Here is a 66,357-nt window from a genome sequence, read left to right as displayed (position 1 = left end):
TAAGAGTATGTTTGGTAGGAGAAAATGAGGTGTCTCATCTCATTCTTTATATTCATGTTTGGTTTGATATTGGGGGAGTCTATGCTCCTCCGGGAGATATACTTCCCCTACCTTCAAAAAGTGACATGTGTCATTTATATATATATTATATTTTTTTTTTATTTTCTTTTACTTCTTTACTCCCTTACTCCCCCATTTTTTTTTCCGGTTCCTCTTCCTTTTTTTATTAGTTATTTTCTTATTTGATTTTGTTTTTGCTTTTTTTTATTATTTACTATCATTTTTATTATTTATTATTACTCTCCATTCTAACCCTTTATTCCAATTTGACATTCTCTTAAATTTGGTGAAAATAAAATATAAAAATTTTATATGATACAATTTAAAATTTATAAAAGATTATAAAAAAATATATGTCTCATGTTATTTACTCTCCCTTCTAACCCTTTATTTTAATTTGACATTCTCTTAAATTTGGTGAAAATAAAATATAAAAATTTTATATGATACAATTTAAAATTTATAAAAGATTATAAAAAAATATATGTCTCACGCAAAAACCATAAAAAATAAAAATAAAAAACTTTATTCTTCCCCTTCTTTCAATTTAATGATTTTTCACCAAAAAAATTACAAGTTGATGATAAATATTTCATTTACTATTTCTTGAATTTGCATAGCAAAATATTAATTTCTCAAATATTTTCAATGTGCAGTTCTTTTTTCTTTAAATTTTTTTGTAATTTAAAAATATCTGGTTTTAAATTCTGATTTTCAACATAATGTGCAGTTTCAAAACAATTAAAAAAATTGATTAGTGACGTGTCACTTGTTGGGTAACGAGGAATTTTTTTTTTTTAAAAAAAACAGCAGGACACATTTTTCAACCAAAAACAAAAAAAAAAACTGGAAAGAGAAATAAAAAAAAAAAGAAAAAGAAAATAAAGAAGGGTTAATTGTCAATCACTCCCTAAACCACTTTATAACTTATTTATAAATTCCTACATAAATAAAACTTACTTTCAACTCCTTGGAGAGAGAAACTTTTGTTTTTAAATACCAATTTTACCCTTATCTCTTAAAAAAATAAATAAAAATAAAAATGAGAGAATGGATAATAAAAACAAAACTAATCCAAATAATATATATATAAAAATTCAAATTAAAATCAAAGAACATAAACCATATCATATACATGCTTATGTTGATACAGGAGCAAGTATGTGTTTAGGAAGCAAGCATATACTTCCAAATCATTATTGGAAGAAATATGATAAAGGATTAAAAGTTCGAATAGGAGACGGATCAATAATCATGCTTAATACAGTAGCAGAAAAATTAAAAATAGAAATAGAAGAAACAAAATTTGTAATACTCATTATATATCAAATAGAATCAGGAATGGACATTATAATAGAAAATAACTTTTTAAGAGAATATCTTCCCTTTACACAATTTGAAGATCACATAACTTTAAACAAATGATCATCAATGATTTACATTCCCAAAATACGAACAGCATTTCGCGTAGGAAATGAAGGATTTGCAAAGAATTTTCATAAACGAAATACAAATCCAATAGAACTAAAAATAGAAAATATTTTAACGATTAATCCTGAAAAAGAAATCATGAGGAAATTTCATGATATATGTTCTGAAAATCCTCAGGACAAAATTAAGAAAAGAAAACAATTCATTGCTTCAATAAAACTTAAAGACCCTAATATCACAATCCGTGAAACACCAAGAAGATGTAACATGGATGATGTAAAAATATTTGAAAAAGAAGTTCAAGAATTATTAAAACTTAAGATAATCATCCCTAGTAAAAGTCCACACTCTTCACCAGCCTTTTATGTCAGTAAGAAAGATACTGATAAGAAAATAATGGTAATTGATTATCGAAAGATGAATAAAGCAACAATTATGGATGGATATTATATCCCAAATAAGAATGATTTACTATCTTATATAGGAGAAATGAAATATTTTTCCAGTTTAGATTGTAAATCAGGATTCTGGCAAATTCAACTAGAACCACAAACACAATTACTTACAGCATTCAGTTGTCCAAAAGGACAGTATCAATGGACTGTATTACCTTTCGGACTTAAACAAGCACCAGGTATCACTACAAGAAAAATGCACAAACACAACCCCTAAAAGACAACGCTTTTAGTGAAAAGTGTTGTAATTTTTTGAAAGACAACGCTTTTTACTAAAAGCGTTGTCGTTATATGTTTTTTATTTAAGAAAGACAACGCTTTATTTACAAAGCGTTGTGGAATAGCATTTTTTTGGTGTCAAAGACAACGCTTTTAAAAGCGTTGTCTATTAGCGTTTTTTTTTCATGTATAACAACCCTTTTTAAATAGTGTTGTAGAAAATGTATTATTTTTAATTAAAATAAATCATTAAATAAATAATATTAACCAGATCCGATCCCCAAATCAAAAGCTTCCCGATTCCTTCTCTTCTCGCGTCTGATCCCTAGCCTTTCTCCTTTTCTCTCTTTCAATTGAAAATACCATGTCAATTTTTGCTCGATTCTTAGACGAATTTTGAAGTGATCTCCGACAAGCCTTCTCCAGGAGCTCTAAATTTGCAATCGATTTCCTCGGCTTCTTTTATTTCTTGAGGGAACAACCACCAGTGGAAGAGCTCTAGCTAATTTCCTTCCAACTTGGGTTTATATGCGTATACCCTCACGGGACTCACCTCCAAGAGTCGCGAATCCTACGCAAGTGCTGGCAAGAATTTGGTGAGTAGAATGCCTTCTATCTGTTTGAGAATTTTACTCTTGTCGCATTTTCATGGTTTCCTCAAAGTATGCAGAAGCCTGTGTTTTTAATTTTTTTCATTTCCACTTTTTTGTTCTTTTATGGAATCTTTTAAGGATCTCTGGCATTATTTTTTCAGGTCGATCTTTAAATGCCAATAGGAAGAGGAAACTCAAGCTGGGCAGAGGAAAATGATTCCAACGACATAGATTTGAGGCCTCGCAGTATTCTCTAGATTTTTTTGATTCCCTTCCTGCCAATTTCGTGGTAAATGTGAATGGATTAGAAAGCCATGCCATAGCAGAGTAGCGACAGAGTTTGGAAAGTACTCCACTTCTTGGTTAGGTTGGTGATTTACATAAGGATTTGTACTTGTGATGTTGTGTAGTAAATTTAATTACTGGAGTTCTTCACCTGAATGATGCATGAATTTCTTGTGATTTATGAGCTGTGAAATAACTTGTTTTCTTTCAGTTTTAATCTTCACCAATTGGGATGATATTATGAATAATAATATGATCGTATAACCTTTTAGATTGGTTAATATACTTCATCTTTGGTATGAGTGTATTACATATTGGCATATCCCAAGTTATGATCAGATATGATTGAACTTGCATTTTACGATGCTAAGTTATTTTGGGGATTAGTCTATGCTACCCTATGTATCACAAGCTGTTGAACTTGTTAAAACATGTCTATGTCTTGTATAATTTATGTTTAGAACTCATAAATCCGATAAAAAAGTGGTTGTCCTAAGATATAGGTGTTGAAATTGATAAAACTTTGATTTTCATTGTCAAGAAAAATCACTTTTTACTTGATGTTATATGAGAGGTCCTAATGATTTTATCGCACTTTGATCGGCTTGAATCTGGGAGAAGCTCGATCAGTGTGCATACTGCTCCAGATTTTATGGCTTTCAACTAAGATTTTTTCGAAGTTTCCAACACTTGAAGCAGCACTTGCAGAGCACAAGGACTTGTTGTTGTACAGTTCTCGTCCGATAAAATCTCTTAACAGTGACTTGAAAAAGTCAACCCCTGATCCTGTACTACGTAATTCCATTCATATTCAGCTCTTCCCAGCTTCTGAAACGTCGAAATCACGCAGAATCTTGCTTCCTCGCTGCCCATTTGAAGCATGATCGCCATAGATTTCATGCATTTGGGTTTCGTTAGAAGCTGGGGAATTCTTTCATCTTCTTCCGACAACAGAACTGATGAAGAACGCCAAAAGCCTCTTCACAATCTCTAAACGACACGAAATCCAAATTATCGACTAAAATCTGCACAATAATCTTCACAAGAACATCAACTCCTACCGATCTCTCTTGAAATCCTCCTTTACCTGATCCTCTCTCATTTCAACGACATACCTTAGTTTCCTCAAATAAGTCACCTTAAATAAATTATTTAAATTGAAAACATAAATGTGACTTCTTTTTGAAATTTTTCAATCTGACTTATCACTTTAACTGTTGATTCTTTTTCTTTATGATGTCCACTCATTTATATCCATGATTTTCTGTATGAATTCTTGTCTCAAAACCATATTCTTTTTCTGCAGAAAAATCATATTTATACATCAGGAGCTTCATGTACTAATATTGCCGTAATCAGAGGAGCTCTTCGTGCTAAAAAACCAGAGCTGCTCACTGTCATATTGCCGCAGAATTTGAAAAAGCAACCCCCAGAAAGTCAAGAGTTACTGAATCTGCATTTTCTTTGGTAAGAATTGAGGATTGATTGTCATTGGAATTATCAAAACCACAAGGTTTGCTGTAGCTAAAGTTTCATATACATTTTTGTTTAAAATATATGTTCCCACTATGCAAAATATCAATCTACTGCTCTAAGATGCCTTCATATGTCTCAGATTCTTCACCCTTTCATGAGTTTATGTGCCTAGAAAGATGGTCTAGGAAAACTTGTACGACAAATGATAATGATGCAATGATTTATGGATTTCCAGGTACAAAATGTGATAGAAAAACCACACAATGATCATCTTCCATTGATAGAGGCCAGCAGGTATGCTTGTTTTGCTTTTGAGGAAGCACGCTTAATTTCCCATTGTCCTGTTTCTTATTTCCATATGGAGATTAAAATTTAAAGGAGCATCATTAGAAATCAATTTTGATGATTAACTTAATGTCGTGGGTTTGATTAAACAATCGCAAGGCCCTTCAATATACTTGATATATGAGTTTTTGCTTTTGAGGAAGCACGCTTAATTTCCCATTGTCCTGTTTTTTATTTCCATATGGAGATTAAAATTTAAAGGAGCATCATTAGAAATCAATTAGAAATTCTGTTTAGACATTTTATTTCTTCCAATATTTGGCGATTCTGTAGCCAACTCTATGAACTGCTTTATCTTGTTGCTGACCATTAAGCTGACTATTAAAATTATTTTTTAATTCTTTATTTTGTAGTTTAAATGTGGATGCTTATTTATTTTCTGGTTCATGCTGACATGATAAAAACCGTAGAATATATTATGCCTGAACATGCAAGGCAACTGTTTTAAATTGGCATAACAGCCTTTTTGTTTTTTTTTTTGGTGATGATCTTTGAGTTATACCTCATTTTTCTCACCAAATTACTACCAACTCCAGCTTATGGCTATTCTAGTTAATGTTTGGCTAATCTATGTAATTATTTGTTTTTTATTTAAATGAATATGCTGCTCAATTGGTGAAACAGAAGATGGATTATTTGTTTTGCGTTCCCTGAAATTGCCAATGATATGTATAAAAATCAGAATCAGAAAATACTAAAGCTCTTTAAGAAGTTCCCTGAAATTGCCAATGATGTGCTTTGCGTCCCCTGAAATTGACAAAGAATGGATGTCAAAGTCTTGGTTATCATCAGCTTGAAAATATACATATTAACATTATATCTTTTATTCTCTATAGTGTTACTTACTAAAAGAATGGACAAAGAATGGATGTCAAAGTCTCGGTTATCAAGGGAATATGAGCATGGAGTAGAGTCTTTCTTGAAATTTGCAATAAAAAATGCCGAGGATCGGGAAGCAATATCTTGTCCATGTACAAAATGTGGTAATCTGAAGAAGAAAAAGGTAGAGACTATAAGGGCACACATGTATTCTAATAGTATAGATTTGACATATCATACTTGGATATGGCATGGTGAAAGGTCTGCGATGAAGAACTCAAATAATGATCGTGATCAAGAAAGGGAAGATGTACCAAAGTTTGACGCCGAGGAACCAATAGATATGGTACATGCTGCATTTGATAGTTATGCTGAGAATCCAACCACATTCAAAAATCTACTTGAAGATGCTGAGAAACCTTTATATCCTGGATGCAGTAAATTTACAAGGTTATCTGCAGTTGTAAAATTATTCAACTTGAAAGCCAAATATAGTTGGAGTGACAAAAGTTTCACCGACCTACTCAATTTGTTAGGAGAAATGCTTCCAGATGACAACGAATTGCCTTTATCTTTCTACGATGCAAAGAAAAGCTTGTGTGCATTAGGGATTACTTATGAGAAAATTCATGCTTGCCCTAATGATTGCATCTTATACCGGAAGGAGTATGAGGATATGAACAGTTGTCCTACTTGTGGGATGTCAAGGTGGAATATGGGCCAAAAAGATACGATAAAGGAAGGAGTTCCTGCAAAGGTTCTATGGTACTTCCCTCCAATTCCGAGATTTGTACGAATGTTTCGAAATAAGGAGTTTTCCAAGGAGCTGACTTGGCATGCTGATAAAAGACTTAATGACGGATACTTACGCCATCCAGCTGATGCACCTTCTTGGAAATTAGTAGATCACAAGTGGCCAAATTTTGCTGCTGATTCAAGAAATCTTATATTGGCCATTTCAGCTGACGGGATCAATCCCCATGGTATGATGAGTTCTACATATAGTTGTTGGCCAGTTTTAATGATCACTTACAATCTTCCCCCGTGGTTGTGTATGAAGAGAAAATTTATGATGCTCACAATGTTGATTTCTGGTCCCAAACAACCAGGAAATGATATCGATGTTTACTTAGCACCTCTAATCGATGACTTGAAATTCCTATGGGATACAGGTGTTGAAGCATATGATGCATATAGACAAGAAACCTTCTCGCTCAGAGCTGTCTTGCTGTGGACCATCAATGACTTTCCTGCATATGGAAACATGTCAGGATGTATTGTGAAAGGATATCACACATGTCCGATTTGTGGTGAAGAAACATATTCAACAAGGTTGAAACATAGCAGGAAAATGTCGTACACAGGCCATAGAAGGTTTCTACCTGCAAATCATCCTTATCGAAGGCAAAGAAAGGCATTTAATGGGTACCAATAGTTCAACCCTGCACCCAAACCATTGAGTGGCGATGAAGTGTTAAAAAAAGTCGATGGAATTCATTGTCATTGGGGAAAAATGAGAAAGAAGATTCAGTCCACGAAAGATGATGTAAAACCATCCTTCAAAAAGAAATCAATTTTCTTTGAACTTGAGTATTGGAAATATCTATATGTTAGACATGTTCTTGATGTGATGCATATAGAAAAGAACGTCTGTGAAAGTCTTCTCGGTACGTTTCTTGACATTCCGGGAAAAACAAAGGATGGAATTGCAGCTAGATTAGACCTTGCTGAAATGAATTTGAGGACAGATTTGGCTCCAGTGATGGGGGAGAAGAAATCTTTTCTGCCAGCAGCATGTTATACACTTACAAAAGATGAGAAAAGAAAGATTTTGAATTCTTTGTGTGGAATGCAATTACCTACATGTTACTCATCCAACGTTAAAAACTTTGTTTCGATGAAGGACTTGAAACTTGTTGGCCTTAAGTCACACGACTACCACACTTTAATGCAGCAATTACTTCCAGTGGCCATACGTGGTGTCTTGCCCAAACATGTCAGAGACTCTATCACTCGTTTGTGCTTCTTCTTCAATGAGCTATGTAATAAAGTGATGGATCCCTCAAAGTTGGATGAGCTGCAGAGAGAGATTGTGATCATATTGTGTTTACTTGAAAAGTATTTTCCACCTTCGTTTTTTGACATAATGATTCATTTAACAGTTCATCTTGTGCGAGAGGTGAAATTATGTGGCCCAGTTTGGTATAGGTACATGTATCCCTTTGAAAGATACATGAAGATTTTGAAAGGTTATGTGCGAAATCGCAATAGACCGGAAGGTTGCATGGCTGAATGTTATATTGCTGAAGAGGCGGTTGAATTTTGCTCAGACTATCTTGGTAGTTTGCACACAATTGGGATCCCTACAAGTCATCGACAAATAGAACTTACTAAACCTTTGTCGGCTGCAATTGTGCAATCCATTGCTGAGGATGAGTTGCAACAAGCACATCGTTATGTATTGGAAAATGATGTTGACACTGATCGCTATATTGAGTAATTTCTTCCACTTACTAATATGTTCATTAAGTTTTCTTAAATCTACATGTTTGCTTACTCGTAATAATAATTTGAATAGGGAACACATGGCATATTTGAATGCAAGATTTCCACAAAGGGCTACACTACAAGAAAATGTTAATTCAACAACACACAAAAGACAACGGTTTTATGGCAAAACCGTTGTCTTGGACCCTTTAACAACGGTTTTCACTAAAACCGTTGTCTTTAAACATTTTTTTTTTATCAAAGACAACGGATTTTGAAAAACCGTTGTCTTTCTGGGGCAAAAGACAACGGTTTTTAAAAACCGTTGTCTATTAGCGGGTTTTTTTGAGCTACAACAACGATTTTTGGAAACCGTTGTCTTTGTGCATTTTTTTAAGGTCAAATACAACGGTTTTTAAAAACCGTTGTCTTTAAGCGGATTTTTTGAAGCTACAACAACGATTTTTTATAATCCGTTGTCTTTGATATTTTTATTCTTATTTTTATTTTTATTTTTAAAAATGATATATTATTGAGAATTTACTTATTCTAGCCCACATTAGTAGGCTATTTTTAAAAATAGCCTTCATTATTAAATATTATAAAATATAACCTTTTATAGTTTAATAATCCAAAAATTCCCTTTCCTTATTCATTCCATTATCTCAATAAAATATTACAACTTAGAGAAATAAGAATCACTTTCCTAAATAATTGAAATAAAATTATTTCATTATGCATTATTTATTTTCTTCATGAATAATTAATTTATCATCGTGATAATAATAATATATTAATATGAAGAAATAATTATAATTAATTAAAATAATTATATTAATGATAAACATGAAAATTATATTAATACTTATAATAATCGTAATAAGTATAATACTAAATGATAAGAAATGACTTGATATTGATAACATTAATCATAAATTGAATAATAAAATTATGTATTCTTAATGAATAATTAATTTTTCATCATGATAATAATAATAATAATATCATATTAATATGAATGATAATAAATTAAAATATTAAAAATAATGAGAATTTATTAAAATAATTATATTAATGATAAAAGTAGAAATTATATTAATAATTTTAATAATCCTAATAAATATAATACTAAATGATAAGGAATAATTTGAGATCGATAATATTAATCACAAAACAAATATTAATTTTAAATAATAATCTGAAGAATATTTAACAGGGAATAATAATAAATAAACTAATAATATTTTTTAAAAGGGAAACTAATAATATTATTAATGACAATATATAGTAGTGTTAATAACAATACACAAGGATTATACTTATTTATGTTGAGTTTTTTTAGTCATGAATTTGTATTTATAGATCAGATAATAATAACAATAACTATTACAATTAATTCATGCTAAGAATTTATAATTATATAAAAGTTATATTATAAATATAAATTAAATATAAAATAAATCTGAATATAAAAACAAATGCAATTAAATTAAAACACAAGTGCAATAGACCAATTATTTAATAAAATATCTTATCATATTAGTTCAAATTAATATGTTTGTATGTTTAATGTAATAATGTGTTAAAGGATATATTTGAAACTTAAGGCTAGTTTTAAAAATTAACTTACATTAAGGTTATATTTGATTATTGGTATTTGTAAAAGTCCATTTTAAAAAATCTCTCTATATTATTTTCTTTTCCTATACGTGCACCATCTATTCCATTTCAAGCTTCTTCTCTATATCGCGATTCTTTTTTCAACTCTCAACCCTAGCCGCCCACTCTTGTCGCGATTCCCCCTGTTCTTCATTTCCGTTCCTTCAATCTTCACCCAAGCATCGCCAGCTTCGATTTCTCTTCCAAAATAGCTCCATGGCCAGCTAGAAGAGCAGCTCGAGCTCGCTGTTCTTGGACTCCAGATTTCCCTCGCTCAGCTTGCTCTCGGCCGCAACACCCGATTGATTGGCCCTCTTCGATTTCTTGTTTCTTGCATAAGATAGGCAAGATTGTGGTCTATTTCTTGCATTTTATATATGATTATTGTGTCAGCATTTCGTTGATAGCTAGTGCATTTCCCATTTTCGAATTTTTTGAAAAAAAATATGCGTGCCCTGTGCAGATTCCTCCTCTATCGGCCGATGGATTTACTTTGTTGTTGGATTCTTGTTGGAGGCCGATTGTATGATGATATTATGTATTGATTAAATCGATTTTTTGGACTTTGAAAAGAATGTATATCATGCTTGTGTTTTTTTCGAAAACTTCAGAATTTTGTTGGTTGCCTTGTTCGTGTTTTCTGTTGTGTGTTGATGGTGGCTGTTGGTGTGATGATGTAGGGGCTACCACGGGTGATATGTAGTTCACGTGGTAGCGTTAGAATGAATGGAATTGAAACGTGACGTTGGTTGGGGATGTTTCAAACTATCCAGCTTCGTAGGAATTGGTTAGTGGGTGCATTGGTGGAGCTGATATTGGGTTGTATTATGGTATACTCTAAGGAGCTTTTGGGAGCCTAGAAGTTGGCTAGTGATGCTATGACAGGGACTTGGGGGTTGTGGATCAAACGGACTGTTTTGGTTCGGATTTGAGGGGTTGAACGTGAGCAGATTTTGTGGACTTAGGGGACTTGAATCTACCTCACTGTATTTAAATCTCCTCTTTTTTCCTGTTACCCTGGAAACGCGTGCTCAAGGTCACTGATGCCCAGGTATTTGAGCATTGTATAACTTTCCGGTTATATTTTCTTGACATAGTTGACCGTGAAGTTTTCTAGTGTTTTCTTTGGGTAAGTGTGGATAAAACTGAAATTCATGGTTCTGCAAATCCATTGCTCCATTTTAGAATTTCTATTGTCATCAAATAACCTGGTCTGTCAGGTTGAGGTTGCTGTCCAGGATAATGCCCAGAGGCTCTATGCTTTCAAATTTAAATCGATTGCCCAAGGTAATGCCCATCACGTGGTTGTTTTATGTGCCCCATAAGTTTCATAATATCATTTTTTGTTGATAGAAAACCCTGTTAGATTTATATCCTATGGTTGGTCTTGAAAAATCTTTCAAGCAAAATTTCTCATGTTTATTCCATTTCAATTCATTTATTTAACTTGCATTTAGGCTTCTGCTTTAACAGATAACCAAGAATAAGTATGTTGAAAAATGTAATTTTTTTTGTCATTGTGATATATCTTAAAGCGACTTGAACTGGTAATCAGGTAATGCATCACTTTAGATGTCCTGCATTTAAGCTAAATGTTGTTAAGATGTAAGTCTTTTTACTTAGATTGATTCATGTAGATTCCATCTGGCAGAATTTTACTTCTAATATGTGAATATGATCTTTTGTTATTATCATAATTGTTACGTTATTAAATTCGTCGCTAAATTCTACACTTGACTAACGGTAACAATAGGTTGACATTGCAACTTATTTATGTGTCTTTATGTTTGCTAGCTCTTAATGCGAGTCAGTTGATCAGCCTCAGAGAAGCACAACTTCTGTACCGACTTTCTGACGAGGTAAATAAACAAAAAAAAATACTGGGAACCAAATAGCATATGTAGCCATCAGATAGTTGATGCCACTGCCCATACTGTTGTTTATATAAGAATGAGAAGATAGATATAGTGCCTAAGGTGTTTTTTTCCCCAGCTTGCAGCAGATATCTTTAGGGAACATACCAGAAAGCTTGTGGAGCAAAATATATCAGCATCTCTCAATCTATTGAAGTCCAGAACTAGAGCCGGGTATGAGAACTATTATGGTTCTACACTTGACCCTGTTGTAATGTGCAACTTATCTTTGATTTTAAGTTTGTTTTAGCCCTTGAACCCTTGAAGTTTCCTTGGTTTACAATATTTATTCTTTGTAATACGAATGACTAACAAGCTGTGTATGTTTTACTATATAGTTGGTGTTATTGATTAGTTTCTGTTTAATATGTTGTGATTAAGTTGGGTGCCAAGAGACATCTAAGTTTTGTTCTCATCGATAATGCCGTGAGACATGCTCCTTGTAATTTTTTCAGGCAAGAATTTTAGCTCTAAATGCATCCTATTTCCTGAAATCTGGAGGCCATTTTGTCATCTCTCGATTAAGGTTAGTGTTTCTGGTTATGTTTTGAGTGTGATCTGTCAGATAAATTAGTCCAATGATCCGTACCAAACATGGATGTACTGTATATCCCCTTATGAGCCAAACCCATGTAGCCCCAAATAAAAACGAACTCAAGATCGAATCATCACGTTTACATTTAGAGACTTTTAGTCGAGTACACGTCCACACAACATCGAATTTCTTCTGCTACAGTTTGTTTGAATTCCAAAAGGTATAACCTTTATCTTGTCTTAAAATTAAGCAGATTTAGGAACTACATGGACAAATGCTCGGATGGGGGTAGCTACCTCACAGTTGACAAGCATGGCAAAGTTAGACTCCAAGCATTGAAATCACTGAAGTACTTAGCTGATGCAGACTGGAAATCAATCAACCCGCCCCCGCATTTGAACCATCGTGAATTCAGATTCTGGGTTTCGGGTAGCACCGAAAAATACCTCACAGTCTTCCGAGGAAAAAGTGCGAAACAAACATTAGGCATTGCAGATTGTGAGTTCGATGGTTCCAACACATTCCAGCTCTTTGCCTTCCGCTTTCACTACCACAAAGCTTTTTGTTGCTGTGGAAAGTACAATGAATAATAAACAATTAGTCATACACAATACTCTACAACGAGGGGATAATCTAGAAGGAGTGTTTCAAGTTAATTTATATAGATTAGTTCATAACTCGATATATAGGAAAGTTCCGAGTTAATTTATATAGATTAGTTCATTACTCGATTTATATATTTTCTAGTGTGTATTGATTTAGAATTTAGAATTAGAATATTGATTTGGAATATTGAAAAATTTTATTTAAATTTTATTTTAGAAATTTTAAATTTTGTTTCATTTATAATATTGAAAATTTGTATATTAAAATAAATTTTTTTTTGTTTTTTATTTGAGCAACGACAACGGATAAAAACCGTTGTCTTAAATTGTCAATGACAACGGATTGACGCTGTTGCAGAACCGTTGTCTTTGGAGACTTACGACAACGGTTACAAACTGTTGCAAAACCGTTGTGGTAGGATATCTACGACAACGGATATAAACCGTTGTAATAGGGCACGCTTTTTACAACGCCCCCAGTTACAACGGTTTTTCCCCCCCCTACGACAATGGATAATATCCGTTGTCGTTTTGCAATTTTCTTGTAGTGCTAAGTCCAAGAGGTGGTTACAGGATGAGCATAACCGAACGTTTAGTACCTGGTTGCTTGATCGTGTGAGTTCATTTATTATCACAATTGGCGTACATTTATTATCATGACTGTGCATAAATAATAAGTTATCACATAAATAATATAGGTTGCACGTGTTGATGATCATTCCACTTATCAAGTATCCGAAAGATTAAAGTGGATGGCGCGTGGACCTTCCAAGCAAGTCTTAAAGTACTCTAGTTATTTGATTGATGGGGTTACTTATGCTACAAGAGAGCGTGATGATATGCGAGTTGTTCAAAACTCCGGAGTCAGCTTAGTTGCAAAGACAATGCAAGTTTCTAGTGCAAAGGATAAACATCCTATCGTGTCAGATATGATTTTTTATGGAGTAATACAAGAAATATGGGTGGTTGATTACCACAAATTTCAAATTCCGATGTTTAAATGTAATTGGGTGGAGAATAGTAATGGTATCAAGGTAGATGATCTTGGATTCACGTTGGTCAACCTCCATAGAATTGGATACAAATCTGATTCATTTATTTTAGCGAGCCAAGCGAAGAAAGTTTTTTACATTGAAGCTCCTGAAGATCCTTTATGGAGTGTTGTACTTGCGACTCCAAGTAGGGAGTACTTTGAATACACAAAGGGTGAAGAGTTGGAAGAAACTGCAATGCATTATCAGTCTTCTAGCAGAGGGTTAGCACCAATGGATGTTGATGTTGCAGATGACAATGAACCATGCATTCGTGAAGACTGTGATGGGATTTGGGTTGAAAATAATTAAGTACTTAAGTTTCACATTTGAGATGAGTTTGTAAAAAATTTACATTGAGATGTTATTTACGCTTTGAAGATGCTTGTTTGACATTGTTAGTTATGATCAGATATTTTTTGACATTCAGTAATCGAACAATGGCAAATTAGTAGTTCTTGGATATTGAGAGTACTTCTATCTTACATGAATTGTTCTTATTTTTTGTTGTTGCCTATATTTCTTTCTTATTTCTAGACAATGCATTTATTTGTGATTACATAATGCATCTAAAAGTTTACAGGAAAGAGTTCGACAACTAGCGAATACTTATCAGTGCTTGTATTTGCTGTAGGTTTTGGCTTCTGAAAAGCTGTTGGAGAACAAATATAAAGCTGCCCAACGAAGCAAAGCAGTTCCTGATTAGCGTCTGCTGTTTCAAAGTTTTTTCTGCTTTTTTGGGGCTAAATCTGGTTTGAACTGTAGAATAGCAAGCACTTATTTTCTATATATTTTAATTGATTTAACGGTTTAATTCATCTTTAATTTCTGTCCACTGTCTTTGATTTGAAAACAGGCCATCGACAAAGTTCCTTTACTCCCAGGTTTTCTTGAGCTCATAGGGATAGTGTATTCATCTGTGAGTATCTTTATTTTTGTGAATGGCTTATCTCTTTAGTTTATATCAGTAATGTTGCATACTCGTTGGTTTTCCCTAAATTAATATAATTTTGGTTTTTTTCTTTTAATGTGGATATCCATATATCCTTCGGGACAAGCCCTTAGATGATTGGCAAGGCCCCACAGTAATACTTTGTATATTGCATGGATCGATGTCAGCTGAGTGGAGATAAGTTGAGCAGGGAAATGTCCCAGCTTATCTCTGTAGTTTTAATATAAGAGATTTAACATTTGTATAACACTACCTTCAAACTCACACATTTTGCGTGTCTGTGAAATATTGAATAAAGTTTAACACATTAAATTTAAATATGCTTGTATTGATTGATATCTAGGTATGCCAATAATAAATAACAAAATATATAAAAAAAATTATCGGCTTAATCAAATCACATCCGCCCTTTCCATTTACAATTATTTTTAATCCTAAAGCCCTCATTCATTCTACGGTCGTCATTGTTGCGAACAATGTGACGAACTTAGTATAGCAAACCGACGGGTACAATTCAAACTAAAAAACAAGATTAAATTTTGTTCAGCTGCATGCATGCATGCTTTCATTTATATTACTGCTATACATTTAGTGTATATTTTTGTGAATGGCTTATCTCTGTAGTTTTGTGCTGAACTTTTTCATCTTATATTGATGTTAAATCTATCTGTTATGTGCCATTCGTCTCATAGATTCTATTAACTTCAGTCTTGTTAAAACTTTTTGTTAGAATCACTCACTTTGCTAATGGCAGATTAAATTTTTTGCAGAATCAGATTAGTGAAGTTGGTTCTGCCCTCTACAATTGCAAACAATAAATATTAGTGAAAGAAGCAAAAATGGGAAAGGGTAAAGAGAAATTAGAATATGCTGCCACTATTTCAGACGCAAAGTTGGGCAAGGGTAAAGAAAAAGTAGAATATGCTACCACTAGAGAGAGTTGGTGTGGTAACACTGGGTTGGATTCTGCTGACACCGACACCACTAGAACTCCTAGAGGTCGCACAAAAATGGATAGTCTTGCAATACAAAGAGTTAAAGGAATTAAAAAGGATGTTGCATTCAACAAACTGGGACAGCCAGTTGGAGAAGCTGCTATTGGAATGCAGAGTTACATTGGCGTGGTTGCACGGGAAAAGGTCAAGATTTCTTACAAGACATGGAAGCAAGTTCCAATGGATGTTAAAGAATTGATATGAGATTCGGTTAATGTAAGTAATTTATCATGTATTAAAATATAGGATATATTTAATATTATTATGTTATTAATTTCTAATGTATTCTCGCTTTTGTTATTTGTAGTTGTCATATAATGTTGACGCAAAGTGGAAGAAGGGTTGTTTGAGATCAGCAAACAGTAAGTGGCGTCAATACAATGCCCATCTTACGCAGACGTTTATTTTAGGCAAGCTTGATAAACCTGAGGAGTTGTATGAGCCACCTGCTGGTCATGGTATACCAAAAGATGATTGGAGTGCGTTTGTCATCAGTCGTATGTCTGGAGACTTCATTGTAAGATTCTTTATTATTTTATAATTTGTACATAATCAACCAAAAGTCATTCTTTAACTATTATTCAAATTTGACTTGTCGCATATTTGAAATGACTAGAAACTAAGTGAGCAACAAAAAGATAGAAGAAAACAAAACATATATCCTCATCGGCTTTCACGCAAGGGATATGCACGATTTGCGTCTGAAATAGTAAGTATTTATTTACAAACCATCCAAATTATTCACATACAATTTATTCACATGTGTTATTGTATTTTTCTTCCTTGTAGGCGGCTGAATTAGGTGACGATGATGACATTAACAGGGCTATTATGTGGAAGAAAGGACGAGCCAACAAAGCAGGAGACTTTGAAGGGGAGGATTTGACGCAAAGAGTACAAAAGATTGTAAGTGAATTCACATTTTAGAAAATCAGCATGTTTTTTGAAATGACAATTGTTTTAGTAATTATTCTTTTAATTTGCATGACAGGATGATTATATCCAACAAAAAAGAGATGGTGTGCTGAGAATTGAAGGGACAAAAGAGGATATCTTTACAAAAGCACTTGAGACCAAAGAATATGATGGGCGTGTGAGGGGGATTGGAGGTCATGTCACTCCAACCTTATATTTCAATGCTGGCAGAACATTGAAGAGCAGTGGAATTCCCACAGATGTACTCGTGGAGCATGAAAGGAAGTTGATGGAAGCAAATAGAATAATTTCAGAACAAGGTGCACGCTTACAAAGACTTGAGGAAATGATGCATAACATGGGTGCACGCGACATTTTAATGGATGACAAAGGCAGTTGCTCAGTGAAAAATCAAGTTAACCAAGCCAAGAGGGAAGACAATGATTATGAAGACATGCTGATTTTGAGCAAAGCCGATGCTTTACAGGTATGACAATAGTTTGAGTCATATTAAATAGATGTAATAAAACTTATTGACATGTCTATTTGTTTTTTTTAGGGTAAATCAGCTGCATTAACTTTGGAATCTAGCACAAATATTGTTGCTTATGGTACAATTATTTGTGTTGATCCTCAAAATTTGCTTCATGGGGTTCCATTATCAAAGAATTGCTACCGAGTCTCTATTGATGTAGTAGTTGATAAATCAGCGCCTTTGCCATTTCCTATTGCAAATGAATGTGAAGTTGTGGGCGATGCTCTTGGAACCCATGTGGCTTGGCCACAACACTTGATAGTGGAGCAAGATAAGGTATATGTGATATTGCAACTTTATTCATTATTCAACCTATCTAACTTGTATGTATTTACAATTAATAGAAGCCTCGAAAGAAGGATTTGGCACCACCCAAAGAGAAACATGTTGTGTCACCTTCTGTCCCACTGTCACTACATATGATGTATTGTTATAGCAAGCATGCTTTGGGTGAAGGAAGATTTATATCACTGCGTTTAGATCGTGAGGTTTTCGATGATGATTGTGTAATTCTTTTGCACTGTGAGGACATTGATGGTTTGTATCATGTTGGGCCAATATCAGGCAATTGTGTAATTGCCTATATGGCAAGTTTTTTGGATTTTAAGCTAAGTAATACATCAACTTCATATTTTGGCTTACATTCATTTTTATTTTATTATATTTACAATGAAAGGTATCTTTACAAAAAAATGTTGGAAGATAACAAGGAAGGAAAATTCAGATTTGTGAATCCACACAGAATCTCGGATATGGGAGAAACTACACACGACAAAAAGAGTAAGCTTGAAAGGTTGAACCAAAGGGCGAGTGCTTTAGCAGATAGACTGAGTGGTGCATCGGTTGATCAACTAGTTTTGGCGCCATGTAATATCGGGTAAGTAAAAATTTAAATATCAATTTGGTTGCTTTATTTCGATTATTTATTGAATTAGAAGCACTAATTATGTTTTTTTTGCGTAGCTATCATTGGATTCTCACTGTTATTCAACCATACAAGGATGTTATTTATGTGTTGGATTCCTTAAGTCACCGCATTCGTGATGATGATTGGAAATATGTAGTGGATATGTGAGTTTATATTTATTTATTTTTATCAAATATTTATTTCACTCATACAAAAACTCATATATCAAGTATATTGAAGGGCCTTGCGATTGTTTAACTCAAACAAAGGAAGGAAGGGTAGAAAGAATGCTATGTGGGTAGTAGTACAGGTATGCATAATTTATGTTTAATATATTATGTTTAAATATCTAAATTTGTCACCAAAAATTTTTCTCTACTACCATAGGGTCCTCGGCAGCCAAATGCAAAATAATGTGGTCTTTATGTGATGAGATATATGAGACAAATTATTCAAGAAGTTGAGAATATCGAGAACGCTTCACTACGATCAATAGTAATCTTTCTTAACTCAAATAATTACAACTAAATTGTTTTAAATTTGCAAAGTTATTGTTATATGATTTTTTATTAACATAATATATGTGACAGTTCTCAAAAGGTGAGTACTCGTTAGAAGAAATTAAAGAGGTGCTTTCAGAGTTGACAGAATGTATACAAGAACACGTTTATGAATAGGTATGCACATGTATTTTGTGTCTTGAATAATGCAACAACTATCATAATGCATGGATGCATTGAATTAATTAAAGCCTCGAGTGCATGGAGTACATGCGTGAATTTGGTGGTTTGGGCACATGCAACTACTGTCCATATTTTTTTTTCAAGCAGACAGTAGGCGAGGCCTTCTGAAACTGGTTCGAATGTGTGTTGTTTACATATTTTCATGCTTCTTTTTCCTTTGCGTCTGTGATTCCCTTAGCGGTTCCTAGTGCGATATTATACCTATACTCCCAATTCAAATGCTTCCCAGATTGCTCCTCAGAGGTGAATAGAAACTTGTCTAAAGAACTGTTTCTCATAAACTCATATACTAATAGCCTATGCCTCCCTTTTGATCAGAATCCTATCAATCTCATCAGATTCAACTGGTGGGTGCTACTGATCGTCGCCACCTCCATTCTGAACTGTTTCTCGCCTTGCTCGATCCCCTCCAACTGCTTGACTGCCATAACAGTTCTATTAGCAAGAACCCCTGCTATCCATTTGATCGATTAAGTAAAAATTCATATAATTAGTTGCTGCGCATGCATGATATAATTAATGTTCCAGACAGTAGGCGAGGCCTGCAGCAGGCTTATCTTATCTTTTGAATCATCATTGATTTTCTTCTTGTTCTTGGTCATGATTGACTAAAGGGTCCAATAATATTCCCAATAATAAAAATGAAAGCAGCCCATGTTATGAGGTTTACATTTGTTAGTCTATTTTCTGTTTCATGATTGACTAAAGGGTCCAATAATGTTGAATGAGAGGATTCAACAGGCTAAGGCACGCTGCAGACAGGCAATTCTTGTTGCCAATTCCTTTTGAGCTTTCTTGCTTGTAGGATATATGGTGAAGATCATCAAAATGCATTAAGCTTTTACCATGGTAGAAGAAAAAAAATATCAATCCACAGTAGTTTAAGCTTTATACAAACACAGAAGATCGAATGAAATCTAATGCCAAACGGTGGTTACTTTACGATTGTGTCGATGTTATCTCATTGGGTGTGAAATCTAACGTCAAATGGTGGTTAGTCTATTTTCTGTTTCATGATGTTTGATATGCTTCCACTGTGTTGTCATTTATAAATTTATGGTTAGATTTATATGGTTTGATATGATGTTATATTTAACATGTGTTATCTAATGTTGTATTTCAGAAGTCTGGTTCTTACTGGTGGTGGAGATCGTCTGGTTCTTACTGGTGGCGGAGATCGTCGCTAACTGTGGTCGCATTCAGAAAAATAGCATTGTTAGGAACAATTTTCTTTCAATATTGCAGCACCATCTTTGTGGAGATAGCTAGCGTTAAATGCTTGTTGATACCTTGCAATTTCAATATGTTGCAGCACAATGACTCTATACTTTTTTATGAGAATATTTTGCCACAGATTTGCAATTTCATGTATTTTAATAGTGTTATTTATATAGAAATTTAAATTTAAAAAATGTTTTTTATTGGTAGCATAATGATTTTTTAAGCAACATCTGCCAAGCACAACGCTTTTTTACACGGAGAAAGCGTTGTCGTAGCTTCAAACCACAACGCTTTATCTGTGATTTCTACAAACAACAACGCTTTTGCAGCGTTGTCTTTTATACAATCTACAACGCTTTTTAAGCGTTGTAGATTGTATAAAAGACAACGCTGCAAAAGCGTTGTTATTTGTAGAAATCACAACGCATATAAAGCGTTGTGGATTGAAACTACTACAATGCTTCCTCAGTGTACTAAAGCGTTGTAATATCAAAATAACACAACGCTTTTAATAGATACGACAACGCTTTTTAAGCGTTGTCGTATCCAAATACCACAACGCTTTTTAAGCGTTGTGTTTTCCGAAAACCACAACGCTTTTTCCGCGTTGTCTTTGAGCGTGGTCTTTTACAACACTGGCTACGACAACGCTTTTTTGGGGTCATTAACAACGCGGAAAAAGCGTTGTCGTAGGCCATTTTTCTTGTAGTGTATCTTTCAAAGATATATGGATGAATCTTTTAAATCATATATAGATTTTTGTTGTGTTTATATAGATGACATATTAATTTATTCAAAACACTAGATCAACATTATAAAGATCTCATGACAGTTTTAGATATTTGTCATAAAGATGGAATTATACTTTCTGAAAAGAAAGCACAATTATTCAAAACAAAAATAAATTATTTAGGATTACAAATAGAAGATGGAAAACATTGTTTACAATCGCATATACTTAAGAAAATTCATGATTTTTCTAGTGAAATCAAGGATAAAGATCAATTAAGAATATTTTTAGGATTATTAACTTATTCTGGAAATTACATTAAAAAACTTGCAGAAATCAGAAAACCTCTTCAGGTAAAACTTAAACAGGACTATAAGTGGAAATGGTCGAAAGAAGATACTAATTACATAGACACTATTAAAAAGAAAATAATTAGTAATCTTCCTGAATTATATTTTCCTTCAAATAAAGATATAATAATAATTGAAACAGACGCTTCAGATGAATACTGGGGAGCATGTTTAAAAGCTTATACTGGAGAAAGAAATTTAGAAGAACTTACTAAAACAGCTACTAGAAATAATGAAGAATTATGCAACTATACATCAGGAACTTTTCAAGGTGCACAATTAAATTATCATTCGAATGAAAAAGAATTATTAGCTTTAATATTCACAATTAGAACTTATGAAATTTATCTTATTTCTAAACCGTTTTTAGTAAGAACAGATAATATGAATTTAACATATTTCAAGACAAGGAAAATATCAAGAAATACAGGGAGAAATGCAGCAAGGCTAATTAGATGGCAATTGGAATTGAACCATTATCAGTTCGAGATCCAACATGTTAAAGGAACGGATAATTCATTACCCGACGCATTAACCAGAGAACTTCATCCAAACTATACTATCCGTAGTAACGGAATAACAAAGGAGATCCTAAGTGATCCAGAAAATGACTGTGAGTCATCCGAACATGCCTCAGAAAGCATGAGGAATATAAATTGATGAAATGAGATTTATATTCAGAAACATGAATTATTTTATGACTTTCAGTCATCCGAATATGTCTCAGAAAGCATGGGGAATATAAATTAATGAAATGAGATTTATATTCAGAAACATAAATTACTCTTTGAGTAAAATAATCAATTTAAGATTGATTCAATTCTTGCAAAAGAATTTATAAATGCAATGATACGCATAATAAAACTATCCAAATTACTCACGAAAAGAGTTATTTTACTAACCATTATATATATAAATATGTTTTCCTGTGCAGAGTATAATCAAGATGGAGCAACTAAGTCAATTAAAAGAACAATTGATTGAATTGCAGGAAGAAATTCAAATTCTTCAACTAAAAGAAAGGAATTTGAGTATAAAAATTCAAAGGACAGAAGAAAAGATGATAACTTCATCATCATCATCCTCACCAAGAACACCAATCAAAATGGCAACTCCATTTGACAAAATAATGGAGATAAAAGAGAAACAGTCAGTGGTCACAGCCAACACTGACAAAGAAAAAGAAAAGAAAAAAGAACCGGTGGACACAGCCAGCACCGTGAAAAATAAAAAAGAAGAAAGGACGTTTAAAAGTGCCCTTGAAAAAGAAAGAAAGAAATATGATCAATCTGCGACCACAAAAACCAATTTTTGAAAAACAAATTTTCCAAAAAAACTCAAGACTGAATTCTTTGAAACACTAAACTATTTGAGAATAGCCAAACCATCTGCAGAATCTTGGCTACAAACTTGTGACACACAGAGCATATCAAGAGCAAGAACACTGCAAGGTGCTCCAGCACATGATGTCGCAAGATTCTTTTCAAATGGATTATTAAGTGGATTGGAAGTCAGTCCCAACAATTAAGAAATAGAACTATTTCCATATCAGTTGAGAAATAGTATCATCCAGTTCAAGAAAGCAGTCTTTAAGGACGATCCAGTATTAACATTGAGTATTCACTCAACCCTTCCAGATTGGGATGATAACAAATTCTATCAACCAATGGTATATATTCAATGCCGAAAACAAAAAGACAAGTTCTTATTCGAATGATCAAATGAAGAGAAACCAGTAATGGATATCTCAACACTTCCTGAGATAAGAATAAAGACATTGATTGATATGATCTCAAAGACAGGAAAGATTGATGGAAACTCAAAGGTTAAAATAAATTTTGCAATCAGTAAAATTTTATTAACTACTGGACACAAGGAGACAATCCAAAAGAAAGAACAAGCCATGTTAGCTCAATTCGAAGCTCCAATCTATGAAGCAAGAGTTGACATGACCCGAGAAACCCAACAAATGTTATGTCAAAGACTAAGAACAATGATTTCCACTCACAAATGTGGACATTCCCAATCCATTCAGACAGAAGAAGCAGGTGCCAAAGAGGACAAACCAGCTGTCAAAGAAGACAAACCAATAAAGAAATTATCCGAATGCACCAGTGATTCAGAGAGTGACACAATGTAAAAAAAAATGAAATCGTGGACCACATCACATGTTAAAGGCATCCACTCAGATGTAAAATGAGTTGTTTCCATTATGTAGTGTCGGGTGATCCCCCTCTTTTCTTTTATTTTTAATTATGTATGCGTTTCTTCACGCCTATAAAAGGAGATGTTTTGTGCTGTAAAAGGAGAAGTGAAGTTTGAGTATCTCTCTTTTCTTAAAGTTTCTTACAATCTGGTTCATACAAGACGTATGAAAACTATCAGAAACTAAAAAACATAAAATCAGAAACAAAATAAGCCTTATGGCTAATAACTAAACAAGCAGAGCGTAAGGAGGATAAAGTTGGAAACCAACCATTGAATATTCATGGTTAGAGTAAACCTGGAGATCCATAGAGCAAGTACCAGTTGATCAAGTGATCGTTAAGGGAAAGCAAGGATTTGGCCTCTGCTCAAAACCAAGATTCATTCAAACAAGGTAACCTTCCTAAACCTCCTGCAGCCCTTAATTCAAAGAAATAGTCAAAATACATTAATCATGTCATCATTCTTTATAAGAAATGGAAGATTAATAATAAAAAACTGGTTCCAAATAGAAGATGATCATGAATATAATACATTTCATGAATATCGTTTAAATACTTCTGATTTAACCATATTTGAATCAATTTATCAACTAAAATTTGTATTAATAACCCATGAATGGAACCAAACTAATATGAAAACATTTATCTGTTATAAATGAATCAGATCTGTAAATCCATGAATCAGATCTGTAAATCCATGAATAAGAAAATTTATAAGAATTTTAAGAATTCCGCAACCTGGTATCAGAGCTTAAATAAAGCAGATTATTAATGTCTGGATTAACTTTAGATATTGAGATTAAAAATTTATTTGATAAAAAGATCTTACTAAAAGATTTACGTCAAATAGATCAATTATGGAATAAAATAAAAGATCTCCAAACCTTTTATTTCAAAAATCATAAAAAAGAACATTTTTCAAGAAACTGGAAAATGATAATTCAAATTTCTGAAAACGATGAAATTGAAAACATAACAATATGTTATGAATAAGAACAAACTTTGTTATCGAAATTCGATCAATAAAAACAAAATAATAAAAGTAACAATTTTTACTAAATGGAAAATGTATGAAAATACAAAAATGAATATCTTTAATTTATATTCTCAAAATATAAATTTTGATATAGAAAATTGTGAAAACAATTTGAAACATCTTAAAAATTGTCAATCTTCAATTGATAGTTTCGAAGATTTTCAGAATTTATTAGAACAGATAGATTCAACAAAAAGGCTTTTAATAACCTTAAGAAAATTAAGAAGTTCTATCATCTGTTAAAATGACAGAAGTAACAATTCCAAATCAAAAGAGTCAGATCGATGAATCTGAAGAAAACCAAGAGTATAATTTGAATATTATATTCAATCAAAGTAAGTTTGCTGAAATACAGAAAACATGGTTTTCTAATTCAAAAACAAATCTAATAGACCAACCAAGAATACTAAGTAAGATTTCAAATTTTATTAATCCCAGAAAAAAAATTAATTTATTATTCGATTCGTACAAAAGAACGATCTTGTAAAATAAATAACGAATCAAGGTCTAATACTCTGAAGTTATTAACAACTCAAGATATTAATACCATAATGGCAAAAGCCAGTGAAAAAGAACGATCTGAACTGAAATATGTTCATATCGGAGGAATTGAAATAATAATATCAGCTCACTACCGAGAAGGAATAGATACACCAATTGAAATAACAGTTCGTGACAAAAGAATACGTAATTTCGAGGATTCTATCCTTGAAAAAATTGAAGGAAATTTATGTTACAAAAAGATGAAATTTTGTATTTATCCACAATACAATATATCTCTTTTTGATAAAAACATAAATGACGTTTTAACATTAGATTATTACTTTTATAGAAATAATCTTATGTTAACAGGAAATCATCCGATCAATATAAACTATGTTGTCGGTTTAGCAATAAGTAATAATTCTCAAACAAGAATAATTTCAACAAAACCAACTATTTCTGTTGAAAGAATGTTTGAAAATATTACAAGAATTGAACACCCTCGAAAAGCATTTATTGAAGAAATAAATCCCTATAAAAGATGAAGTTCAGATGACCTCCAAATCACAAAACAGTCTGTACCAAGAAGATCATTATCATTTGCTAGAAATGATGAATATATTCTTGATAAGATTGGAACCATGAATCAAAATATTCTTAAAATTAAACAAGCTATTGTTAATGAGTCAACCTCATCGCAATGACGTCCTTAATAAAATTAGAAAAAGATCTAGGAGATTTAGAAAATAATATTAATAAGATCAATCTATCAATACAAGAATTAGAGAAGAATTTCAAAGAATATATTGATTTAGCAACGACTAGATTAATAATTGAACAAAAAAAACATAATAATGAAATATTAAACTATCTTAAGGAAGTTCTTCCAATAGATAAAGGAAAAAGAAAAATGGAAGAAGAACCACCATTCAAAATTGAATCATGGTATAGAAATCCTCTTAGTTATGACAAACATAAGTATGAAGATGTTTAATGAAATCGACTCATCTGATTTTGAACAAATAGGAGTAAATACAGAAGAATTATATCATTCACATCAGGACTCAGAACAATACAGAGATATGGATATTTCAAAATCAGAATCAGATGATGATTCTAGACCACGATTAAATCTACGAACGAATGTAGAAGGTAGTGGTGGAAGAGATGATGAAGAATTTAAATATAACAGAGACCAATACTCTGGATCTTATAAAGATGTTAGAGATATTCTTAGAGAATCAAAAACATCAAGATTTGTGAAACAGAATATCTTAGATTTAGGTTGTTCAACAACCAAAGAAAGAAAATCAAAGATAGATCATTGGACAAATGAACTATAAGTACAAATTCAATTAACACCATTATTAGACAAAAGTGAGAATATTCAAGTTTTAACTCATGGGATGATAAAAATGACACTGGTAGGAGCAGTAAGAATTTGAGTTGAAAACCTAGTAATTACTAATCTACCACAAGAAATGACAGGACATCGATATTTCGAACTATTTGTTGATGCCTTGTACCAAGAATTTTTAGGAGTTTCTAATAATGATGCTAATTTGGTAGCTAAGAATATAGAACAAAATAGAGCAATCTTTATATTAGATAATATTAAATTATGCAATTTATGTTACTTAGAAAAATTTATTTGTGATTATGAAACAAACTATTATCAATTAATAGATGCTGATAAAAAGAAACATTATAAACTAAGTATCTTTAATAAGATACCTAATATACCTATACACAGTAAAGATGAATTTTTAACTAGTCCTTATGCTAAAACTTTAGGAGGAGCTATTAAATTCATCAAAGACATAATAACAAAGAAATGTCATGAAATAACACTAAATAAAAGAATATCTAAATCCTACAAACAAAACAATAAACTTTGTTGTGACAAAATAAAATTCACAGTAAAAGAATACGGTTGCAAAACAAACATGTCACACAAATATTTAAAACGACAGAAACAGAATAAATTTAATAAACCTTATAAATCTTTTAATAAGAAATTTATTCCCTATAAGAAAAAGAAATTTAAAAAGAATTTCTTCAGAAAACCTTATAAAAGAAAATTTTATAAAAAGTTTGATAACAAAAAACCACCTTGCCCAAAGGGTAAAGGAAAGAATTGCACATGTTGGTTGTGCAACGAAGAAGGACATTATGCGAATGAATGTCCAAAACGAAACGAAAAGAAAAATAAAATTATACTTCTTGAAGAAATATATACTATTGGATTCTATCCCGTAGAAACAATTGAATTTTCATCCGACGATGAAAATATTTATTATCTTGATGAATCAAGTGAATCAGATTTTGAATCCTATTCCACATTTGATAATTCAAGAAATAATAATGATTAAAATAACGACAAGGGCATTTTCGGAAAGACAAATATAGGGAGTAAATTGAAAGTTATGTTTGATTTAGGGAGTTATCTACAAGTTGCCCAATAAAGAACCGGACATGTGTCAATAAATGGGCATGGGGAGCTCCTCACCAGGAGTAGCATAGAACAACCCTGATATTGGAATGAGAATGATCAATCCCATTGGAATGACTATTCCCATGAACATTCTCATCCATTGGGAATGACCATTCTCACTTCCCATTTTCATGTTTATATACAAATATTTTCCATATTTAGATTCCCTTATTTAAACTAATATTAACCTATATAATTATAATAATATATTATAATATATATATATATATAAATAATTATATTATTATTTAATAACAATAATTTTTTAATATTAATTATTAGTATTGTGATTTATTTATTATTATTATTATTCATAAAAGTATTAATAAAAATATTATTATTTATTTATTATAAAATATTATTATTATTATTATTATTATTATTATTATTTAATATTATTTTTTTAAAATAATAAATAATATTATTTATTTATTATAAAATTTAAAAAATAATATCATAATTGTATTTATTATTAAAATAAAATAATTATTATTATTATAAAAATATAAATTTAAATTAGTTAACTATATAATGATAATTTTATAATAATTAATATATCATCAATAATAATAATAATAATAATAATTAATCATCATCATATGAATAACTATTATTTTGATATATGTATTTAAAATATAATTTTTTTATTAAAAATAATTTCATTCCTTTTTTTTTTTTTTCATTTCAACCGATATTAATCGTTAAAATAAAATACAACAACCATTTCATTTTTAATCTCATTCTATTTCAAAATTAATTTCATTCCTACCTTATCTCTTTCCAACGTATCAATCATAATCATGCCCTAAGTTACATCAAGATTTAATGAATCTTACTTAACCGACCATGTATAAGGGATATAATATATTTTAATTTCTGCTAAATTAATTAAATGTGATAGTGCGAAAACTTTAGTAGTGAAAGGGACCACTCCAATTAAGACCGCGAGTCATTTTCCTTGGTGCTTGGACTCGATATATATTTGGATAAATTCATGCAAATTGATTGGGGGACCATAATCCATGTTTGGATGAGAATAATATCTGCCCTCACTTTTCAGCCACATACAACACTTATCTACCACTTCGCGTATAATTTACCTTGACTATTTTTTTTAATGATAATGATTATATATAGAAACATCAAAAACGACTAAGCCTGTCGTGTTAGCCTTCTCCGTCATACAAAATAGGTTAGGTAGGTGGGTTGACATTTTCCCAACCCGCCTAAAAAGAGACTGTCCCGCCTCGTTCGGCCTAATGGTGAGTTGGGGTGGATTGCAGGTTGGTCCGTTAAAAACCCGTCAAATTACACTTAGGCCCGCTAGATTAGCCCGTCCCGCCAACTAAAATAGGTGGGTTGAGTTGGTGTTTTCTCAACCTGCTTAAAAGTGGTCCGCCCCATCCCACCTCGCCTGATGGTGGGTTGCGACAGGTTGTGGGTCGGCTCATCCCACTAATCCGTTTTGGCACCTCTAAATTCTAATTATATACAGTAGCAAGTCAGGACACAGATAATATGTATTATAAATGAAAATAGGAATTTTTATTTCATTTTTAAAATTAAATTTTCAAAATTTTAAAGTGTAATAAAATCTATCTTGGAAATTAAAATGGCATAAGATGATGGATAGGATAGAAAGAGTTGAGTGAGTATATCTATCTATTATCTATTACATCTATTATCTATTAGTTTATTTGTGAATTTACATGGTTATTTTTTTTCATTACCACATAATTAATGTGCTATATTTATTTATGTGACTTTCAATTAATTAACTAATTTACGTAAATAAATATGTGAGTTTATTTGTGAATTTATATGGTTATCATTTTTCATTACTACATAATTAATGTGCTAGATTTATTTATATATGTGACTTTCAATTAATTAACTAATTTACTTAAAAAATTATATCATGCAATCTTTCAAAAAAAATTTTTAAATTTTGTGCATCAATTATTTATTATTTTCTATTTTTATTATTTTATTTATTTTTTCATTATATATATCTAGATTAATATTGTGATTTTTTCAATTATTTATGTGACTCTACAATTAACTAATTTATTTAATCTATTACATATGTGAGTTTGTGAATTTACATGGTTACTTTTTTTCATTAATACATAATTAATGTGCTAGATTTATTATGTGACTTTCAATTAATTAACTAATTAACTTAAAAAAATTTATATCATGCAATCTTTCAAAGAAAAAATTTAAGTTTTGTGCATCAATTATTTATTATTTTCTCTTTTTCTCTTTTTATTTATTTTTCATTATATATATCTAGATTAATATTGTGTTTTTTTTAATTATTTATTTATGTGACTCTTCAATTAACTAATTTATTTAAAAAATTATACCATTCACTCTAATATCTAATCTAATACTCTAAATATTACTATAAATATGTTAGTTCCAATTTTTATTTTACAAAGTTATCCTCCAATGTGTACAAATGAATATAATTTATTGGTGATTTAGTTTACAACTGAACAAAAAAAATAAAAATTTAACTTGAAATTTCATCATAAACTCACAATTTTTCATATTTTTTGTACTTCTTACCGAAATGAAAACAAAAACAAAAGTCACAAATGTCATAAAAATCAAATGTGACATTATATATATATATATATATATATATATATATATATATATTATCTATTATCTATCTATTATCTATTTCATATATAAATATGTGAGTTTATTTGTGAATTTATATGGTTACCCTTTTCCATTACTACATAATTAATGTGCTATATTTATTTATGTGACTTTCAATTAATTAACAAATTTACTTAAAAAATATTATATCATGAAATCTTTCAAATAAAAAATTTAAATTTTGTGAATCAAGTATTTATTATTTTCTTTTTTTTTGCTTATTTGATTTAATTTTTTCATTATATATATCGAAATTAATATTGTGTTTTTTTCAATTATTTATTTACTTGACTATTCAATTAACCAATTTATTTAAAAAATTATACCATGCACTCTAATATCTAATCTAATACTCTAATATTACTATAAATATATATGTTAGTTCCAATTTCGATTTTACAAAGTTATCTTCCAATGTGTACAAAATACAAATGAATATCATTCATTGGTGATTTAGCTTACAACTGAACAAAAAAAAAAAAAAAATTAACTTGAAATTTTATCTTAAACTCACAATTTTTCATATTTTTTGTGCTTCTCCCCGAAATGAAAACAAAAACAAAAGTTGCAAATGTCTTAAAAATCAAATGTGTCATTATAAATATATATATATATATATATATATATATATATATATATATATATATATATATAACAAATATTACAAAAAAATAATATTTTGCAGCAAAGAAATTCACGTTACCAAAAAGAGAAAAGAATTAACTAAATCACCAAATGATCAAGAAAATAAAATTATTGAGAATGAATGTGATAACTAAAAAAACATATATAACAACAAATAAATAAGTTAAATCTAAATCTAATATAAAAGTAAAAAAAATAGGAAATTAACAAATTTTTTTCCTAAGTTAGTGACGTACGAGTGATTAAAATGAATTATAAAAATATATACTTGTTATTTTTAATATTATCCGTATTATCTAATTTTTTTTCAAATAAAATTATGTCCACGTACAACACACGTGTTATCTTCTAAGATCGAGTAATTTCACTGAAATTTTATTTTATACAACGCGATTTCTTGTCAAACTCATCAAATATGAGTTTTATATGTATTATATTAGCAAACTAAAAAATATGTTACAAATCGAAAAAATACATATTCTTGATTTTATTATTAGTTTTTGGTTTGATAATTTGTTTAATTTGGTATTTAATTCACAAGAAACTATTATTATAATTTAAGGTATGAAAAAAACATGATCATAAGGACTCAATCATTAATTCATACAGAAAAAACTATTATCAACATACTATAATAAATACTTTCTAATTAATTAAGCACATATATTGAAAAAATTCCTAAATAATTAAGAAAAATTTATTTACAATTACTATACTTAGTCTTTTGGATTTACACTATTTGTTTCTTAGGATTTCCATCAAAATTCTACATCATTATCTTCATATTTAGATCTTAATTATGATGTATATTTTAGTTTCTACATAGTTCTTAAATAATGATTCAATACATTAATTTTGACAATTAAATATTAATATTTTGAAATATATTAATTTTAGATCTATATTCTGTTGGAAAACTGGCGGTCAGATCAATCACGATTGATACCCGGTGCAGCGGAAGTTTAAAAATTTTATCATGGAACAATTCCATGGTGTGGGTATCAACCATTCAACGATTAAATTATAAGTGTGTGTAAAATTTAAATAACAATTAATTAAATTTTACCTTCAATCTCGAAGCGAGATTATTGGACACCACACAGATTTCTCTGCGCTTCTTGTATCTCCCAGGAACTGATGAACTCCTTCAATCAGGTCCACGAATGGGGTTTCGATCCCTCTGATAGATTGCACTAGAAAATCTATCAGAAGTTTTTCTGCGAAGAGATTAAACGAATCTGATTCGTTATTCCTGACTGCGATTCAAAATCACAGACCGGAATTTCTCGGGCAGAGTATGGGAGGGGTCGGCCGATTATTACTTTAAGAGGCTAGGGTTTTCGATTTTTGCTTCTCAAAAATAATGAGCTGTTGTGTCTAATTTCTGTACTGCAATAACTTATTTATAATGCAGGCCACTAAAACCTTAGGGCCCATTAATCATAAGTTAGGGCCCGACTAGCAAAGCCCGCACGTTCAGAAATTAATATAAGATTCATCGTGACTCCGATTGATGAACCAATTTCACCAATGTGCACAGAAACCATTTCTGCACATTTTAAAGTCAAAATAAATTTTCCTGAATCCGAATTCAGTGGTTTCCAAAAATGTCCATCCCTATGTCATTTTAGGAAATCCTACTCCCTTACTCTTATTTAAGAAGTCCAACTTCTTTGTTCATTAAATTTAACTCTTTAAATTTAACTATCTCAACGGGGATTAAAACTCCATTACACTGTGTGACCCTCAATGGTTCAGGGATACAGCTAGCCGTGGGCTCACAACTCCTTGTGACTCGGAACAACACTTTCCGACTTGCCCAACGAATCATGGTAAAGCGCCTAGCAACATCGCCCCATGATTCCCTAGGTATCACTGATAGTGCCTACAAGAACCAGTAGATTTTGGTTAGCGTACAGTACGGTCCCTTCATCCATATATCCCGATCGAATCAACAACCATTGGTATATCGAGAGTCGCTCAAGATTCGATAACTATGCAATGCATCTTGAAGATCAAATTAGTGACATCGCATGTGCTACTAAGAAACCATTTCTTAAATCACATCAAGTACTCTGGCCAGAGATTTGTCACACTAATATCTCCTCAGATCGCATAGGATATCCACACTCGCAAGTATGTGGTGAATCCTTGACAACAATGCATTGACTCCTATATGTGTCGTAACTGTACCCAATCTCGACACCTGATGACCCCCATAGAGTCGGTAAACGAGTCAAAGCACAGCACTAGCATATAGAGTCTCCATGATGTTTCAAGTCGTAAGGACTAATGGTGTACAACCAAAACCGCGGACTTTATCCACTCGATAAGTGATAACCACTTGGAAAGTCCGGATAGGGTAGTTCGATTATTCATCCTATGAATATCCATTTGCATGCTTCGAACATCTCCATGTTCCCTACCAATGAAACGTGGTATTCCGCATCGCAAATGCTAGTCTCAAACTCGAGCGATCCTTATCCTTATTATCGGACGGCTCAATCGACTAGGAATGGTTTTTAGAATATACAGTGACTATAAGATGTATTTCATGATAGACATCTCCATGTTCTACCACATCTTACATACACTATAGTATATTCAAGGTCTTTATCAAAACAACAATAGTATATCACAATATAACAATATGAAGTAATATAAAGTCATTGCCATAAAAGTGTAAATAATATTAAACAAAAGATTGTTTATACAAAGAGTCATCAAAGCCCATAGCCACACAGTTGGCTCACTGGGCACCCACTCTTACATATTGTATGCATGCAACACATATAATCATGATTATAAAAGTTCAAGAAAAACTTAAATGAAATTAAAAAAAAAACTATTCTTTATAAACCATCAAGGAACTACGCAAGTTTCTATTCAGTTTTTCTTTGTTTTAAAAAAAAATAGTTGTATAAAAATGATATGCTGTCAATGATGACAAAAACTGTGGAAAGACCAAATGACTTTTAAAATAAAGAGGAAAAAAAAAGATATGACGCTTGAATAACGATCATATGAACAAAAGAAGAAGACAACGTGTTAAAAACAAACTCAAATATAGTGAATAATCAACATTAAATTCAATGATGACAAGGAAACTATGATATATGATAAAAACATTGTTGAATTTGATCAAATGAAACATAAAAAAAACAAATGAAAAGAAATGAATCCGGTGAAAATCAAGTATAAAAACATTTAAAATCATGGTTCTTTGTGATCATAGATAAATTATGAAACAATATTATTATTGAATGATAAATAAAATAAATCATATGTATATATTCATTTGTAAAATAACGATAATTATTTCTTTCAAAAAAAAATTACGATCATTCTTATTTTACCACGTTCATTATCTACGTGCAACGCACGTTCTTGCTACTATTATATATATAAATATATATATATATATATATATATATATATATATATATATAGACACACACATATCTATACTATGTATAAAGCAAGAGCACCTTAGTGGTCTCTATATGCTCACTTTTAATTTTGTTTCAAAAAAAAAAAAACCCACAAAATTATCAAATTGCAAAAAAAAAATAATAATAATCAAATACTTGAAAAAAAAATAAATTTATATTATATACACATAGAACATAATATTTGTATATAACAGTACACACGCAATGCGTGTGCGGTGCGGCTAGTAGTAAGTGATGCTTAGACAACTTAGTTTAATAAAATGGAGGGTATATTAGAGATACCCAAAATTATACAATGACAATATTCTGTTAGTATATAATGCTCATATATTATTAATAGTAATAGATAAATATATGATGTTACCCGAGAAAATTGGATGAGTTGGGTGGATAATTTTCGGGGGATGAATGTGTTATCTCTTGTCAATATTCCCAATCTGGAGTAATGATTCGGGGTCGACTTATCTGCATACACTTAGACAAGACTTATTAATGGGACGTCGGAAGGGTTTTAGCATGATTGCTTCGACTCTTAAGTCTGTTAAATATCCACGCAAAAGGAAAGCTAATGCTCAAGAAAATGAGCATAATGAGTGTTTGTGAGAATGAACTAAACTTTTGTTTTAACTTTGCTACTGGTATTTTTTAGTACCAATTAATGTCGTTAACCATGTCAGGATTCTCGGATAATGACCACGATGTAGGAACGTGGCCCACGTCTCACCCTCAACACGGTTGGTGAATGTGAGAGAAACTTGTACAGTGATTATCGACGGATCATCTTGTATTGCCTGATCAATGATATGAGCTCGGGCTAGCATGAATCCATTGTAGTTTGATATGCTTATCCTATTGCGGCATGCTCGGGGGTCAAAATGGATGTCTGTGGTTGTTTAAGTGGGATAGATACTTACCTTACTCAGACTAGCTCTAGACCGACCTCTTTCGACTGTTTTTTCTCCGGCCGACATGAAAATGACCGAGACCCTTTCCAAGACATCAAAATATATATATATATATATATATATATATAAATTTTCAGTTGCCCAACCAATTATGCCCAATTCGTCCCCGACAACTAAAATCCGGTAGTGGGTTTTAGTGATACGAATTTTTTTTTAAAAAAACAACTAAAACTCGGTAGTGGGTTTTAGTGGTCGGGGACGAGTTGGGCAGGAATGGTTGGACAGCTGAAAATTACTCATAACCAATGATGTCCAACTCGTCCCCGACAACTAAAACCTGATATATGAGTAATTTTCAGCTGTCCAACCATTCCTGCCCAACTCGTCCCCGACAACTAAAACCCGGTAGTGGGTTTTAGTGATGCAAATTTTTTTTTAAAAAAAACAACTAAAACCCGGTAGTGGGTTTTAGTGGTCGGGGACGAGTTGAACATGAATAGTTGGGCAGCTGAAAATTACTATATATATAATTATATATATATATATATATATAATTTAATCTTGAATTGGTGATCTTGTCTTCAACATAAAATGTTTAGCACAAAATAATGTTGGTGAAATGTAAAATTAAAAAAAAAAAGAAAGAAAGAAAGAAAGAAAGAAAGACAAAAAAAAAAAAAATTAAAGAAATAAAGAAAGAAAAGGAATTACCCCTCGCAACTTTGACTTACAAAATCAGATTTGAATCATACTGGAAACAACTGGATCCTTAAAATAAAAAAGAAAAGAAAAGAAACAACTGGATATCCTTTTAATAAAAAATAAAAAGTGAATATTTAAAATATAATTATTATATACAAATAATATAACAAGTTGTATCATACATAAATTAAAATTTAATATTATGTTCATATATGTCGTGTCCAAAATTTATATTTAAAAAAACATAAAAATTAATTAAAAAATTTAAAGTTTCTTATAACTTTCTACAAACTCCCCCGCTCATAAATTTTATATTAATAGTCCCCGAACCTCGAAAGTTCTCGTTCTTTCCCCAACTACATTTCACCGCCGTGGATGCAGAACTTTCTAGGAGCAACAGCCGTGCTCCGATCTCTCTCAGCCAGATCCGCCTCACAATTTCATACTTTCTGGTGAGTTTAATTGATTTTTCTAAGCGGAATCGGTGTTTTTTTTAGTGATTTTTCTTTTTTTTTTTTTTTTTAAAAAAAATGTGGTTGAATTGTGAAGCTGAGAGGCGGCTGCATGGCGCGGCGGGGAGGATGTGAATCGACGGTGAGATCGCTTCCCACGCCTTTCTTGACTAAGACTTATCGTCTGGTGGACGATCACACCATCGATGACGTCATCTCGTGGAGCGAAGACGGATCTAGTTTCGTCGTGTGGAATCAAACGGAGTTCTCCAGAGATTTGCTTCCCAAGTACTTCAAGCACAACAATTTCTCCAGTTTCGTTCGTCAACTCAACACTTACGTGCGTGATTAAGCTTGATTAATGGTGTGGGATTTTTGTGTGTTTTTTTTTTTGGGGATGATTTGTTGAGTTGTTTTTCGTGGAAATACAGGGATTTAGGAAACTAGTGCCTGATCGGTGGGAGTTCTCAAACGATTGCTTCCGGAGAGGCGAGATGAACCTCTTGAGCGATATACATCGACGGAAAATCGCGAGTCCGTCACCGGTCACGGCGGCTACGCCCTCATCTCCGACACCAGATGTAACTCCTCTGGATGTGTCTCCGTCGGACTCCGGCGAGGAACAGGTGCTTTCCTCTTCTGACTCCCCCGTCCTCGTCCGCGAGTTCGACGGCAACAAGGCGGAGCTGATCGGCGAGAACGAGAGATTGAGGAAGCAAAACGTTCGGCTCAACAAAGAGATATGCCAGATGAAGAACATGTGCCACAGTGTCTACAATTTAATGTCGAATTTTTCGAGCAACAACGGCCAGCGAAATCATCGTCGTAGATTAAGCTGGGAAGAAAATCCAGGGAAGCCATTGGACCTACTCCCAACGACTAGATTCTGCGAAGAAACCGACGCCGCCCCTGCAGCGGAGCCATCGAACGGCGGAGGAGAAGCCGTGGACGACATAAAATCCGCGGCGGAGGAACTAGGCGCTAGATTATTCGGAGTGCCGATCGGCCTGAAACGCGGGCGCGAAGGCCAAAGTGGCACGGATTTGCGGCTCCAGCAGCCGGGGAGGGACGTTAAATCCGAGCCGTTGGATGAACCCTCATCTTGGCAGAAGAGGAGCGGCTCGAGAAAGGTATGCAATTGATGTGTTTTTTGGGCCAACGGTGTGAAAACTGAAAATCTTTTCTTTTGTGCTGAAAATTCCAAATGCCAAAAGGTTAATTTTTTTTTTTAAATTTTTTTTTCTTTATTTATGTAGAACCTTCTTGTGCTATCTAGTTATGTCAATTATTGACTAGCATTAGTCTAAAGGGAAAGTTCCTTTATTTTAAAAGTTAAATAAATAAATAAACATTAGGAAAATGAGTGGCTGCGACCGAATTGACTTGAGTTTAGAATCTTTAGATGGACCTAACGAATTAGTTTGGCAGCTTGAACGATTAATGATTCTAATATTGTTCAATTCTCGTTACTGTAAAATTTGAAAAACACGAAATGATACAAGAATATTGAATCTCATGAAGGAATTAAAAAGGCATCTACCAGCTCCAATTTTATTTGGGTTTATGGATTGTATTGTTAACACTTGGTCCTTGATCTTGACGAAGTTGTATATATATAAAAAGACAAGTTTTCGTGAGCGATTTCACATATCAATTATGTGAGCGAATCTCTTATTTGAATCGATGCATGAAAAATAAACGAAAATAGTAATTTATTTAAAAGTAAAATAAAGATGAGATGATGAATGTCATTCATGAGATCATATAAATGTATTTATATATTATTTACATATAACAATCTGGTTGATTATATTGCATCCGCCATCCAATAAGGTAATAACAATGTTTTGCTAGAAAAACATTTTCTTTATACAAAAAATCTTAGAATGTCTATAAATCTTTTGAGAATGTTTTACGGGAAATTTGTGATATGAATTTTTGATCCAGTTTGGATAATGAAAAAAAAATTAATTTTAGCTTCAAGTATAGATTCGACAGTATATCTTTTCTTTTTCTTTAAACAAGCGGGGATGTTAAGGCCCAAAATGTTTAATTTGATTTTATTCATAATTTGTGAATTCTGAACATTTTTTTTATTTGTTTACAATTTTATATATCTATTACTATTAATAAAGCAAGAGCATGTTAGAGAAAGCAACTTTTGGTATTTTCAAGTAAACTTCCAAAAATAACCTCATGCAATAAATGAATATACTATTTAAAAATTTCAATTTATTTTCATACAAATTTCCCACCATTTCAAATTTCATATGTGAAATATTTTAATTTTAAAATTCAAAAACTAATTCTCACGTATATTACCTACATCACATAATTGATTTCTAAATTATTTTTTTAAAAATACAATTTTATCATAAATTATTTTTTAATATGATAATTTGATAAACACACGCATACCGTGTGCATCGGCTACTAGTTAAAATTAAATTGCCCTGCAGTTTGAATGGAAGTATGGAACATGAGCTCTATGTCACGGACTTGGTCATTTTCACTTGCAGCTTTTGATTAACCGGATCTCGTCTTCTCCATAAGGAAAAACAATTTTTTTTATCCATTAATTAACTTGTTTATTTTTTATTAGTACTTTAACTTTTGAAAATGTAATTTTCATACAAAAAATTTTAATTTTCGGTTATTTTGGTCCAAATGTTGACGCAGTAGCTTGACATGTCAATATTTTCTACAGTAATTTCATCATTTTTCGGTGTCACGACAACATTTTCTGACGTCACGTTATTAATTGGACCAAAATAATGGAAAACTAAAAATTAGTGTACTAAAACCAAAATTTAAAAAGTTAATATATCAAAATCGAAAATTGAACAAGTTAATGGACAAAAAAAATTATATTCTCGAAGTTATGTGCGCAGAAGTGTTAATGGTGTGCCGCATTATTTAGCTGGTACTGGTAGGACTCTTATTTCATTGTCGAGTTTCGTATTTTCGTATGGTAATATTAATCCATTGTGGCTTGTTAACCTTGTAACTCAAAACTCATGTATAGTAGTAATCATCCCATGCAACTTCAATGGAATTCACACACGCTACGCATTTTGCACCAAACCTTGCCCACCTAATTTCGCACACACCTAATTCAATTTAGTTTACTTTAAAGAACAGACCAATTGAATGATGTGCCATCGATATAACAAAATGTTGCGAATCAGTTCTGTTCGCACCGTAGCCTCTGCGATCGTAGTGTTGGTTGTTATGCTCTCCCGGTTCCGGCTAGCATTCTCTGCCGACTGCACCATCGTGACTTCGCTGGTCTCTGCCTGCTCCAGCTTCGTGACCTACGGTTCCCCCGACCCCATTCCAGGTTCGCCCTGCTGCGTGGCCATGACCAGCCTCAACAATCTAGCCGACTCTGGCGACAACATCCGCACTGTCTGCCGCTGCTTGATGGATCTGATAACTACCTATAGCCCTAACGCCACCGCCATAGCCACCCTTCCCGGATTCTGCGGCGTTTCTCTTGGATTCACCATTGATCCTAACACTGATTGTGAATAGTAAGATCGAAATCAAGATTGTGAATAGCTTCTATTCTATGGCCATTTTGCTATTTGAAAATATTATATAACATATGGCATGACAAAGTGTTTTTAAGATACCCCTTTAATTCACATGATTATATTAATATTATATAACATATAGCATGTACTATAGTGATCCCATGTTATATAAAAGAACATAGAGAGTAAGATTCTACTAGTAAAAGATTTATTTATAAATTTTTAATTAGTATATATATGTAAAATAATGCATATATTTTCATATGACGTGTGATTTGAATTTTGTGCAGCATCGACCAATACTCAAAGATGAAGGGGAGAAGAATCTAGCTAAAGGCAATTAAGACTGGTAAAGCTTGGACAAATGGAACCAATTCCGAATCTTATATATGTCCCAATTTCCAAAAGATCTCACAATGTTTAATTAAAAAATATATTTTGTAAAAAAATAATTAATAAGCAAGTCTCCTATATTACTAATATAAATTGTTATTATATTAATAGAGTATAATTTTGAAACTATTAAGCTGTTTAAGCATTCATTGTGGTCATAAATAAGAAGTTTGAAGCTTCTAATATTGGACGTACGTACGTACGATTTTGCTCTATTGATGGATAATCATGTAAAATTTAATTTAATTTTTATGCATATCATATTTCACCAATATTTTAAAATGACTCGATCGAATTCAAAATTGTCGATAATCAGGTTTTAAATGAGAATTGGTTTGAAAATTAACTAAAATTAATTAGTATTTGTGACCATTTTTACGTTTCGTTATCATCCACTTTGTGTCGTACCGATCGAATATGCTTAGGCCTCAGTGTAATTTTAAAAATGGGACCTGATCAAGAAAATAAAGAGTGTTTAAATTTATTATTATTATTATTATTATTATTATTATTATTATTATTATTATTAAATATGATTTTTTTAAAAAAACCAAATTAGGGAATTTAGAATGTGCAAGTACTGTTTTTTTTTCCCCAGAAATGTATAGAGTAAGTTAAAAACATCAATGATTTGGTGGAATTGTTTACTGAATATATACCTGACAACATATTATATGTGTGTGCATGTGTATATTATTCATGAAAATTATAACAAATTTTCTTTTTTAATTTGTAGCATACTTGAAATGATTTTCAAGGTATCATGAAAACAAACATACGGCATCAAATAGCAGGGACAATCAAACTTTATGAAAAATCGCGCAAAATGACACAGCCAAACCGTACCACACCGCTGTAATTTTTTTAATGCTAAAGCCACGAGTGAAAAATAAACAATGAAACCGCATCACATAGAATAGTGTGGTGACAATTTGAATGAAAAAAAATCGCGCCGACAGCCACATAGTGTTTTACTATTTTATTTTTTTTTTTTGTTGAAAACTAGTGTTTTTACTATTTATGATGAATTGTAAATTGTTTATTTTATATTTAACATTACACAACAAGTAAATAAAATCCAATTTTATTAGATTTAGAAACATTTTTTTGTCCAAAATCGACTCAATGTTCAAAATGATAATAATAAATTCATGATGTTATAAAATAAAAACTTAAACAAAGTAAACGAAATTTGAGGAATTAAAATTAATAATATTATTTATATTTTCATTAATTTGTTACCCTCTCATCCATGATGTGGTGAGATGAAATTAAGTTTTATTCAATAGTTAATTTTGCTTATTTTGGATTTATAAAAGAGTTTTAAAAAACTTTGGAGGTTGAAAAAAAATATTTTTAAAATTTATTCAATATTTAATTTGGCTTATTTTGGATTTATAAAAGAGTTTTAAAAAAATTTGTAGATTGAAAAAAAAATCTTTTTAAAACTCTTTTATAAGTCCAAAGTAAGCCAAATTAACTATTGAATAAAACTTAATTTCATCTCACTATTTCATCTGTGGTCAAAAAATTCATTATATTTTCTCAATTATCGGCCTTCAGCATCTCTTTTCTTGGAAACTTTTTTGAAAACTTCAATTTTTTTTGTGAAATAAAGAACATTCATTAGCTATTTGCTAAAACAACTATTTATTTACTCGTGATTGATATTGTTTTGAACTATAAGATTGTGTGGTTCAAATATTGATTTATCTGATTTTTATTTTTACATAATTTAGACTATGTTATCATTTGAAAGATATTCTAACTTCAATTAATATGATTATTATCAACTTAATTTCCGCTTCTATTTTATAGTTAATTTATATTTTATTTAAAACTTATTGATCACTCTCACTTCATAAGAAAAATCGCATTACCGTCAAGGGCGGAATCACATTGAGCTCCACCTGAGCTATAGCCCGGGCAATCTTTATTTATTTTTAATTTTTTGTATATTGAGTTTAGTTCAAATTTTTAATAGCCCGGACATCCAATTTCTAAAATAAAATGATTCGAACTCGACTCATAAAAGAAGAGGGCTAAGAAATTAGCACACAATTAAAACCTAAAGAAAAACGAGCGACAATTGGATCAAAAATAAATATGCATGAGTGAAAATTACAAAATAAGAATTCGAATACCACACGCACAGTGAATGTTATTTTTTTTTTTGAAAAGACAGTGAAGGTTATTTTGTTTATATTAAGTTTACTCCATTTTATTTTTCCATTTTGTTTTGTTTATTCTTTGTGTTTCGTTTTGATATTCTCATTGTTATTGTTGTAAATTGAAGATTAATTATAGATTAGGATTTACATATGATTTTTGAATAGTAATAGAAAATTCATTTTATTTTTTAAAATATAAATTAATATTCCTTTGTTTTTTTTTTTTATATTGGGGTGAGAGTGTTTACATGGTCTTGAACCCAAAAGTACTCAAGAACTCTTCCAATTGTGGGAAATTGGTGCCACTAACAAGCCTTTGGCAAATTAATATTCCTTTGTATTTTTAGTTTGTATTAGTTAATATTTACATACAGTCAGTATTCTCATTCTCTTATATTAATATTTACTTTGATTCTAACCTTATTTCAATATGTACGTTTGTTTTTAATAGTTTAATGCCAAATCAAGAAGATAAATAAGGGAAACAATATTAAAGGATGATGAATATATAAAAGATTATATGTCAAATGTTTTCAAATTTTAAGAGTTTAAAAAATTATTGAAGATCGTGTAAGTTAGAAAATTTTGAAATTACCAAGAACATGTATCTTACAATTTTAATTGCTATATATGTATTATTTTGTTTTTTTCAAAAAAAAAAATAAAAGAGTTCTAGTCTGGGTTACAATTTTAATTGCTATGTATTATATTGTTTTTGACAAAAAAAAAAAATTAAATTCTAGCCCGAATAAAGTCAAAATCCTGGCTCTGCCATTGATTATCGTCTTTAATCGATCGAAACCACCCGAAAACCACACATATAATTGTACATAAAACCTGCAATTTAAAAATATTTTTCAAACCGAACCGTACTTTACCAACCCAACTCACGCCTACTACCCTCAACCCCACTACACGCTCCAAGATTCCAGCAGCCGCCTCACAAAGAAGCATCACACAGAGACGAGGCGAGAGAGGGCAGCAACACTAAGCCCGGCCGCCTCACTCTCTCCCCCTTCAATCCTCCCCAGCTCTCACAAGCTATCCTCACATAGAAAAATGGAGCAGATCAAAGAAATGCACGGCTTCTGTCCAATCTCTCTCTCACTCCACTCTATTCACTCGAGCTCTCATCTTCTCAACAAACGGCTGCCTCACTAAGTGACAAAAATCAGAAAGATGGAACGCTCAAGGAAGAAGACGGAGGCGCACGCTTCTCAGAAGCAGAAAGGAACGCACTGGAGAAGGAGGCAGGCTAATCAGAATAGGGAAAGAGGGGGAAATTATATAAGGGCATGGATTGGGCTGAGGAATTATAATGAGTTGGGCCAAAGCCCAACAATCTCCACCTTTTGGCCCAACACCAGTTCAATAGTTACGAGAGTCACTTATAGCCATCATCATCGCCCAACAGAAGACACAAAGTCAGTACTAGCAACAGAATATGTAGCAATCACAAAGTAAGCTACGACACTGCACCCAAACAGAACACATCTTTCAAAAATCAAAGTTTAAAAAACTTTTAAATATTTTCAGAAAAAAGACTCTAACCAAGTAAATGCTCCACCTCGCTTGGAGCCCAGTCAAGTTCTGAAAAAATATTCCTACATAACTATTTTTCACACAGAAAAATAGAAAAAACAATCTAACAAATTTCACAAAGAAAAAATGCACATAGTCACAAAGACACAGGTCTCACAAAGAGACACAAACACAAAACTAACATATTTCACACAGAAAACATGCACATGGTCACAAAGACGCAAATGGTCAGAAAGATACGGGGGAATCACAAAGAAACGCAAAAAACACGAAAACACGACAGTAACCAAGCATGAAAACACAACAGTATCCAATAGAAAAATAAATCCTAGGATTCTACGAGCAAGAAATGCACACAAATCCTAGACATCTCTCTCTCTCTCTCTCTCACTCCACTCTATTCACTTGAGCTCTCATCTTCTCAACAAACGGCTGCCTCAATAAGTGGCAGAAATCAGAAAGATGAAATGCTCAAGGAAGAAGATGGAGGCGCACGCTTCTCAGAAGCAGAAAGGAACGCACTGGAGAAGGAGGCGGGCTAATCAGATTAGGGAAAGAGGGAGAAATTATATAAGGGCTTGGATTGGGCTGGGGAATTATAATGAGTTGGGCCAAAGCCCAACAATATCCACCTTTTGGCCCAACACCAATTCACTAGTTACGAGAGTCACTTATAGCCATCATCATCGCCCCAACAAAAGACACAAAGTCATTACTAGCAACAAAATATGTAGCAAACACAAAGTAAGCTACGACGCTGCACCCAAACAGAACACATCTTTCAAAAATCAAAGTTTAAAATTTTTTTAAATATTTTCAGAAACAAGACTCTAACCAAGTCAATGCCCCACCTCGCTTGGAGCCCAGTCAAGTTCTGAAAAAATATTCCTACATAACTATTTTTCCCACAGAAAAATATAAAAAACAATCTAGCAAATTTCACAAAGAAAAAATGCACATAGTCACAAAGACACGGGTCTCACAATGAGACACAAACACAAAGCTAACATATTTCACAAAGAAAACATGCACATGGTCACAAAGCGCACATGGTCACAAAGACACGAGGGAATCACAAAGAAACGCGAAAAACATGGAAACATGACAGTAACCAAGCATGTAAACACAACAGTATCCAATAGACAAATAAATCCTAGGATTCTACCAGCAACAAATGCACACAAATCCTAGACTTCTATTAGCAACACATGCAACAAAATTCTAGGCTTCTACCAGCAACACATGCACACATCCTAGTATTGTACCATCAACAAACGCACATAACATCCGCACCAAGCGCTTACGCTAATAAAGCAGTGAAAAGAGGTTCCAACCAATATACCAAAGCGAAACTCATTGCAAGAGTTTTGATTCCAACAAACCAGTAAGATCGGCAACCGACCCATGACAGCGGTGGCTCCTAGCGGCAGCAACCATCAACGGCGGCGGCGGCGGCAGCAGAACTCATGGCAGCAACGTTGACTGCTCCAGTGGCTGCTCCGGCGACGACTCTATACCTAGCTTGTGAGACCTCGGTTCTAAACATCTAATCTCGGGATTAAACAACAATAAGGCATTCAAGATCCAAGAATAAAAGTAATAAAGAATTTTTTTTTTTGAAGTGAACAGTGCTCCGCTCGATCGGTAGGATCTTACCGATCGAGCGAGCCAAAAATTGCTCATTCACTGCCCGAGCAAAACCAGCTTCGCTCGATCGGTAAGATCTTGCCGATCGAGCGGCCAACAAAATGCAGAAACAGAGAATTGCAAGAATTGCCGTCGTCGATCGGTAACATTCTGTCGATCGAGCGGTGACAGAAACAGAGTAAAAACAGCAGAAATCTTGCTAGAAACTTAAGTCCAATACCATCAAAATATAATCATGCATTACAATCACAAATCTTCCAACTAATACATGAAGTACTGGAGTTATTCAACCGCTCCAATTAGTACATAAAATTCTGGAGTTCAAAAACTGTTCAAAAGTAGAGAACATGCAACGACAACATAACGACGAAGTTCGATATCTAAACATATTCCAATATTACTAGGTAGACATGCTGACACGACTTCTAAACCGAGTCTCACTACTAGCTCTCCCTCTTGTTGCTATCCAGGCCTACGCTGGCTTGATCCTGACCCACCTATTGCCAAGTACACATACAAAACAAAGTAACAGCCGGATAACCAGTGAGATTGATAATCCCAGAAAAAGCAAACATAACAAGCAATGAAATCAGTAAACATGCTTTCAAGGCAACACATAATCAATGTCAACGTAATGAAATGCATGTCTTTAAAACGGGTTATCAAATCTGATAAACGAGAGATTGCTGCTGTGCTTTTGGGATCCCGAGGATGAGATCATGTAACGACTCACCGAATCTCCCAATCGAGGTGGTGCCACGTATCCCACTCCTCTAGATTTTGAGCAACCATAATGAGTATGCTAGCACTAGGAGAAAGGACTACGACCTATGCCACTCAATCATAGTTCCCAAACATCTTAAACAAAAAGGGCGGTTCTGCCCGCTGTAAACAAAGTAGGCTCAAGATGAATGCATAATAGAAACATAAGCAAAAGCCACATAACGAAACTCAATCAATCAACAATACAAGTTTCACATGCTAGAACAAGTATTGATGCAATATGTGATTTAAAAGGGGAAACTCGAGAACCAACTGTCCCAAGTATGCTATCCCGCTACGATGACTTCTTTTACCTTTCAGTGCAGTAGCTCCAACTCTGGAACGCTACAATAAAAGATTGTATCAACAACTATACAACCTAAACAACAAACGACGGCTCAAGGAAAACTCTTTACCGATCTTCGTCCAACTCTCGACGACCAAATGCTGTTAACCCTGGGCTTGACAAACTCCAAACGAATCTGTTCAGATACAAATAAATGATCAATAACCACGATCAACTTACAATCCAAGTTCAACAACTCAAAAATGGTTTAAATCTTCAAAACTCAAACCGACGGCATAACGGTTATAAACTGAACAAACCGGAAACGCAGACAGCAGTTTAATATCGATATCAACTCATATCAAAGCCAATACAACCAAAACAAGGAAAACCCAATACATCTAAAAATCCAGATTTTTGAAAATGGCTTCCAGAAATCAAAACAAATCCGAACGTCGCTCAATTTCAAAACCGACAGATAATAAACGATCAGAACTCTGTCAAAAACAACATACTCGAATCTCAATCGATTCTAACAACATCCAAAAACTAGAATGTATCCGATCGTAGAAAAACTTACGATATAATGGAGCTCTCGCTGCAGTGATCGCTAATCTGCCTTCAGAAATAATTTCCAACGGCCGAATCGAGCTCGGAATGAAATTTCAAGGCTTGGAAAAAACTTGGAGCGCCTCTAATGGAGTTTAGGCGTGAAGGGGAAGAAGAAGCAAGGAAGGAGACCAATCATTCCTTTTTCCAAAGTGTAGATAATATATAAAACTCAAAATTTGCGTATTAGTCCCTGAAATTTCCAAAATTTGCAAAAAGGACCCTGATCAAAATCAAGTCGGCTCTTGAACTCTGCAATCTCCGATTAACTCAAATAAACTCATTTAAGATAAAAACGGGGCATTACAATTCTCCCCCATTAAGAAGAGATTTCGTCCTCGAAATCAACGAGAACCACAACTCATAAGATAGAATAAAGAACTAAAGACAGTAAGAAGAACTCACGTCATCCGAATAACTCCGGAAATCGCTGTCTCATGTCAGATTCTGTCTCCCAAGTCGCTTCCTCGACTCCGTGACGGCTCCACAGCACTTTCACCAACGGAATCAACTTGGTTCTGAGTTGCTTCTCTTTCTGATCAAGGATCTGAATCGGTCGCTCAAAGTAGCTCAGAGTCTCATCTAACTCGGCTTCGTCAGGCTGAAGGATATGAGAAGGATCTGGATGATACTTTCGCAGCATAGAGACGTGAAAAATGTTGTGAATACCAGATAAAGACGGAGGAAGTGCAAGCCTGTAGGCAAGATCACCTATCTTCTCGAGAATCTCGTACGGCCCGATGAATCTCGAAGATAACTTCCCTCTCTTACCGAATCTAACAGTGCCTCTGAACGGAGAAATCTTAAAGAAAACACGATCTCCCTGCTCGAAACTCAGAGGTCTACTTCTGACATTCGCATACCTCGCCTGTCTATCTTGAGCTGACTTCATTCTGGTCTGAATGACCTTAACCTGCTCTGCCATAACTCTAAGCATATCCGGTCCCAAATCTGGTGACTCGGACAACTCATCCCAAAACAACGGAGATCGGCACTTCTTACCGTACAATTCCTCAAAAGGCGCCATACCGATACTCTCTTGGAAGCTGTTGTTGTAAGAAAACTCAACGAGAGGCAAAGAATCTAGCCAACTAGTTCCAAAGTCTAGCACTGCCGCTCGCAGCATATCCTCTAATGTCTGGATAGTCCGCTCTGACTGTCCATCTGTCTGAGGATGATAAGCTGTACTCAGATGCAATCGAGTACCAAGTGCCGCTTGAAGACTATGCCAAAAGTGCGAAGTAAATCTAGGGTCTCTATCTGAAACGATCGAATTCGGCACCCCATGCAATCTCACAACATTTCTAACATACAACTCAGCCATCTGATCGTGACGATACGGCATCCTGTACGGAATGAAACATGCAGAATTTGTCAATCGGTCGATAACTACCCAAATAGCATCGCATCCTCGAACGGATCGTGGTAGCTTCGTGACGAAATCCATAGAAATGTGATCCCATTTCCATTCAGGAACATATAGACTGTGCAATAGACCACCTGGTCGCTTCCTCTCTGCTTTCACTTACTGACAGTTCAGACACCGAGATACAAACCTCGCGACATCTCTCTTCATTCTCTTCCACCAAACCTGAATCTTCAGATCATTATACATCTTACGACCTCCAGGATGAACACTGAACCAACTGCAATGAGCCTCTCGGAGAATACGCTGTCTCAACTCCAAAAAATCAGGCACAACAATACGGTTATTCACAAACAAGATGTCATCTCTAACTTGGAATTCAGAATGATGCCCAGATCTGACTTTCTCTACTGAAACCTGAATGCTCGGCTCAAACTTCTGTGCTTCTCTGATCGCAACAAACAACTCCGGCTCGGCTTGAATGACAAACACTCTGATAGTCTTCCTATCTGTTTCAAACTCTAAATCAGAAGTGCAACAATCATCGATCAACTGAGAAACACCGATAGTAGAAAGAGATAGAGAACAAAGCTTTCGGCTCAATGCATCTACAACTGCATTCGACTTCCCTGGATAATACTTGATTTCATAGTCAAAATCTTTCAACAGATCTAACCATCTTCTCTGTCTTATATTCAGCTCTGCTTGTGAAAACAAGTACTTCAGACTCTTATGATCAGAAAAGATCTCGAAAGACTCACCATAAAGATAGTGACGCCAGATCTTCAGAGCAAATACAATCGCAGCTAGTTCAAGATCATGAACCGGATAACGAGTCTCGTGCGGTTTCAGCTGTCTCGATGCATACGCTATCACATGCTTGTGCTGCATAAGGATACAACCCAAGCCTCGTTTAGAAGCATCACAATAGACTGTGAAACCTCCAGTACCTTTCGGAATAGAAAAAATCGGAGCACTGGTCAGTCTCCTCTTCAGATCAACAAAGCTCGCCTCACAATCTGCAGTCCAGACAAAAGGCGCATTCTTTTGAGTCAGCTGGGTAATAGGCTTGGCAATAGACGAGAAACCCTCGATGAATCTGCGATAGTAACCAGCTAAACCCATGAAGCTTCGGATCTCAGGTACTGATGTCGGTCTAGGCCAATTCATAACCGCTTCTATCTTGCTGGGATCGACAGAATCCCATCACCTGAAACGATATGACCGAGAAAGACAACTCGATCCAACCAAAATTCACACTTAGACAACTTGGCAAACAACTGTTCAACTCGCAAAATCTGCAATACGGTTCTCAAATGCTCTGCATGGTCAGTACGGTTCTTTGAGTAGATAAGAATATCGTCGATGAAGATAATGACAAACTCATCTAAATAGCGTTGGAAAATACGGTTCATCAAACCCATAAAAACTGCTGGAGCATTAGTCAATCCGAACGGCATGACTATAAACTCAAAATGACCATACCTTGTTTTGAATGCGGTCTTAGGAACATCTTCCTCTCGCACCCTCAGCTGGTGATAACCTGACCTCAGATCAATCTTAGAATAGATAGAAGAACCCTGCAGCTGATCAAAAAGGTCATCTATTCTGGGTAAAGGATACCTGTTCTTAACTGTAGCCTGATTCAATTGGCGGTAGTCGATATAGAGCCGCATAGAACCATCCTTCTTCCGAACGAATAGAACAGGAGCACCCAAAGCGACACACTAGGTCTGATGTATCCCTTGGCAATCAAATCCTCAAGCTGCTCCTTCAACTCTCTCAGTTCCATAGGTGTCATACGATAAGGAGCTTTGGAAATAGGTTGAGTACCTGTCACCAAATCGATGCTGAATTCAATCTCTCGGATAGGTGGCAATCCAGGAACATCTTGCGGGAACACATCCGCAAAATCTCTAACCACTGGTAAATCTACCAAAGCTGGGCTAGATTTCAGTACATCAACTGCGTACACTAAAAATCCTTCTGCACCTCTCTGTAGCAAACGAGTCATAGATAACACTGAAATCAAGGGAATTCTAGATCGAGAACCCTTGCCAAAGAATTTCCACTCGTCTGCCATTTCGGGTCTGAACCTGACAACTTTCAGAAAACAATCGACTGTTGCCCTGTACTTGGTTAAAGCATCTATATCGACAATACAATCAAAATCTGACAGTCCAAGTACAATACAGTCGAATTCTAACAAATTTCCTTCAAAACACAGTTCACAGTTCCTGACTAATCTGACAGAAACAATTCCTTAACCCAAAGGTAAAGTAACAGCTACTACAGTAGGCAACAACTCAGTAGGCAAAGCATGCAATAACATAAATTTCTCAGAGATAAAGGAATGGGAAGCACCTGTATCTATCAAGACATGAGCAGAATAACCAAAAATCGAACAGTTACCTGCTATAACATCGTCTGGTGCTGCCTGAGCCTGATCCTCTGTCAATGCAAAGACTCGTGCATGCTGTCTCGGAGGCTGGTTTGCACTAGAGTTACCTCCCTGTCTGTTCTGCTGCTAAGGCTGGAAAGAGTGAACTACAAAAGACTGCCTCTCAGGCTGAGCTGCAGGTCGAGATGAACTCCCACTCTGAGCTCGATCTCTATTACGCTGAGGGCACACCTTAGAGAAGTGTCCCGGTTGCTGACAGGTGTTACAGTTCCCAAAGACTCCCACACACTGATCTGGTGAGTGTCTACCTCCACACTTGCTGCAATACAAGGATGATGATCCAGAACTCTGTCCTGAACCGAACTATTTGGAACCACTGGAACTAGAAGAACTGTTCCCCTGCCTCTTAAATTGTTTGCCTCTTGCTTTGTACTGATCTTTTCTGTTTCCCCCACTGTTTTCACTATCATACCTCTGTTGTTGGTTCTGTTGCTGAAGTGACTGATTCTGATACTGAGATGGTTGATTCTGATACTGAGATTGTTGATTCTGATACTGCCTCTGTTACTGAGGTGTCACCTGATTACCTATTTGCCTCAACAAGCCTGCTTCTGCTCCCTTTGCATGATTCGTGGCATCCGCAAAGTTGCTAGGACTGTTGGTGTTTACCAACGTGAAGACATCGGGATTCAAACCATTGATGAAATGATCTGCCTTTGCTTCATCATCGCCGGCAATTAGCGGTGCAAAACGCAACAGACTATCAAACTTGGCGACGTACTCTTCAATGTTCAGATTCCCTTGCCTCAGATTGGCAAACTCTGCTCTCTTGTCCTTACGGTACGAGATAGGGAAAAACCGCTTATAAAACTCAGATTTAAAAAGAGTCCAAGTAACTTCCGTACCTCTACTCTCTGTTGCTTTCTTCGTCATGATCCACCAGCTCTTAGCAACCCCACGAAGCTGATGAATGACTAACCTGATTCGGCGGTCATCGGTGTAGTCAATGGAATCAAACAACTGATCAATATCATCCAACCAACTCTCACAATCAACTGGATTTTCTGTACCCATCAACAGAGATGGTTTGAAAGACTGAAACCTCTTCAGCAAGGTTTCCATCGGTGTCGCTGAAGCATCCAACTGATCAACTTCAGTGCTAGCTTGCTCAGTCGCAGGGATAACTGGCGGTGTGTTTATGTTTATTACTCGACGAGGACCCATATGATAATCAAAGGTTAGGACACGAGATATCTCAATTGCTACAATCAGTGCCCTTACAACCGTTTGGAATATCGGATACCAGTCGATAACAGAAACAATTATATCTCAAGTAGATCATGCTTTATAAATTAAATCACAAAACCATGTAATTCAATAATTCTCAAGAATAAAGCATGCTCGCATGGAATTAAGTACACAGTTAAATAATTCAAACACATGTGAGGAGTCAATACACACAGACTCGATCTACCCCGCTCACTCTAGTTCAACCAAGAATTTTAACGCATTGATACCACTTAATGTGAGACCTCGGTTCTAAACATCTAATCTCGGGATTAAACAACAATAAGGCATTCAAAATCCAAGATTAAAAGCAATAAAGAATTTTTTTTTTTTTGAAGTGAACAGTGCTCCGCTCGATCGGTAGGATCTTACCGATCGAGCAAGCCAAAAATTGCTCATTCACTGCCCGAGCAAAACCAGCTCCGCTCGATCGGTAAGATCTTGCCGATCGAGTGGCCAACAAAATGCAGAAACAGAGAATTGCAAGAATTTCCGTCGCTCGATCGGTAACATTCTGTCGATCGAGCGGCGACAGAAACAGAGTAAAAACAGCAGAAATCTTGCTAGAAACTTAAGTCCAATACCATCAAAATATAATCATGCATTACAATCACAAATCTTCCAACTAATACATGAAGTACTGGAGTTATTCAACTGCTCCAATTAGTACATAAAATTCTGGAGTTCAAAAACTGTTCAAAAGTAGAGAACATGCAACGACAACATAACGACGAAGTTCGATATCTAAACATGTTCCAATATTACTAGGTAGACATGCTGACACGACTTCTAAACCGAGTCTCACTACTAGCTCTCCCTCTTGTTGCTATCCAGGCCTATGCTGGCTTGATCCTGCCCCACCTGTTTCCAAGTACACATACAAAACAAAGCAACAGCCGGATAACCGGTGAGATTGATAATCCCAGAAAAAGCGAACATAACAAGCAATGAAATCAGTAAACATGCTTTCAAGGCAACACATAATCAATGTCAACGTAATGAAATGCATGTCTTTAAAACGGGTTATCAAATCTGATAAACGAGGGATTGCTGCTGTGCTTTTGGGATCCCGAGGATGAGATCACGTAACGACTCACCGACTCTCCCAATCGAGGTGGTGCCACATATCCCACTCCTCTAGACTTTGAGCAACCATAATGAGTATGCTAGCACTAGGCGAAAGGACTACGACCTATGCCACTCAGTCATAGTTCCCAAACGTCTTAAACAAAAAGGGCGGTTCTGCCCGCTGTAAACAAAGTAGGCTCAAGATGAATGCATAACAGAAACATAAGGAAAAGCCACATAACGAAACTCAATCAATCAACATACAAGTTCCACATGCTAGAACAAGTATTGATGCAATATGTGATTTAAAAGGGAAAACTCGAGAACCAACTATCCCGAGTATGCTATCCCGCTACGATGACTGCTTTTACCTTTCAATGCAGTAGCTCCAACTCTGGAACGCTACAACAAAAGATTGTATCAACAACTATACAACCTAAACAACAAACGACGGCTCAAGAAAAACTCTTTACCGATCTTCGTCCAACTCTCGACGACCAAATGCTGTTAACCCTGGGCTTGACAAACTCCAAACGATCTTTTCAGATACAAATAAATGATCAATAACCACGATCAACTTACAAGCCAAGTTCAATAACTCAAAAACGGTTCAAATCTCCAAAACTCAAACCGACGGCATAACGGCTATAAACTGAACAAACCGGAAATGCAGACATCAGTTCAATACCGATATCAACTCATATCAAAGCCAATACAACCAAAACAAGGCAAACCCAATACATCTAAAAATCCAGATTTTTGAAAATGGCTTCCAAAAATCAAAACAAATCCGAACGTCGCTCCATTTCAAAACCGACAGATAATAAACGATCAGAACTCTGTCAAGAACAACATACTCGAATCTCAAGCGATTCTAACAACATCCAAAAACTAGAATGTATCCGATCATAGAAAAACTTACGATATAACGGAGCTCTCGCTGCAGTGATCGCTAATCTGCCTTCAGAAATAATTTTCAACGGTCGGATCGAGCTCGGAATGAAATTTCAAGGCTTGGAGAAAACTTGGAGCGCCTCTAATGGAGTTTAGGCGTGAAGGGGAAGAAAAAGCAAGGAAGGAGACCAATAATTCCTTTTTCCCAAGTGTAGATAATATATAAAACTCAAAATTTACGTTTTAGTCCCTGAAATTTTCAAAATTTACAAAAAGAACCCTGATCAAAATCAAGTCGGCTCTTGAACTCTGCAATCTCCGATTAACTCAAATAAACTCATTTAATATAAAAACGGGGCGTTACATAGCTCTTGGCGACGGATCTCCACCTAGCTCTGATACCACTGTTGGGAATCCATCGTCCTCGTCGTCCATCTCTGATACCACTGTTGGGAAATCCTAGGCCGATCCGCCACATTCTCGTACGAGTTTCACCTGCAAAAAATACCAAGCAAACAAGGAAACCAACAATAGCATAAAGTGTGAGTAACAACAAAGGGAGACCAGGGCTCAGACGCTACGACTCTCCAAACCACCAGCAATTCACGGCGAAGGCCACAAAGACTCCTCCCAACTCAACTCACGCCTACTGCCCTCAACCCCACTACACGCTCCAAGCTTCCAGCAGTCGCCTCACAAAGAAGCATCACACAGAGACGAGGCGAGAGAGGGCATCAACACTAAGCCCTGCCGCCTCACTCTCTCGCCCTTCAATCCTCCCAAGCTCTAACAAGCTGTCCTCACACAGAAGAATGGAGCAGATCAAATAAACGCACGGCTGCTATCCAATCTCTCTCTCTCTCTCTCTCTCTCTCTCTCTCTCTCTCTCTCTCTCTCTCTCTCTCTCTCTCTCTCCACTCTATTCACTCGAGCTCTCATCTTCTCAACAAACGACGCCTCACTAAGTGGCAGAAATCAAAAATATGGAACGCTCAAGGAAGAAGATGGAGGCGCACGCTTCTCAGAAGCAGAAAGGAACGCACTGGAGAAGGAGGCGGGCTAATAAGATTAGGGAAAGAGGGGGAAATTATATAAGGGCTTGGATTGGGCTGGGGAATTATAATGAGTTGGGCCAAAGCCCAACAATCTCCACCTTTTGGCCCAACACCAGTTTAATAGTTACGAGAGTCACTTATAGCCATCATCATCGCCCCAACAGAAGACACAAAGTCATTACTAGCAACAGAATATGTAGCAAACACAAAGTAAGCTACGACGCTGCACCCAAACAGAACACATCTTTCAAAAATCAAAGTTTAAAAAACTTTTAAATATTTCAGAAACTAGACTATAACCAAGTAAATGCTCCACCTCACTTGGAGCCCAATCAAGTTCTGAAAAAATATTCCTACATAACTATTTTTCACACAGAAAAATAGAAAAAATAATCTAACAAATTTCACAAAAAAAAAATGCACATAATCACAAAGACACATGTCTCACAAAGAGACACAAACACAAAGCTAACATATTTCACACAGAAAACATGCACATGGTCACAAAGATGCACATGGTCACAAAGATACGAGGGAATCACAGAGAAACGCGAAAAACATGGAAACATGACAATAACCAAGCATGTAAACACAACAGTATCCAATAGGCAAATAAATCCTAGGATTCTACCAGCAACAAATGCACACAAATCCTAGACTTCTATCAGCAACACGGAAAATTCTATGTCGGCCCAAGGGTACTGCCTTGAGGCAGCGAATGCACGACACGTGTCATTGTTTTTATATTTGGTTTAATGCAAAGCGGGTGTATTTTTTAAAAATAAAAATCATATTTCTTTGACCATGGTTAGGTTTGGTTAGATCTGAAAGGGGTCTAATAATGCATTTTCTCAAAAATGCATCATTATTTCCAAATCGACCGGAGAAAACTAAGGTTTTTATTTTTTATTCATCCACTCTTCCACTCTTGTTTGGGAAAGAGTTTTTCTTCCGGAAGTTTGATTTGGAAATAGTATATCGAAGAGGTGCATTTGGAAGATCGAAGCGGGCAGTCGAAATCGTAGATCGAAGAGGTGCAGATCGAAGGTTTGATGAATTTTTTTTTCAGCAACTCCTTTTTCCACTATTTCTAGTATGAAGTTCTTGTTATTTTTCTGAAACCAGTAGTGTTGAAGCCTTGTTTTGTTCTCTTATTTTGCAGTTAACTATCTGCCGCTTGGAAAATCGCTCTTACTCAAGATCATTCGAACGAACTGCCGAGGGCTTCGATGTTGTTGTTCTAGTCATTTATCTTCGTTCTCGCGTACTTGTAAGTTGATATTTCTGTTGGAACAAACCTCTTCTTGACACGATGAAGTCTGCGATTATATCATTTTACTAGTGAGTGAATCGATATTTTTTGCTACGAGAATTTAAGTTCGACTTAGGTGCGAGTGAAATCAATCGATCCCCAGCTAATTGATTCATTGTAAATATTTCTGAGATATTAATATAAATATTTCTTTTCTTAACTTGATTTGGCTTCATATTTATTCATTGAACATGAAAGACTGTAAGGTGTAATTGACAATGAGCCGGTGACAGATTAAATGTTTTGATTTATGCACTAAACATGTCGTGATTTAATGTTTTGATTTGTATATAATGGTAGAGTTGGTTTATTAGTAAGTAGTTTTAATATTTAATTTAGCATAAATGACTTGTATAATTTTTTTTCAAGTGCATCAAATTGGAAAAGATTTACATTAACATTACCATTGGAGAACATTATTGGTGAGTCATTAAATTTAACCCATGAGAAGTTGAAGATTACTGGAACTTGGCACTGTTTTAGACCTTTAACCCATGAGAAGTAAAATATTACTAGTTTATCTACTGTGTCATTCATTGAATATGATGAAACTCGAGGATGTTAATCATTCTTGGATATGCTGTTTTTTAGTGTTTTTTATACTGGTCTGGTTACAGAAGATTACAGAAGATCGTCACTTGAGAACATTAAATCAGATATAGTCTTGTTATTCTTTCAAGTGATCAAATGGCGAGTCATTCAATTTAAAGTAAATTTTGTTTTATTATTTTTGTTTTGGTATTATACAATAATGAAATGTTTTTTCTTCTTACGTAGGGAAAAACGTACGTCATTTTTGTAGGACGAAAACCTGGAATCTATGGTACCTGGGCCGAAGCATATGATCAAGTCATCGGATTTAACGACGCGCTACATCAGCCATATCATAGTCGCGAGGAAGCCTTAAGAGCTTTTGAGGCATACAAGGAGAAGCAACATCGGAGGGCTTATTTCCAAACTAGCAGCGAAGCAAGTTCGAGCACTACCTCTAGCGCAAGCTCACGGAGGAATTCTACTCAAACCGAGAAACTTGATCAATTGCAACTAGGATTGTTGGCTTTAGAAATTGACAACCGCAATCATGCGCATAGTGTTCAGAAGGAATCGATAAGATAAAAAAATTGGTTCAAGATATAAAGTTGAATCGTGATGGTTAGGAAGTTGAAGAATCTATCATATTTCTTCTTTGTTCGTAGATTTGGTATTTGTTCAAATATTTTAGACGCCTGTAAATTTGTATTGACTTAATGATGGGATGGTTGATGGGTGTTTATGTTTATTAATGGATGTTTATATTTATGTAAGATGATGATGGGTTTTTATGTTTATGTATGGATGTTTTTTACTTAATAATATGATAATGTATGTAGTCTGTTCCAAATTATTCTAAATATCCAAGCACTTATTTCTTGATAACAATTTATCTATAATGCTATATGTCACAAGATATAGTTGGCACCTTATGAATGTTTATGTAATTATCAGAAACATAAAAACCAAAACCTTGACAATGTGTAGTGTATTCTTCATAAAAACAGGAAACATAAATAACATAAGCCAAAAATAAAAAAAAAAACAGAAACCCAAGCGCATAAAGTCAGTAAACTAAGATTCCAGAACAAGCACTTGTATACTGGAATATTTACGCAACAGAAATTCCAGCAGAAATTGGAGTGATTAATTCCATACAATTCCAACTAATTTAAGAAAGTAGATTCCAAAACAAGCACTTGTAATCTAGAACAAGATTCGAAGTACACCAAGGCCAGATACAAATTCAGAACCTACTATCTAAATCATGATTTGAATCTGAATTTAAGAAAGTAGATTCCAACATCTCCATTCTCTTCTACCAGCTGCCAGCATCTCCATTATCTCCAAAAAACCCAGAATTCATGAAACTGCATACTTAAAAAACTAGAGGAAACAAAGTCACACAATCTATTTCAAATCTCTTGTTTGAAATATTAGAACAAATATTAGAAGTCACATAATTTGTTTCTAACAAATTTCAACACAACGGACTAATTCAAACAAAACTCTAGCAACTAAAACAAATATTAGAAGTCACAGAGTTTTTTTCAAATCTTTTGTTTGAAAAAAACAGAAATAATGAAGCTTTACACCACCTCATCTTGATTTTTTAAACTAACACAAAGAAAAGATCATAAAATTTACCTCGAGAAGCTGAGATAGTGCACATCTCTTATATCGAGCTATTACGATTACTATCATCATGTCCCTAAGTTCGTATGAATTTCCTGCGTTTGAAATGCACAAATGAATGTTAGATGATGAGAGAATGATCGGTATATATTAACCAAAGGGAAAAGTTAGTAATAACCCAGTGACTTGGTTGGTTGACATGAAATTGAGATCCAAATGATGCAAGATCAAATGGATGATTAATATTGATTTGTGATGAAGCGAAAACAGGATTTTGAAGTTGTTGGCACTCCGAACTTTGAGAGGTTGTGAACTCTGACCTTTGATTTTTGTTCCTTTTGCATCTATATCACAAAAAATATAAAGTTAAAATAAAAGAACAAAACTCATAAAAAATATCAATTTGCAACTTTAACTTACTTGCTCGATCACCTTTTCTCTTTCCTTTCCTTTTCTTACTTTTATCATCCCAATGAAGTTGTATGTTTTTGTTTGTGATTCCTCTTGACTTCAATTGAGGAGGATTAAGCACGAGAATGTCATCTAATAGAATATTTTCTTCATGAAACTCGTCGTGACAAAGTTTTGGATCTTCCAACTTCAGATTTTCGAAAAAACTATTTATTTGTTCCATCGCATCATCTATAATTTCTTTCAACTTATTTCTGGAATTTTCATGAACTTTACATCTCATGCTAAGAGCATATGTTGATCTCATGATTTGGTTCACAAAAACAGTTTCAGACTCATGACCACTGCCACTTCCGCTTCCACTTCGACTTTCATCCATAAATAATGCATCAATTCTTTTTTTGGAATTTTTCATCCACCGATTTTTCAAGCACTGCTTTGGTAGAAAATTCACATTCATAAAATTGAAGATCATCAAAATATGCTTGCACAGTATTCTCATTGACTCAAATTTTTGACAACTGCATTTTACGTCAAACATCTGCTTGTTGAAAAACACATGTCTAATCCTTGAACTCTCATCATGAGATTTTACTTTAAACCCAAGGGAGACTTCACTCAAATTGGAAGGCATCTCAGCCAACCGCATATTCAAAGAATTAATAAATTCTAATTCAAAAAGCTTGTACACAGTGAGTGTATAAACATTTGCAGCAAAATTCAGCAAAGGATTATTTTTTACCATCGTCGGAGCTTTCATGTGATGACAACGTGTGTCCTCGACTTTTTCTCTCTCACGCCAACTTTTCTGGATTTTTTCGTAATTCTGCACAAAATCATACAATGACATGATACTGTTACCCACTCTCTTCAACACTGCATTTGTCCCCTCGCTTCTAGAAGTTGCCAAAAGACAAGCACTGAACCTATGCATGCTAAATACAGTAGCCCATTTGTATCTCAAAGCATACATATTATTTAACCACTTATGACAACTGAGATTGTATTCTTCACTCATAATCCTCCACGTGGCTTCAAATTCTTCCTCGGATTCGCAATGACTCATGAATTTATTCTACAATCTTTTAAATCTAGAATCACCATTCAAACTCCCTAAGTGTGACGGAGCGTTTTGATTGATGTGCCATTGACATAACCAATGGTGAGAATATGATAATACTGTTTCAATTGCATTCATCATGGCTTGGAATTGGTCGGTGAAAATTATTTCAGGTTGTTTTCCATTCATATAATCAAGAAAAGTTTTGAACAACCATTCAAATGAACTCTCGGTTTCATCCGACATGAATGCCAATCCAAACATCACATTTTGCTTATGATGATTAATTCCAAAAAAAAGAGCACATATCAAATTATAACGATTGGTTCGATATGTGGTGTCAATTGACAAAACATCACCAAAATACTCAAAATCAATTTGACATCTCGAATCCCTGAGGAAGAAGTTCATGATCCTATTGTCATCATCTAACTGCACATTTCAAAAAATATTTAACTCCTTGTTTGCCTTATTTATAAAATGATGAAGTAGTGCAGAAGCATCCTCATTCTCAACTTTTTTATGCTTTTTTATCCGACCAAGGTGATTGTATACATCCTTTCGAAGAAAGTTCAAATTTTGTGGCCCTTGGGCTTCATTTTCCATATAAGATACAACATTAGTCACAGGTATCCCAGCATTCACCATTGCTTCTAAAGTGGATTTTTGAGCATGAGAAATATTGCGTGATGATCTCAACAAATGTCTTTGATCATAAGCAACCATGTCATGATTATGGTCCATAACAAACCTACCAACCTTCCACTCTCCCCCTTTTTCCCTAGTTATTCTGAGTTTAGCTTTACATTTACTTCTACTACTCGGCTTTAAGTAAATAGGTACTTTTTCATTAGAGCGTTTTTCATCTTTACTGCCTTCACATGAACACTCAAAATCTTTAGCTTGCAATTCATTAGTACCAGGAAAGTATCGTTGATCACCTTTCTTAACGCTAAACCCTTTAGCATGTGCATAATTGCAATGGAGTAAATACGCATCTTCGACACTCCTGACTACTTCACCAACATGTAGTTTACTCTCCAATTGATCTACAATAGAGTTGGTAGATGATACCTCAACATTTTCAGGAATCGGAAATTCTGAATTTGCAACTTCAACCTCTTCGATGTTGTCTCCCATCAGGCTATAATTATAAAAAATCAAATTTAAATTAAAATAATAATGAATCAAAGCAATTTGCCAATAAACAAGGTTCTAAGAATTTAGTGAGAACTTTAAGTATTGTTGGTTTTGTATCTATTTGCGTCTTAATTTTATACAGTTGGCTGGTATAGTAGAGTTAATAAAGTAAAAAATCCTACTGCCCCACCTTCATACTTTGTTTGTGTTTTTCAAAATTTGATTTATCTTTTTTAATTTTTTTTACAAATTTAATCTTATTATGCAACAAAAATTAATAAAACAAACATAAATTAGCAACAAAATAACGATTCCACAACACGTAATGTGTTTCGAGCACTAATACTCTACTTTAATTAAAAACATTTTAACCAAATAAAAAAAAATTAAAATTAAAAATAGAGCGCTGTTGAGCTCTATATGAAGCGCAACAGTAAGTTAAAGGCTGAAATCCCAATATCCCAAGACAAGAAACACGCTGAAATTATGGCAGAAAACGAAAACCTCCACACTTACTCCTGTTTTTTATGATGACAAATTCCAGACTTGGAGGATGACGGTGGATTGAGCGGCAAAATAGAAATTTGGAATTCTTCCTTCCAAGAGATGCCGAGAGTTTCGAAATATGGAATTCTTTTCCGAGAGATGCCGGGAGAGAGGATGATGGTGGGTTGATAGCCAAGAGCAAGATCCTGGATTTTTTTTTTTTGAGAACAAAGATCCTGGATTTTTTTTTGGGGATGTGAGGCGGGAGACGGGGAATACAAGAGAGCACGAGAAAATCACAAATCAAAATTTTGTCGAACCCAAGCTAACTATGGTCAAGAAAATATATTTGTTTATTTTAAAAAATACACCCGCTTTGCATTATAACCAAATATAAAAACAATGACACGTGTCGTACATTCGCTGGCTCAGGACAGTACCCTTGGGCCGGCATAAACTTTCCCAGCAACACATGTAACAAAATTCTAGGCTTCTACCAGCAACACATGCACACATCCTAGGCTTGTACCAGCAACAAATTCACATAACATCCGCACCAAGTGGTTACGCTACTAAAGCAGTGAAAACAGGTTCCAGCCAATATACCAGAGCGAAACTCATCGCAAGAGTTTCGATTCCAACAAACCAGTAAGGCCGGCAATCGACACACGACAGCGGAGGCTCCTAGCGGCAGTAACCATCAACGGCGGTGGCGGCGGCACTCATGGAAGCGACGTCGACTGCTCCAGCGGCTGCTTCGGCGACGGCTCTCCACCTAGCTCTCGGCGACGGATCTCCACCTAGATCTGATACCACTGTTGGGAATCCGTCGTCCTCGCCGTCCATATCTGATACCACTGTTGGGAAATCCTAGTCCGATCCGCCACATTTTCGTACGGGTTTCACCTGCAAAAAATACCAAACAAACAGGGAAACCAACAATAGCATAAAGCGTGAGTAACAACAAAGGGAGACTGGGGCTCAGACGCTACGACTCTCCAAACCACCGGCAATCCACGGCGAAGGCCACAAAGGCTCCTCCCAACCCAACTCACGCCTACTGCCCTCAACCCCACTACACGCTCCAAGCTTCCAGCAGCCGCCTCACAAAGAAGCATCACACACAGACGAGGCGAGAGAGGGCAGCAACACTAAGCCTGGCCGCCTCACTCTCTCGCCCTTCAGTCCTCCCCAGCTCTCACAAGTTGTCCTCACACAGAAGAATGGAGCATATCAAAGAAACTCACGGCTGCTGTCCAATCTCTCTCTCTCTCTCTCTCACTCTACTCTATTCACTCGAGCTCTCATCTTCTCAACAAACGACGCCTCACTAAGTGGCAGAAATCAGAAAGATGGAACGCTCAAGGATGAATATGGAGGCGCACGCTTCTCAGAAGCAGAAAAGAACGCACTAGAGAAGGAGGCGGGCTAATCAGATTAGGAAAAGAGGGGGGGAATTATATAAGGGCTTAAATTGGGCTGGGGAATTATAATGAGTTGGGCCAAAGCCCAACATTGCGGATTTTGATTTTGAGATGGTGGCTTCTTTTTGCTTTGCTGTCCAACGAGATTCATGGGTGTCTTCATTGAGATTGCCTTGAAGACGTTGTTCCTCCTGTTAGCTTAGTCAGTTTGTCTGTTTCATTAATTTGACCGTTGTGGTCTTGATTTGTTTTATTCTCTTTGAGATTTGGATGTAATGATATTTTGAACGTATTCCTATGCGAGGGAGCTCTTTGCCCTTCCTTAATAGGTTTCATTTCGTCATTTATATACAGGTAGGGGTTTTTGAAGACGTTGTTCCTCCTGTTAGCTTAGTCAGTTTGTCTGTTTCATTAATTTGACCGTTGTGGTCTTGCTTTGTTTTATTCTCTTTGAGATTTGGATGTAATGATATTTTGAACGTATTCCTATGCGAGGGAGCTCTTTGCCCTTCCTCAATAGGTTTCATTTCATCATTTATATACAGGTAGAGGTCTGCCTAACCTCCGTTTTCGGCGGTGTTTGGTTTAATAAAAAAAAAACCGTCCAAATCACATTGTGATAATCCCCAAGCTATAAAATTCAATCAATAATAAATAAAAATTGGGCCCTCTTTTAGACCTAGCCTAAATGAACTTAGTGGACTCATATCAGGTCTGACTCAGCATCTACACTGAAATTCAAATGTTTAGTAGATTAGTTTCTCATAATAATGTAAAGAAATATTAACATGCATGATTTCATGCTCAATTAACCAAATTATTTTAATTTTCATTTAGGAAATTTCTTGGTTTAGTGTAGAAACGTGCTTGATTTCATGCTCTAATTAACCAAAGTATTCTAATTTCCATTGAGGAAATTTCTTGGTTTATCGTAGAAACATTGAAAATAAGTTATAAAATTAGGCGCCAATAACTCTATAATTTTGTTATATATTTATATGAGTCACCATTCGTCGAGAGTCTGTGTATATTTATGTGAATCTCTATCACAATTCACACCCTTTCAAAAACACGTCGGTGTTTTTAGTAGGTTAATCTATGCTAAGAGAAATATATATATATATATATATTTTTAAATGTTCGCACGAATATCATATTGACCGACTAAATCGGTGTGATATGAATCTACTGGAAAGCGTATCAGGTCAAGTAATACTAAAGTGGACTGAGAGTCCAAGTATCGATCTCACAGGGAATGCAGTCAATTCTCAAAAATTAATTATTTAGCTTAATCTAGACAAAATCATAAAAAGCAATTTGATTTAAATAAAATAATAATTTAAAATAAAAACTGCTTAAAAAATAAAAATTAAAATAACTGAAGATAAAATTAATTAAAACGAGACAACCAAGACACACGTAGGTACCGAACAAATCATGTAACATGTAGCCGATTCAGGACTCAAATTTAACCTTAAATTACAGAAATTCTCCTAATTTGTTCAAAGACCTATTTCTAGAACAATCAAACCTATTCAAATATTGACGGATTAATCTTTCGTAATTCTAATCAAATTTGAATGCATTAAATATTTGTGAAAATTCAGTTTACACCCAAACCGCACACTGAAACCGAATTCTATTTCTAGTCGGTTTTACCATGTGTTAATTATCATAGTGATCGAAATCAATTCCTCCTCTGTCGACTTGGAATCGATTAACATGCAAGCAAACAGTTGATCGGACTATTCACGAGACAAATACAAATATGACAATCAATAAAATAAAATCAAGTCTGAAAAATCCCAGACAAACATCCAAGTTTTCTACATGAATTTGTTCGGCCCAATCACGCCGTCTTGGTTGAAGAAAAACTACTCAATAATTGAAAACGATAATAAAATAAAAAAGAAAGGAAGAAAAAACTCTGAAAAAGATGGAGCATACTTCCAAATCTCCAAGCCTCCTAGCCGCCTCACGATCTCTGCGTTTGGAACACTTTAATCTGATGATTAGATTTGTATTTATATGCCCAAGAGACTTCAAAAGATAGCATCCAATCCGAGCAAGAGTTTCCAAAAATACAAATTCTGCACGCTCCGCTCGCTTGAGCGAGCACAGGTCTCGTTCGAGCGAGCAACTTTCTGTCTCGAAAGATTTTTGGCACGTCTCGCTCGCTCGAGCGAGCATAGACTCTCGCTCGAGCAAGTGGATTTTTTTGTTCCGCGCGACTATTTTGAAAAATTCATATCTTAAGTTATAGCCGTCGGATCGACGTAAAATTTTGACAGAAACTTCAAAACATCTGAAACTTTATTTTGAACGGTGGAGATCTTATTTGAGTCTCTTTAAAATTAAATTTGAATTTTTGACCAAGGCTGCTCCATAATTCATTATTCAAAAATCCATTTTCCTACAAAATTAACCAGGAGAGTGAAATACACAAGCATGCATTAAAACACATAAAAACAATATGAATGTATACAAAATAGATCTAAACCTATCACGAACTAATGCATACAAAATGCACTCATCACATATCAAAACCCCACAATAATTACTGATGGGATTCACGTTTTTTTTCCATAAAATATTTATGCAAACATCTAGTATTTTCAACGATGTTAGCACAAACATGAAACATCTAAAAAAACACCGAAAGAAGGATATTTATCCCATTTTAAAATAAATACTCGCGTTTTTAGGTGGGGAAACGGGGGAAGTCTATGCCCTTCCAATAGGCAATAGCTATCTATACAAAGTGGCACTTGTCGCTAATTAATTCTTTTTTTTTTTTACTTTTCATTTTGTTTTCCCCTCTCTTTAATTATTGGTTCTATTTTCCTTAAAAATATATATATATATATATATATATATATATATATATATATGGTTCTCTTTCTTCCTTTTCTATATTTTGTTTACTCGTTTCTAATCTACTTTATCTCTTATCCTTGGACTCCGTTTGGTAGGGATGATAAAAAAAAAATAATATAAAGATAAGTAATATAATGTAATAAAAAATAAATAA

The 66,357-nt window shown here is 34.1% G+C and overlaps 4 protein-coding genes and 2 long non-coding RNA genes across 14 annotated transcripts; 5 read left to right on the top strand and 1 right to left on the bottom strand.

The window, feature by feature from the left end:
- The first annotated feature begins 4,354 nt into the window (after positions 1-4,354).
- LOC140860132 (uncharacterized) lies at positions 4,355-5,960 on the top strand. Its single transcript, XR_012143603.1, has 3 exons — positions 4,355-4,510; positions 4,755-4,813; positions 5,908-5,960. It is a non-coding gene; the product is annotated as an uncharacterized lncRNA (long non-coding RNA).
- Positions 5,961-9,896: 3,936 nt separating this feature from the next.
- On the top strand, positions 9,897-13,100 carry LOC140865349 (protein TIC110, chloroplastic-like). 4 transcript variants are annotated; one of them, XR_012144580.1, is made up of 6 exons: positions 9,897-10,880; positions 11,050-11,116; positions 11,624-11,688; positions 11,822-11,916; positions 12,198-12,268; positions 12,531-13,100. XR_012144580.1 is itself a non-coding variant. In XM_073269957.1 (5 exons), the coding sequence occupies exons 1-4, from the start codon at positions 10,984-10,986 to the stop codon at positions 12,208-12,210; spliced, it is 306 nt and encodes a 101-aa protein (XP_073126058.1). In that variant the 5' UTR covers positions 9,897-10,983; the 3' UTR covers positions 12,211-12,268; positions 12,531-13,100. The 4 variants fall into 4 exon arrangements, 1 of the variants encoding a protein (XP_073126058.1); XR_012144579.1 differs by having other exon boundaries at positions 9,897-10,173; positions 10,510-11,116; positions 12,531-13,099; XR_012144578.1 differs by having other exon boundaries at positions 9,897-10,173; positions 10,293-11,116; positions 12,531-13,098.
- A 23,052-nt stretch (positions 13,101-36,152) lies between these two features.
- On the top strand, positions 36,153-40,226 carry LOC140863141 (heat stress transcription factor B-2b). 2 transcript variants are annotated; one of them, XM_073266326.1, is made up of 4 exons: positions 36,153-36,310; positions 36,408-36,650; positions 36,742-37,440; positions 40,137-40,226. In XM_073266326.1, exons 2-4 carry the CDS (start codon positions 36,423-36,425, stop codon positions 40,188-40,190), a joined length of 981 nt encoding a protein of 326 aa, XP_073122427.1. In that variant the 5' UTR covers positions 36,153-36,310; positions 36,408-36,422; the 3' UTR covers positions 40,191-40,226. The 2 variants fall into 2 exon arrangements, with proteins under 2 accessions (XP_073122427.1, XP_073122428.1); XM_073266327.1 differs by lacking the exon at positions 40,137-40,226 and adding an exon at positions 39,452-39,577.
- LOC140863142 (putative non-specific lipid-transfer protein 14) lies at positions 37,351-40,280 on the top strand. 2 transcript variants are annotated; one of them, XM_073266329.1, is made up of 2 exons: positions 37,351-37,440; positions 39,499-39,844. In XM_073266329.1, exons 1-2 carry the CDS (start codon positions 37,400-37,402, stop codon positions 39,842-39,844), a joined length of 387 nt encoding a protein of 128 aa, XP_073122430.1. In that variant the 5' UTR covers positions 37,351-37,399. The 2 variants fall into 2 exon arrangements, with proteins under 2 accessions (XP_073122430.1, XP_073122429.1); XM_073266328.1 differs by lacking the exon at positions 37,351-37,440 and adding an exon at positions 40,137-40,280 and having other exon boundaries at positions 39,461-39,843.
- Positions 40,281-56,158: 15,878 nt separating this feature from the next.
- On the top strand, positions 56,159-57,967 carry LOC140866970 (uncharacterized). Its single transcript, XR_012145005.1, has 3 exons — positions 56,159-56,374; positions 56,490-56,597; positions 57,417-57,967. It is a non-coding gene; the product is annotated as an uncharacterized lncRNA (long non-coding RNA).
- A 389-nt stretch (positions 57,968-58,356) lies between these two features.
- On the bottom strand, positions 58,357-62,167 carry LOC140866790 (protein FAR1-RELATED SEQUENCE 9-like). Of its 4 annotated transcripts, XM_073271843.1 has the most exons (7): positions 61,933-62,167; positions 61,351-61,420; positions 59,959-60,042; positions 59,226-59,649; positions 58,984-59,149; positions 58,818-58,900; positions 58,357-58,556 (listed from the first exon to the last, which is right to left on the bottom strand). In XM_073271843.1, the coding sequence occupies exons 2-6, from the start codon at positions 61,414-61,416 to the stop codon at positions 58,882-58,884; spliced, it is 759 nt and encodes a 252-aa protein (XP_073127944.1). In that variant the 5' UTR covers positions 61,417-61,420; positions 61,933-62,167; the 3' UTR covers positions 58,357-58,556; positions 58,818-58,881. The 4 variants fall into 4 exon arrangements, with proteins under 4 accessions (XP_073127944.1, XP_073127943.1, XP_073127941.1 ...); XM_073271842.1 differs by having other exon boundaries at positions 59,226-60,042; XM_073271840.1 differs by having other exon boundaries at positions 59,226-61,420.
- Between the last annotated feature and the right edge of the window lie 4,190 nt (positions 62,168-66,357).

Source organism: Henckelia pumila, chromosome 4 (genome assembly GCF_033568475.1).
Source record: "Henckelia pumila isolate YLH828 chromosome 4, ASM3356847v2, whole genome shotgun sequence".
In the NCBI taxonomy this organism is placed as follows: Eukaryota; Viridiplantae; Streptophyta; class Magnoliopsida; order Lamiales; family Gesneriaceae; genus Henckelia; species Henckelia pumila.
Note: the sequence above shows the minus strand (reverse complement) of the source record. Positions and strands in the feature narration are given on the sequence as shown.

Bases quoted from the DNA above. Each gene is read 5' to 3' on its own strand.
- LOC140863142 (XM_073266328.1), top strand. From the start codon at position 39,461: ATGATGTGCCATCGATATAACAAAATGTTGCGAATCAGTTCTGTTCGC. The intron at 39,844-40,136 runs GTAAGATCGAAA...AATTTTGTGCAG, and splicing joins CCTAACACTGATTGTGAATA to CATCGACCAATACTCAAAGA.
- LOC140865349 (XM_073269957.1), top strand. From the start codon at position 10,984: ATGGTTCTGCAAATCCATTGCTCCATTTTAGAATTTCTATTGTCATCA. The intron at 11,117-11,623 runs GTAATGCCCATC...TATGTTTGCTAG, and splicing joins ATTTAAATCGATTGCCCAAG to CTCTTAATGCGAGTCAGTTG. The intron at 11,689-11,821 runs GTAAATAAACAA...TTTTTTCCCCAG, and splicing joins TGTACCGACTTTCTGACGAG to CTTGCAGCAGATATCTTTAG.
- LOC140866790 (XM_073271840.1), bottom strand. From the start codon at position 60,282: ATGAGTCATTGCGAATCCGAGGAAGAATTTGAAGCCACGTGGAGGATT. The intron at 59,150-59,225 runs GTAAGTTAAAGT...TTTGTGATATAG, and splicing joins GAGAAAAGGTGATCGAGCAA to ATGCAAAAGGAACAAAAATC.
- LOC140863141 (XM_073266326.1), top strand. From the start codon at position 36,423: ATGGCGCGGCGGGGAGGATGTGAATCGACGGTGAGATCGCTTCCCACG. The intron at 36,651-36,741 runs GTGCGTGATTAA...GTGGAAATACAG, and splicing joins TTCGTCAACTCAACACTTAC to GGATTTAGGAAACTAGTGCC. The intron at 37,441-40,136 runs GTATGCAATTGA...AATTTTGTGCAG, and splicing joins AGAGGAGCGGCTCGAGAAAG to CATCGACCAATACTCAAAGA.